At 45.5% G+C, this 53,149-nt stretch overlaps 2 long non-coding RNA genes across 2 annotated transcripts; both read left to right on the top strand.

The window, feature by feature from the left end:
• Window positions 1-5,314: 5,314 nt before the first annotated feature.
• On the top strand, window positions 5,315-6,497 carry LOC130594683 (uncharacterized). Its single transcript, XR_008971142.1, has 2 exons — window positions 5,315-5,425; window positions 5,877-6,497. It is a non-coding gene; the product is annotated as an uncharacterized LOC130594683 (long non-coding RNA).
• Window positions 6,498-45,669: 39,172 nt separating this feature from the next.
• On the top strand, window positions 45,670-52,011 carry LOC130594682 (uncharacterized). Its single transcript, XR_008971141.1, has 3 exons — window positions 45,670-46,001; window positions 47,376-47,561; window positions 51,948-52,011. It is a non-coding gene; the product is annotated as an uncharacterized LOC130594682 (long non-coding RNA).
• The last annotated feature ends 1,138 nt before the right edge of the window (window positions 52,012-53,149 follow it).

The raw sequence follows: 53,149 nt of genomic DNA, 5'->3' as shown, positions 1-53,149 counted from the left end.
AGCTCGATTTCCATAAAAAATAGAATTAGAGAACACTAGAAATGAGAAATATTAGCCTATAACACCACACGCTTCATCAAACCCCAGCCTTGCAAGATGACAGCAGACATCAGTAATTGCCAAAGCACCAGCTTTATTTATAGATATGGGGGAGAGAAATGCACTGCTACAAACTGCAAGTATGGATAAACTATCCAGCTCGTGGAGAGAACCTCTGTCTTTCATTTTCAGTGGCAGAAACTTGGTTAAGTTCATAGTCCTGTTGGGCCACCCAAGATTAGTAGAAAATAATGTACTAATACTGTATGCAGATCCCATCTTTATGGTGCGCTTGGCTACTGTTGGAGAGAAACAGTCCTTGGGTATCTGCATGGATCATGGAATGGTTTGGGTTGGAAGGGACCTTAAAGCTCCTCCAGTTCCAGCTGCCTGCCGTGGGTAGGTACACGTTCCACTAGACCGGGTTGCTCCAAGCCCCATCCAATCCGGTTATAGGTAGAAGCAATAGGACCAGAATCCAGGCCTTACTGGCTCTTCTTTCAGTATTTTTTGCTATTTAATGTTTCAGAAAGTCATTATGGGAGTTTTGTTGTTTTTTTTTTTTGCTGCTTGTTCTTATGCCAAACCAGGGTCTTCAATGTACTATGGAAAAGGTGGTTCTGATGCAGGTGGACAGACACCTCTTGTCTCCTGGTGCAGCCAGGTGACCCAGGACATTACAAAGACTGTAGTTGAATTAAATCACTTTGTTCCATAAGGTGAGATCTGCCTGAGGCCTGAGCTGGTTTGGATTAAGATTTTAAGGGTCAAAAGAGTTGTATTTGGAGCACAGTGTGCTGCTTTCGGGCTGCAGTCGTGGCCAGACAGGATGTTTTTCACCAGCTTTCTCAATGCAGCTCCGTGAAATAGGACTCTGCTCAATAGAACAGTCACTTTAGAAAAGCTCCTGTGTAAGTGTCGAGGCCTCTCTACAGGCTTGTTAAGACTCTGACGAGTTGCAGACCAAGAACCTGTGCTCCTGATGTTTAAACTGTACCTGTGTGCAAACCCTGTAGTTCAGTCTTGCCCAGGCAGTCAGGTAGATATGGGTAAGAACGTGAATGAGCTGCTGCTGTCTGTACCTGAAGAGTGACCCCACAGGCAGTGTGGTGCAGATACAGTGAGGTACCTTGGAGAACCTCAGTCTGCCATGTGCAGTGTGAGGTTTGGAGACATGAAACTAGATCTGTTTTAAATTCAGGGCAGGCAGGAGCTCCTCGAACTTTTCAGATGGTTTTGTGCATCTGGCAAGAGTCACTGGCTCTAAAACCCACTGTAAATCCACAATTTAACGCAGCAATGGAAAACTCAGTTTGACCTTTTAAATAGCTACTAGGCTACAGATGTGTTTTGCCACCACAATGTAAATGATTTTATTTACAGCATGATAGGAACATTTGTTAAGCTGAATTCTGCAGTGTGTTTGTAATACTTGTGCTGTGGATTCCTAAAACAATCTGTTACCACATGTATGATAATGGATGGGCTTAATCAGGGAGTGGAGTACATTTTCCTCCCAGTGTAGCCTGTTAATAACCCCTGTTTAATTACAGAGGCCAGGGTGGTCACAAATATGTGGAAAATCCTCAGTACTCTTCTGCCTCTTCCACAGAGTGAGGAAGTTTCCTAAGATAAATGATTCCATTTTCTCCATGCATCAGTTTATTCATCTGTGTAATGGCAGTATTAAATCCACTATGGAGGACAATGACAAAGATGAATAAGGCAAAATTCCTGCCTGTGCCTCAAAGGTGATGGAAGGGAGAAGCTGCTAATCCTTTGTGGAAATCCTGGGCAGCAGTGAGGAATATGCATTCCCAGGGCCACAATACACCAACTTCTCCAGCTGGTGGAAAAGGAGCAGTAAAAGGGAGCCCAGTGCTGAGCTACTGGAGCACAGCAAAGTTTGGACACCTTGGTCTTTGTTAGCGGGTCTCATTGATGGGAGCTGATTATCTCTGAGTTACCATTTACATCTCTGAAAGTGATCCAAGTCTTTAATCGTTATCCTGAAATCACAGAGCAGCTCCAGACACACACCAGCCTCCTTGAAAGACTTGTCAAGCCAGAAACAGTAATTCACAAATTCACTAAAATTCCCTGCTCCAGCGAGCAGCGTGACAGCTCTGCCGACCGCGGGAACGTTTCTATTCAAACTGCTTTGGTGCTGGAGCTATAAATATCCCTGCAATATTTCCTGCTTCAGAACATAAAGACAGCTTTACAGTGCTGATAAAATAGAAATTACTTTCTCTCTGAGGTCTAGCTGGAATTTTAATGTCTGTTTTGCAATAAAGCAGCTCCTACACAATTCGATTTGAGGGAAGGAAAACAAACGGTCTAATTTAGTTACAGTAATGACTCCTCTTGCAGGGTTGGCCGCAGCTGAATCTGTGGTTGCAGCACTGTTACAGTTTGTAGTGGTGAGCACAGAGATGATTTTTATAGTAATATGCGTTTTTTCTTATCCTTTCAATACACATAGATAGCACTGCTTAATTACAGGTTTAGAAAAACAAGGACCGAGAAAGGAAAAGGTCATTAAAGTTTACAACCTCTAACAGTGTTTCTGTAAAAATGACTTGTCACAGCTGTAAAGCTGCTGACCAGAGATGACACAGAGTTAAAAAGGTTCTTCAATTGAAAAGCAAAATTGCAACTACTGGGCTCATCAACGTTGCCTTTAATTATTCCATAAATGTCACCCTGGCTCTTGTTAGCTCCTTCAAAGGGAAGGGAGAGAAAAATGAAGTCTCATTTTCTCCAGCGTTCACCTTTGCGTTTGTAGGCTGCAGACAGCAGGGTGAGGAAGAGACCTGGAACAATGAGATGGGTAAGGAGTGAAAAATCATGATTTTTCATTTGCGTCATGGCACAGGCAGATTCTCTTGAGTATAGGTGCTAATAAATAATCTTAAATGCTAAAGAGTGAGGCTTGATAATCTGGCACACTGTGGATGTTGCAGGGTGAGCCACAAAGCCCCAGGACTCCCCAGGTTTGAACTGGATTAGCTTTAAGTTCCCTTCCAACCCAAACCAGTCTGTGTACCTGGGAGATGCCTTGAGAGACCACTGCTGGTGCCTGGTACAGGACCAACCTGTCGACAGCTGCTTCTGTGATGGTCACTGTGGGGTATGAAGATTCATTTCCAGTTGTCCTATGTAGGCTGTCCCTGAGGCGAGATCTGCCTGGTGGATGTTTCAGAAAGCAGTGCCTTGAAGCGCACAGCCTTCTCCATGGCTGGCTGATAGGTGGGATCAGCTCGCAGCTGGGGTCCTCCTCCTCTCTCATCGTCGCCCTGGGGTTGCGAAGGGGTTTGAACTGTGAGGCTGAGGGTGTCTAAGTGTGGTGAATGTAAGATGGTGTGTGCCTTGAGCCCATCACCCAGCAGTGCCACTTCACAGATGTCTTTACCTTGCTATACTTGGACACAACCCGAGTTGCATATATCAAGCTCTGTCTATTTTTCACTTATATTGAGTGTAACTGGATGCTCTCACTGCAGGGACCCATCATGCAGAAGTCCCTTCCCACCCACTCCCTCCTTTGGCACAAATGATGCTGGAAAAGGTGCAGAGCAGTTGTAAATAAGACGAAAATGTGGACGAAGTGGCAGAGGTGGGGCAATGTGTCAAAGACAAGAAATACTGAGAAGAGACGGTTTGTTTCTTCTTCCCTTCTCTGCTGGGTTTATTTGTTGACTGTTTAGACTGCAGGTTCTCTTTGCGTGCCTGTGAAATGCCTAGCATGCTTCCAGGGCTCCATAAATAAATAATAACTATTTAGAATCTTCTAAAAGATACATAAGTGTATTTCTTTTCATAAACAAGCTGAAGTTAATGGAGAGCTCAATGTTTTTCTTTCACTGACAAACCAGCAGTAGGACTGTTGTGTGGGACTCCAGTGAAGTGAATTGCAAGTGTTATACATTACTTCTTTTAAGGAATTAGAATCTATAGTGCTGCAGTGAATGCTGGTTTTTAGATATTTAAAATAAAAATAAATCCCTGTGTATTTTTTCTCCTTTCAAAAGGAAATGTGTAACAATGGCTTTAGGCAGCGTTACTTATATCAGGCAATCATTACAGGATTGCGTTTCTCATGCTAAATGTTGTATTTTGTGGCAGGGAAAATAAGTCGGATGTTACAAAACCATCTTGAACCGAGTTCTGTTCCCAGAAGTCTCTGCTGAAACCCAACACGTAATGGCTTGGGGGAAGAACAATCTAAACCATGCACAATTCCAGGCAAAAGGCTTTTTCGGTGGAAGTGGACTTGCTGATTGCACTGCCTGATAGATGGAACGTAGGTAGATGGGGTTTGTTCTGGAATGCTTTAAGCAAAACATGCTCCTGAAAGAAGCATTTTTGTGTTGAAGGAATGTTGAGTAAAGTGTGGCAGAGATGTTCTTTTATAGAGGAAAAGCTTTTATTGTAGAATATCTATGAGTTTATTAGATCTTTTTGGACTGGTCACCCTGCTTTGACTCTTAAGGGCTGTAACCATGTCCTGGGGTCTCACCAATGTTCATTAAAACCAGATGTCTGTAATTTTCCTGGATGGACATCATCCACTGGAAAGAGCTTAAAGAAATGTAGATTGAGAATGTTCCCAGTAAGAAGAATGACATAGAAATGTGTGATGGGAGAAGAGAAAGCAGCTTTTTCAAGCTTACCCCAAAATAATGCTGGAATCTGACCCCAGATTTGGGGTCCAAGCATGCTCAGAATTTACAGTGAACCTGAAAAAAGGAGGAAAAATACCATATACCTGTGTTTAAAATCCATTCTGGTCATACCCTGGCAAACGGAGTCTCATTCAGAAGTTGGACTTGCACGTTAGTTGAGGATACTGTAGACCTGCCCATGGAGAAGGACTGAATCCTGTTTTTTTTTTTCTGCCAGTCCTACTCAATATGGATGTTCAAGGCTATCCAACCAGAATTGCATTTAGATTACATTACATTATACAGTAAGTGGCAAATCATCACTGCTGCCTTTGACATTCAGTGTAATAACATTAACCATGATGAATTTCCTTTTACTATTCATGTGGCCTCCATACATTATTTCAGCTGGATTCCATTGTAACATAGCATTAATTAATGTCTGCTGCTTATCGAGTGTTACCCATTTCTACCTCCCATCCCACTCTTTAGTTCTTGAAGAATTGCACATAGAAATGCTGCACACTGTCACTGATGTCTGGCAAGCTTCAGAGGATGTAAGGAGTCAAGTTCCATTTCTGATGCCAGTTGCCCCCCTCCAGAACGGACTTATACAAATAGCTGCTTTTGAGGTTAGCATTGAACTGATGTTGTCTACAGAGGCTAAGGCTATTTTGAAGAGCAGTCACAAGCAGGAGAGTGGCTCTGTAGATGATTCAGTGAGTTTCCTTATTGATTCCCTTTCTATAACCTTGCAAGTGCATCTTTTGTGTTCCCCCCTTGGAGCTGCTGGATTACAGTGTATGGCTGAAATGAAACCCAAAGGCCAGCTCCAGCAGTCTCCCAGGCTTAGTTTTCAGGAGAGTGTACCCACACAGAAATGCTGTAGGGGACCAGAAGGGCTTATGTGAGGCTCTGCAATGAGCAGGCACATCTCCCTGCCTGGTGAACTCGGAGGTGATTACCAAAGCACAAGCGATACCTTTTTTTCCCCCGCAGTTTAAAGTAATGAAAATCAAAGTGCAGTTGATTGAAGTTCTACTTTCCCCCTGTAATGTCTGCCCAAAGCCCTGTCCTCTTTGTAGTATGTTGAATTTGGCTTCCTTTACTGTATTAATTAGTTCGTGGTCCTTTGACCCGTCCTACCACAAGATGTCATCCTTCCGACAGGTAGGGACACGGTTCTTGTCACCACGGCTGTCTTCTGCTCTGGGAATCCCAAGTCTGGACTTGGTATTTCTGTCATGTTGTCCTGCTTTGGAGGACCTCTACAGTCACTCTGGAGTGACTTATGGTGGCAGCTTTTCTCCAGAAAACAAAGCCATTTCATCCCAATGACTGATTTCCTGCAAGGCTTGAGAACTCATGACACCAAAGGAGAGGGTTTTCTGTCCAGAGAAACAAACATCAGATTCCATACAGCAACCAGAGAGCAAGAGTTAAACCATGCAAATGACTCTAATAAGCATAATTTAAACCCATGGTTTTCTCTTTATGGCAGTTTCATATTCAGTGTTTTATGTTCTAATTTTCCACCTTTTAGTCTTGCTTCTTTCTTTTTTGCTGCAAAGCTGTATCTCAAATGGGAGGGCAATTACTAGGCAAGCATGTAGTTCTTTAATTGAAACACTTATAGGTGTACACTTAAAAACTATAAAGACTTTTATGGAATAGCAATGCCTTAATAGGCTCTTGTGTATGTACATTGTAATCTAATTCTTTACTCTTTCAGCATTGCTAGGGGAAGCTCTTAATTTACGGTTACAATGAGCAATAAAGCAATAATAGTAATCTAAAGGTGCAATATCCCTTGTTTAGGGGGCATTTATGGTTATGTATTAAAACTATAAATATATCAAGATGCTGCAGAACTGATCTATATAAAATGAAAGATAAGATCTCTCCCCTTTAAAATGTGCTTATTTTTTATCCAGCAGAAAAGCAGCCAAATGGTTCTGGTTAATATCAAATCCCAGTGCTCAGAATGAATGGCAGCAGAGGCTACTTAACAGGGCCTGATGAGGATTTAACTGACCTCCTCCCATCTCTCCCAGTTTAATTTTACCATGTGTGCAAGGCTGGAAAGCAAGAGGAATCTTGTGAATTAGGCTCATTACTAAAGTGTTGATAGGTACCTAAATGTCCTTCCATAGCTGGAATACCTCTAGCACATTCGTGGCCATTAACTGCTTGTTTTCTGTAACGATTCCTTTATTTTCCCTGTATCATGTCCAAAGTCGAAATCTGGTCTTCATTTGTTCTTACTTCTTTGGGATTAAAAGCCCTGTTGCTGCTGTGATTAAGTCAAGCCCATGCTCTATCCTGTGGATCTCAGCAGACTGCAGCCAAGTGGCTCTTGCGCAGGAGGAAACAAGTTGTGGGATTCAGTTCAGTTGTTGCTGGAGAGCCTAGGGAAGCCCTGCAGTGAGTAAGTGGGAATCCCTGTAGTCAGTATTAACTTGAATGATCGTTATAGAAGAGACGTTTTTCAGGCAAGTCTCATGCAGTTTATTTCCCTCATCCCATTGAAATCCATGAGAACTGAGCATCATACTCCCCTGCTGTTCTTTGTGTCTCCCTGACACAGGGTCTGGGTATTGAACAGTTCATGAGCGTCATCAGCTGCAGAGATTTTTTTTCCTGTGGGGATTTACCTGTACAGGTATTAAACCCGTGACTTGGTTTTATGCTTTCCTGTGGTAGTGCTGAGAGGAGATGGGACGGCTCATGCACGTGCAGCCTCATGCAGATGGCCTGCAACAGGGCATCCCAGCACGGCGGTGTCTCTGGAGCTGGCTTGTTTCACCTGGAAGCCAGGAACATTTCCTAGGACACTGCTTGACAGACTCAGTAAAAACCACTTCTTTTTAAACAAGTCAGAATATGAAAGGGTGACAGGAAGGGATAATTACCTTGTCTGAGCCAGGTCTCTGGGTAGACACAGTGACATTTCAGAAATCCAAATGGCTTTGTTGTGTTATGATTGGGAAAAGAATGGAGGGCAGAGCCCCTGACATTACAGACGGCAAACAATTTCTCGGTGAAGGCAGCAGAGTCCCTCTCTCTGACAGATGCAGAACCCTCCCCGCTGCTTTGCTATGTGAGTCTCCATTGGGAGCAGATGTGTCTGGTGGCTGTGCTGCTGCCTTCGCCCTCAAATACCTTGCAGTGGTTTAGGTTGGAAGGGACTTTAAGCTCATCCAATTCCAACCCTCTGTCAGAGGCAGGGACACCTTCCACTAGAGCAGCTTGCTCCAAGCCCCTGTGTCCAACCTGGCCTTGAGCACTGCCAGGGATGGGGCAGCCACAGCTTCTCTGGGCACCCTGTGCCAGCACCTCAGCACCCTCACAGGGAAGAATTTTTTCCTAATGTTTAGGAGGTGGTTCTGCTCTGAACATGCAGCTTGGTCACCTTGACAGGCAGGTCTGAGCATGGTGGGTGGCTTGGTTTGAATGAGCATTTAGGAGTGCTGATGCTTATCTAAACCACAAAGCCCTGCTCTGCAGAGCTGGATGAAGGAGCAGCAGGGATGGATATTACGTGAAAATAGCATTAGACAACAAACTGTTCTGGCTTCAGAGAGAAAGGGGAGAGGGAAGAGGAGAACAGAACAAATGCCACCAGCAGATGGACGTTATATGTCATTTCTTATGTGGCTAACATGAGTTTAACCTTTTTCAGCCCATTGAAAAGAGTCTGGTAACATTTCTCAAAGTGAATTATTTAGTTTCTCATCTGGAAGCTGAGTCTCAGCTTCTTCGGCAATTGATCTAATCTGTATTTTTAGATGTATGTAGGGTTTTCTTTTCCCAAAAGGGCACGGAGGGAGGGTGTGTGTGCTTGTCCTTTCTTTCTGCCGGCTTTAGGTTGTTGACACTTGAGTCTGTCATTCAAACCTACACGACCTGGGAGGGGTAGTAAAGTTACTTTGGTGAATGCTTACGTTTTGCAATACTCTGCTTTGGGGGTTGCATAGATATTCAGAGATTTACCGATGTTAACTGAGCATCTAATCAGGTACATGCTTGTCCACAAGCCCCTTTTGCAAGTGTGAATTGGGGTATTGCATGTGGAACAGTGATAATAGTGAGTGAGCTCACAGGCAGAGCCCAACAGCATGTGCGAGAAATACCTAAAGTTACCTCCTAGAGACCGGTAGCTACTTAATCTCAGTGTTTTTGCTTCCACTGAGGTTAATAATACATGCTTATTTCAAGTAAAGGATGTGTAAGTACAGATTGATTCAATATTCAGACTGAGCTTTGAGACCCTCTAGAACTAAACTGTTTAAGAGCAAACCTGTGCTGTCATCACTTCTTTCCATTCCCCTGTTACTTGGGGAGGCTGTGAGTTTGCCGCCTTCTCTCTGGTGAGGCTCTAAATTGTCCCAGGGATCAAGTGCTCAAGCTGAATTTATAAGCTGCAGTGCAAAGAGATCCAAAGGAAATAATCCACTTTAACAAATACACAGAAAATATGCATCACTTTCTGTAACATCCCATCGTGATAGTCGTTTTCCCATTTCACATGCTTTAATGAATATATCCATGACCGTTTCAATTCCTTCTTGGAAAGGCTGGTGACAGAAAGGGCCTTATGCTTCTTTCCAGACCCATCATTTTATCAGGAACCAGCTGCTTGGCACAAGCCTTGCCAACTCAGCAACTCTGTCTACTCTTCCCTTGAGGAAACCATTCACCTTATCACCAAAGAGAGACAGGGGAAAAAAAATTCCATCTGTTCCAGCTCAGAGCTGGAAGCTTCATAATTGCAGAAGTACACAGCCTGCATATCAAATATTTTTGGTTTAGGAAGCACTTAGGGAGCATTTATTCTCCTTTTATTGTTGTTCTCTCGCTTGCAAGTGACTGTATGTCATCTCCTCTGGGATACAGTGCAAGGATTTCTGAGCAAATTTGTGGTTTAATGATGCCGAGGGGTGTTTAGAGCCCCAAATGCATCCTGGAAAAGTGGAGTGCTGTCCTATTGTGTGAAGTGTGGCAAAGGAGCGCCGGGGACTGCAGTGCACTGGTGCCCAGCACCACAGAAGTGATCTCTGTACCTCAACATTCATTTCTCTGGGACAGCTGAGGGGTGCAGAGTTAGCTCTGAGCTCATGTGTGTTTTCAGACTAAGATGTGCTGAATAATGCATGTGGAAAGAAGACTTGTCTTGGAAGCAAGTTTGTTTGTTAAACGTTGCATTACAGAAAGACCCTAAAAGAGAATATTATCAAATTACTCCTGTATTAAGCATCACTCCTTATCTCTTGATAGCAGCACCTTTCCCAGGTTGTTCTGCATCTGTATCCTTTCCCAAATTTCAGATGGTCGCCCCTGAGAGCTCTGTTTGCTGCTGCCCCCTTGGTGCCTGCTCTGCAGGGTGGGTGCTGGCTCTGGGGGGTTAGCACTGGCCCCATCACTGCCTGCTGACCTGGGAGGGCAAAACACTCCCCTATGGGCAACTCTGCCATGAGGCCTTCTTTTTCTTAGCACTATCAAAACTCAGTTTTGAAAGCCCCAGGTGGGAATTGCACGGGGGCTTAGCTTTGTGCAGCCTTTCTTACGGTTTTGTTTGCTGGTTCAAAGCATAGATGCAATTTCTAAGGGTAACTGCTTAGGTTCAGTTTCATCTGTCTAGTTTCAAAACAAGATGCTCTCAGGTGATTAGGCCAAGACACTCATTAGTCTGAGCCATGGCAGGAGACCAATGTATTCGTGAAGTGCCTTGAGGGTCTTCACCCTGTCTCTGAAACTTGGAGGATGCCTCGTCCCCAGGGACGGGCGCTTGCTTTGTCAGGAGGTGTGAGGCATATCCCATGGTTTGAGAAACGTGCCTCGCGGTGACAGGCTTCTGGAGATCAATCTGATTAGCTTATCAAAGGGAAGATTAGAAAGCAACCTGATGGTGCTGTTTAAATATGTTCACAGGGAGAAAGTACCAGGTACAAAGTATTCCTTAGGCTGGCGGAGAAGGGTATGACAGGAGCTGATGTCTGGCAGATTTGAAGAAATTATTCAAATGGTTAATCAAGAAGCGGCAGCAGCCTTGTGCATGTCTTGGGGTGTCACAGTGAGGATAATTCCTCTTAAATATGGTTTGCACAGAATAAATCTTGCAGGAGTCATTGCAAAAAGGCTTTGGGCCAAGTGCCTTTTGCCCCTCGGCTGCTGGCGTTGAGCTCTGCTGTATTCAGCCCTCAAATTGAATAGCGAGTGGCTCTGCGTTGTTTCTATTGCTGCCAAAAGGGAAAAAAAGTCCTAGAATAAACAGTGGGATGTTTGCAACCTTCTTACATTAGGCAGATTGAATAAACTGGCTCACAGTTGATTGTTTTTCTTCAGATCAGTCAGTGCCATTGCGTTTTTATTTATTTGATTTGGTGTGTGTAGTTCTGGGGCTTTGTTTTGTCTGGGATTTTTTTTGCAGTCATGACTTGTGCTGAGAGAGGAATGCAAACAGCTCTACCTTTCCTAAACATCCCTGCAGAGTTTACAGAACGCTGGGTCTTGGGATAACAAAAATAACAGGATGAATAAGCGGTGTGACTCAGGGAATACAAAGTCATTCATTATAAATAATGCTGAGCCTAATTCTCTTGTCTCTGAATGCCAAGTTAAATCACGGCACCAGAAGCAGGAGAGGTGCCTAGATGCAGTGCAGCTCCTGCTGGGACTGGGTACCTCCAGAGTCTGGGGGCTGCAATGAGGATCTGGGGACTTGGGGATTTGAGGATATGCACAGTAACCAGCCCTGTACAGTTCAGCACTTTCTAAGACTCCATCTTGTGCCCACTGGTGGCAAAAGCAAGTTTTCTGTTAACTTCAGCACTGCAGGATCTTTGGTTCCCCATCCAGGGATCCAGACTCAGGTGGTTTTGTCCTCTGTCAAACCTTGGATTTGCAAAAGAATGCAAAAAGAGCAAAGGAAAATGCCTTGCAGTTTGCATGCAGGCTGCCTCTCTGAGTAAGTGTGCTGCAGCTGGGGCGTCGCTCGGACTCACATCTTTTCGTTCCTTTCCTCCCTCCCTTTCCACATTATTTGCTTTCAGCATACACAAGAGGAGAACAGGGCAGGCAGCTCACAGCCATTGTAGAATATCCATGGTGAGCCTGGTGCCATCTCCGTGGCTTGTGTTCCCAAGGAACAGCTTCCTCCCAGTTTTCTGAGAAGACAGCATGTGTTGGAGTTGTGTGGCATAGCTCAGGGGGAGGAATCAATAAAGAGAAGAAGCTTCTTTTGGTCATGCCTTACACTTGCAAACATGTTGTGGTTATTCCCTTTATGCAGGGGCCAAGACTCCTCACTAGTTATGTATGCTGTGCGCAGGTCAGTTGCCAAAAAAATAGATTTTGGGATATTCTTTACCAGAATATTACTTTAACTTCCTATCACCGTTATTTGGCACATTGTGGTGTTTCAGTGAACATATGGCACTGCATTAGCTAATGCAAACCCCTGTTTTCTTGAACTGGGTAAGTTATTTTCCACTAGCTCCTGTAGATCCTACTTACATTGTAGAATACTGCTAAATATTTAAATGTATTGAGGCGAATGGTGGAGCCTGCTCCTCCTTTTCATTCTTATGCAAGTGAGTTATGGCTATCTGTGAATACAAAATGCTGCCACAACCCTGGCAAAAAGGGAGACTGTTTCTGAACCTGCTGCCACAGTCTGGCCTTAAATTCAGTCCAGCTGAACCCTGTAATGTGTAATGAGCTGGTTTCCAACCCATGGCAAGTAGAGAATCTGTTCGTCTCCAAAATGTCTTTAAACATCACACTCTAATACCAACATCTTCAAAGAATTTGACTTTCTTCTTTTTCCTGCCATAACACATTGTCTTAAAACTGATCTCTTAATTGTATTGATTTTTCTTTGTTGGTTTTTTTTTTTTAGTTTTCTGCGTCAAAGCACTTCTTTAATCAAAAGTAAATTATGTAAAGGCCATTAGGGTCAGCCCAGCAAGCAAAATGAAAACTGCAATACATCATTTATTTGTAAATGTCAGTGAAACCTGCAGATCGATATCATAGAACCATGGAATGGTTTGGATTGGAAGGGACCTTAAAGCTCCTTCAGCTCCAACCCCTGCCACTGGCAGGGACACCTTCCACTGGAGCAGCTTGCTCCAAGCCCGGTCCAACCTGGCCTTGAGCACTGCCAGGGATGGGGCATCCCTGGAAGGCAAATACTTTCTAAATGTGGAGGATATTTTGTATTTGATATAAATCCTGGGGCAGCAGCTGGGCACTGCCCTGGGGATCGATATCTGTGCTCCACCCAGCCTTGGAGCTAAGCATGCCACATCCAGCCCTTGGGAAAAGCCAAGTGCTCCGCTACGTATTGCACCAAGAAAAGAATGCTTTTCACGTATGTGCAAGTAGATGCCAAACCTTGAGTTTCCCACAGTCCGGACCCTGGATACCAACAGTGGGTCCTGCCAAGACATGGGCTGGGAAGGGGCAAGTCATCTTTAGGCTCTTTAAACTTCATCTAGTGGCAGAAAAACTTGGTGGTTTATGATGGCGGGAAACCTGGTAGATCTGGAGCTGATCTCCCAGAGGCAAGCCCACTGCTCTGATGTCAACTGGAAACTTGACCTGAATTGCTCCTGAGTGCATCCAGACAGCAAGTAGGAAGCAGTCAGCCTTGGAAGGGTTAAACCTGACGTGCTGCTGTTCTGCCAGATAAAGAAGGAGGTGGTGTAATAAAGCACTCAGGTTTTACTTGCCTTTGGGGGAATACTTGCTAGATGCTGGAGCAGAATCTTTCTGTCGGTGTCAGAAGTATCTGTCCATCTTTTTATAGACTTCTATTGGCCTGTACAGGTCATCTGGATGCTGCAAAAGGAAATGAAGGAGGATGTAAGAGCAGATAGGATCTGAGCTGCTGTCACTCTTAAATATTCCAAAAAAATGTTATGAGGGATGAGATGAAAATTGAGATTTTGCTGATGCTCTGTGGAAAATGTTTATAAAGAATAACAATGCTCTCCCCTGCTGAGGTGGTGGGCAGAGCTCTCCTGCCTGCACAGAAAGCCCATCTACACCAAGCTGCTGCATCCAGGGAGCAGGAAAATGGACTGGATTCATTGTGAATGCAATCTCATGAGTGCATCCCTGCTGCAGCTTGGCCACAGCCTTGGGCTGAGCCCCAACTGTTGGGATGGGCAGTGGAGCAAAGGAACCTGTATGTGTTTGGTTTTTGCACTGGACTGGGGCAGATAACCTACCCCAGATCCTACCTGAGACCTTGTGAGCTCTTGGCTGAGCCTCACTGTTAACACAAGACCAATTGAGATGCTATAGCCAGCGCATGTTTCCTTCTCTGTGCCCAGAGGAAGGGAAGAGATTTCAGGCATCCCTGGCTGTGTTCTCATAGTGCACCAAGGAAGAAGGGTACCAAGGAGGGTGTTACGGCCTCTAAAACGTTGACCTCAAAGCACAGTGTCAGCAGGAAGAGACGGGCAGGGATGTTGCCGTGGTAAGACCACAGGTTAATGCTGACTGCTTCAGTCATTCGCAGGAGCTGCCGGTTATCCCGGTGCATGACATAGGATGAAAGGAGGAATGGTCTCGGTGGGGTGTGTAATAACGAGAGGCAGTGGTGTGGTTTGGCAGCACAAAGCGGGGACAGAGCGCTGCTGCTGGGTCTCGGGGGAGAGGTTATGGATGGGGGATGTGCTGGTTCCACGTCCACCCCTTCAGTAACTGTTGGTGCTGGTTAATGAAGGCAGACGCACAACGGCTGCTCTAATTACAATATGAAAATGGTGCGGAGCAGGAGGAGCCGGGGGAGGTGCTGCTGCGGTGCCAGGCTGGCTCCTTCCTGCAGGGAGAGGCCTCCATAGAGACAGCAGGGACGGGGAAACGCGGGGGTGAAGTGCTGATGTCAGTGTCCAGGCTCTGATTTTTACAAGGGGCCTTTCCTTTGCTTGTGCCCAGGCCTCAGCCTGGAGGCGTCCCAAGCATCTTGTGAGGTTGTTGGCATGGAAAAGCCCAGTGTCAGGGTGGCACTGACCAAAAAGCATGCGAGGTCAGTCAGAAACAGCTTCCCACTGCAGGACCTTCCCTTCCAAGCAAGAAATACTTCCATGAAGCAGCTCTTGGGATTAGGGAGTGCTGCCTCAAATATTCACCATCGAATACTTCTAGAAGTGGAGCCACTCAAGCCATGGGGGGTTCGAAGTGTTGACCAAATTACAGCTTTGCGTTCCATGTAGGAAATCACAGCAGGTTTATTCTTTTACTCACCTTTGCAATCAACAGATTGAAATGAGTGTGACAGCCAGGAACTGCAGCAGAAACCTTTGCAGTCCTGCTGTAAGAAGGTCTTGTTCCCAAAGCAAATTCTATTGCCTGGCTTTCTGAAATAGCAAAAGGAAAAGAGGGTTAAAAGCTATGAAACCGTGATGCCACTGAGGATAAAGCATCAAGAGCTTCTATGAAGTTATCATTAAAAAATAAAATAAAGATTTGAGAACAGCTTGGCCTGGAACAATATTTCAGGCATGGCTAGCTGTTAAAAATAAGCTAATTCAGAAGAGGCGCATTTAAATAAATATAATGCAAAGACATAATGGCACAGATAATAGTTTTGAATGGGGAATTCTAATGACTTTGAGGGCATTTTACAGGGCAATTAATACACATAAAAATGCTGCTCTATTCAACTGATGGAAAGAAAGGAAAATAAAGCAGGCAGGAAGAAAAAAGGGAGATGGTTGTGACTGGTAAAAATAGGGTTTGATTTTCTTTTCAATAGGATCACTGCTTACAAACATAATAAAAGGAAAAATAAGCATGTCAGGTTCTATAATGTGGCTTGTAAAATCCCGAGTGATTAGTTTCTAAAGAGGGGCAATTAGGCTCCTTTTGCATACGCACGTGACTCCTGTGCAGTGGGGCTTCCTCCGCTCCCTTCTTCTCTCCCTCTTTAGCACCAGTCTAAAAATACATCTCCCCCATTGAACCTCCAGCAGCATCCTGCTGCATTCAGACAGGGACATCCTGTGCTCCCTGAAGGCCAGATGGGGGCTTCTCGTTATTGGAGGGGAGCAGGGACTGCCTCAGGCCGGGTCAGGATCAGACCCTGGGTTTTGAAGAAGGGTGTTTCACAGGGGCTGGGTGTTCGCTGGCAGATGGGAGCCGAGAGCTGCCAGGGAGAGGCTTTTCCTAAAAATGCCAACTCCTTGTGAAGAAAGCAGCTTGGTGAAGTGCTCATGGGGAACTCCCATCCCTTTTCCATCTGTAACGTGAACTTTCACGTCACCAGTGAGCACTTGGGCCCTCCTGTCCCGGGAGGGAGGGAGGAGGAGGATAGCAGTGAGTGCTGCTCCCAAATTTGTGCTTTCCCACATCTTCCAGCCCTGGCTTTTCTTCTGCTGCCCTGTGCATGGAAGGAGGGAAGGGTGTCCCGGAGCATGGCAGCCCTGTGCTGCTGAGCCGGCTCTTCCCCTCCTGGTTGCCCATTAAGAGCTGCTAACCTTGCAGGAGGGGTGGCTGGGGGACAGCACAGCTTGCTCATGTCTGTCCTGGGGTGGACCAGAGGCTCACAGTGGTTCCTATGGGCCCTGCAGGCCATAAAACTCACCCTGGTGCTCCCCTGCCATCTGCACCTTGGTGAGCTGCTCCTGTCCTTGAGAAAGAGCCTGTCCTGAGCTTGAGCTGTGATTTTGGAATGTATAAATAAATATTACATATGCTGCCAGATGGTTCATTAGCCAGTTGTTATGGCAATCAGCATCCCAGCCAATTAACAGCCTTTCTCATGGCTTTAAAAATGTCAATGGTAGGAACATTTAAATGCCCAAAGAAAAAACAGATTTGCTGTTGCATGGCCCTGAAACAAAAAGGATTTTCTGCAAGTTTAGAGAGAAAGGAGAAGAAATAAAGTCAGATTTTAAAATCCTTAGTGCTGAAGGAGTGAAAAGGTGTTGAGGGCTGTATCTTAATGGGAGAGGTTGTTGGGCATCCAGTGTTCTGGGTGACCACTTGGGAACCTTGGGAGGTACAGTCAGGGTGTGCCTGTGCGAGTGGAATAGCAGGAATTGTTTTGGGAGAGTTCTGAGTTCAGCACCCATGGGCACTGGAATTCCTGAGTTTGTTTTCAGGCTTGAAGGGAATGATAGACTGTGGCATCCCTGGAAGCTGCTGGCTACCTGTGCCTGGTGGGATGCTGCAGCAGAGTTGAGCTCAGGTGCAAGTTCAGGCCTCACAGGCTGGTGTTTTCATTTGGCTCCGAGGATCTGAGAGAGGTGGTGATGATACAGGGGAGTTTAAATTGCTCTTGTAGGCACAGCGTGGTGCTTACTGACACTGGAGGATGGTGCAGTCAGAGAGGGATGGAATGGAAGGAGTAACTTACTCTTTGTGTTGTAACTCCTGGCACTTTCCTGGATTACATACAGTTTAAATAGTAAATAACCCTGGTTAGGCCTTAACAGATTCTTTCAAACCATGTTTTCTCTAGGTTGGTTGCACATCCATGTGCTATCAGTGCTCTGCCTCTCCAGCTTGTGTGAGAATGTGCTCTGCCTCTCACACTCTGTGTGAGAATGAAGTGATTCCATGGGAAGGCAAGACCTTTTCCTCCCAGGTTAGTGTTTGGCTGGGGAGAAAGCATTCCTTTCCCAAAGGCATCCTCTGCCTCTACCTTGCAAGCAGGTATCACAGAGTTGTCCAGAGTCCCTGTGAATGAATTGATGAAGGTAAAATTTGTCAAACCTCTTGTTCACAGGGGACCAGACAGGGCTTTTTCTCCCCTATGCCATGTTATGGGCCCTTCTCCCTGCTTTGGAAGACAGCATGGAACGGGAGCCTGGATTTGATGAGTCACAGGCTTAACGGAGTTGATTCTGCCTTTCTAATCTATGCTGTCTTTTGCAGCCGCTCAGAGCAGGAAAAAATAGCTCCCACAGACAATCAGAAGAGATTATTTTAATGAGAGCTCAAAAATGAGAAACAAATGGCTCAAATTGAGCCTTTAAACGTTTCTACATGTGTCTACAAGGAGCTGTGTGATGCTTGAATCAGCAGGTCTGCAGCAAGAGACGGCTCCTGTCAGGAGTTTAGGTTTCAGCCCTCTATTTTGTTTCCCAGTAGCTAAACTGAACATCCCAAGTGGAAGCTGCATGCTATCAGCAGCTCCATTTGCTGCTTGTAATTGTCTTTTATCTGCTGGAGTCGGCAGTGCCCAGCCTACATCTGTTCCTGATTCACTCAGTGTAAACGTCAGAGAGGGAAACAATCAGTTTTCCCATATGTGCCTGAACAGGCAGTAGGTGGGATGAAGCTGATGACCTTTCACAGCTCTTTCCTTTCTCTCTAGATTGTGTCCACCTTCTTGATGGCCACTCTTTGCTTATTAATTAGTTTTGAAGGTTTTTCTCCCTATGAAGTAAATATGAAGTACATGTTCAGTTGCTCTAATTAGATGAATATTTGACATGCTGAGAGACCTGGGCTTGTTCAGCCTGGAGAAGACTCCAAGGAGAACTTAGAGCAGCTCCAGTGCCTAAACAGGCTCCAGGAAACCTGGAGAGGGGCTTGGGACAAGGGCCTGTAGGGACAGGCCAAGGGTAATGGCTTTAACCTGCCCGAGGGGAGACTGAGATGAGCTCTTAGGCAGAAGCTCTTCCCTGGGAGGGTGCTGAGGCGCTGGCACAGGGTGCCCAGAGAAACTGTGGCTGCCCCATCCCTGGCAGTGTTCAAGGCCAGGTTGGACACAGGGGCTTGGAGCAAGCTGCTCTAGTGGAAGGGGTCCCTGCCCATGGCAGGGGGTGGAGCTGGAGGAGCTTTAAGGTCCCTTCAACACAAACCAGGCTGGGATTCTGTGATTAAGTCTGAACTGCAGCAGACTCGCAAACAGAGATGGTTTCTCTGCTTCAGTAGGGAAAAGAGCCCTTAACAGAGTCAGCACCCTCTGATTCTGTCCTACTGGTATACATCCCAAAGATGAACTCATCAGCTGAGGCAGAAGCTTCAGGAGTCATACTGGCACAACATTGTGTCTTTGTGTTATCCAGAGAACTCCCTATGTCTGAATAAGCATGTTTTCCCTTCCTTTTATTTTTTGCATCTCTTTCAGTCTGATGGCAGTTCCAAAAGCTTTAGAGCTGCTTCTAGATTGGCATGAAAATATCATGAATAATTGTTTAAACATCAGAAAGGTATTAGCTCAATTTTGCACTTCAATGCTACCACGAGCGTCTAGGCCCATTGGGCATGAATTTAATTTTCTTACAGGCTGCAGAGGAAAAAGAAAATCAGCTTGTCTATGTTAGCATTAGCTGCATCTCCCTGTGACAAGCCAAAGCATCACCTTCCAGGGCTCCAGGCTCCAAATAGCACCAAGACTCGGGGTCCTGAGCACATGTACGCCCTGAAGTCTCTGCCCAGGGCTGTCTCCCACCCTTGCTCACCATGTTGGACATCAGCCCCCTGGTCCTGCCTGCAGCAGGATTCCCAGGAAAAACTTCCATAAGAGAAACATGTGCATGCAGGCAGCAGGTTGGGGTGGGTGCTGACAGCAGTAATTCAGTGGGGTTACAAGAGCAAAGGAATTTAGCCCATGCTAAATATCATCACACTGCCTATAGTAGAGGGAAAATCTTGCCTCACTTCTTCAATACTAAAACATTAGGTCTCAATGCATGAAATCAGACTGTCAGTTTTTAATAGTCCTTTAATGATGCATTTTGATGATAGCTGTAATATAGACAAGAAATTATTTTAATGTGGCTTGTTTGGTAACTCATTGGTGGCTCAGAGACCTGGAAGTCTCACCACGTGCATGAGTGATGTGGGACTCGGAAGGTGTCAGAACATCAGCTACTGGCTTTTTCCAAGGATAAGGGAATGTCAATAGTCCTTGTCACACAGGTGGGAAAAATTGCCTTTTAATGGTCAATAGGAATAACCAGTCTTTAAACTTTCATGAATACGATACATAAAATTTATAGCCTATGAATTATGCACATCCCTTCAATGGCTGGGAGGTGGGAAATGTTCCTGGTCCTGCCGTCCCATTCACCTCCACTCGTGGTCCCTGTTTCTTTCTGATGCTTGTTCCAGCTCCTGTTGGTGATGCGATACATCCACTGCTCACCTTCCAGTGCCCTCGTAGTTGACCAGGCTGTTTCAGGGACTTAGACCAGTCTTAGATTCAGTTCAGGACAGATCCTTGTTGGAGAGGGTCCCACCAGTGCTGGAGGCTCCTCAGACACCCCTTGTGTTTGATCTACCTTCATGAAGATGTCTTTGATGTGTACCACTGGGGGCCTGTTGAAAGCATGAGCCATTTAGGCTACTGGTGACTGTGGTAACAGCAGTGTTTCTGTCAGTAAAGCCTGATGCAAGCAGTAACAGTAATAAATACCTGCAACATTTTGCTTATTTTCTACATTTTACATGCTCTAAAATGCATCCTTCCCTCAAAAGAAATATCTTTCTCTTCATTTCTGCTTTGGGGAGACTGGTAAATGTCAGCTGGGAGGCAGACTGAGGGAGGATGTACTGGTCATGGGAGACTGAAGTACTTTGATAGACTTGGAAAAATCCCTGGAAGATGTGAGAGCTCTGCAGGGCAGGGTGGTCTGGATGCAGGATCTGTGATTCACAGCATGAAATTGGCAGGGGATGCTCCAAGATGGGTTGGAACAGAACAATAGGAAACTCCATCTGTGCTGCTCTGACTGAGTGCACGTCCCCATGACAGGGTTATGTACCAGCACCTCCTTGGCTGCTTAAGGTGAGACAGCCAGGAAAGAGGAGGTTACTATTGCTTGCACTATGGAAGGGATCCTGCAAGAAGCCCTGAAGGTAGGAAGTCCTTAAAGGCCCATAACTTTTAAAAGTAGGACACTTTCAACACAGGTCTATGTTATTCATAAAGCAACCCCCCAAACTATCATTTTATCTCCGAGCCAAATCATAATCCTCTTGCAGCTCCCTGGGGTTCTGCTGAAGGTATTTGATTTTTTCCTCTGTCCCTTTCTTTGAAAACCCATTTCATTATCAGATGGTGTTAGGGGAACTGATGTGTAATGAGGAAGCTGGCACAAGTCCCAGAGCGATCAGAGGGGCTGAGACTCACTGAGGTTAAGCTACTGCTTAAAAAAAAAATGTAAGTAATTAAAATTAATTAAAAATCATTAAACAAACCTTCAAGTGTGCTGCTTCATGTGCTGCTGCCTTGCCCGCAGCCTGGGATGAGCAGCTCCTGGCTTTGCTGGGTGAAGGTGGCTTTATCTGGGGGGTTTACTCCACAGGGATAGTTTGTCCAGACAGTAGAGTGATGTGATGGTGGAGCTTTGGTTCTGTTCATGTGGTTCTGTTACAGGGGATGAAGCTTTTATGCCTGATGCTGACCGTGCACAGTGGTTTAGGCTTTGTGAACTTGAGTTTGTAGCTGTAAAAGGCAGTTTGTCATTTTCTCTCCCCTTTATGTGCAAATATCAAGTGCAGAGCATTTGCTCTCACCAGTAACTGATGTTACTAGTGCTGCTACTTTCATGACTAAGGTTAATGCTAACCTATGGGATTGTTCACTTAGAGGAGGGATCTTGTAACTGCCTGAAAAATTCTCTCATCCCATTTTACAGAAAGGACGAGTAAATTCCCTTTAAGGTCTCTTCCACCCCAACCATTCTAGGAATCTCTGATTCCAGATTCACTGTGACAAGGGCTTCACAGCAACATGGTGAATGACCAGAAGGTGTTTCTTGCAAGAACCTCCAGCAAATTATCTCCTCTGGAGGCCCGCAGAAGCTGCAAAACCATTTGCATTTCAGAGGTCCTTGCTGAGAATAATGAATGCAATCCCCAGAAACGTTGTCACTTCTCTGCTGGCACGTGGGGGTGTGGAGAGCTGCTACTGTCACAGTATTTGACAATTCGTGCACCAGGAGTGACCCAAAGTTGAAGCTGTCACGCGTCGTTATCATGCTTCAAGCTTGTTCCTTCACAGGCTGTGTTATCCCTGTCCTGCCCATCTCACAGAGCCAAGGGAGATGATTCAGCCCACTTTTGGCAGAGGAGAGGCCTTTCCCCGTTTCCATGGTGATCAAATTACCTTTTTCATTCCAGGTCAGAAGGTTAAAATCATTGATGAGGCCTCTCCAAGCAGTGGTTTGCATTGCATTGCGTGGCATGGCCTGCTCCCAGCAGGATGACTGCCATTGAGGTACCCGGGAGAGCTATTCATAGCAAAGCTGAATGGGTGCAAACAGACCAGCATCATCCTCCCAGAGTTACCTGTAAGAACTGCTGAGCCCTCTTGGTGAGGGGTGTAGCAATACAGGCCTTCCCCCCTCTGTTGTCTATGTGAGCACAAGGTGAGGTGTGCAAGGAGAGCAGGAAATCCATGCACAGCACTTCTCATCTGATCTGCTGGTACCAGCTGCATTCAGAGCTGGTGCTCCAGAGGAGTGTCCAGTATTACATCAGCTACACTTATGTTATTTGCCAGGTCTGTCTCCTTCCCCTTTGAGTCTTAGGAACATGGATAAATGCTGTGAAAAAGCCTGTTGTAAATAATGGGAGTTTCTGCCTAGTCTAATCACTAAAATATTGTTTCTAGAAACACTCAGGGTTCACAAAGCTCCAGTGAAAGGTTTTTGGTGTTTGTATAAACCCTGCTTTTCAGGTGGCTGTAGCTTGGCTGCTCGGGGCACCCATCTGCTGTAGCCTGGGTTACAGACAGTTGGGATAGAAATCAGGTTGGAGTGTTTCAGTTTTGCAGTTCTGGTTTTGCTGTTTCTTTAAAACACAAGTGGGTGTATATGGCTTTTTGGAGTTTTGTTTTTTCTTGCTAGTCTGTAGCTTAAGAAAGGAGGTGCAGAGGGTCAATGGATGCGTTTTTTGCAGTTCATCTATATCAGTGTCTTCAACGTGAGCAAAATGAAACACGGAAACAAATAACGTTTTGAGAGATTCCCACTATCTGCATTTAAAAGCGAAGCACCACACAGAAAGCACAATAACTCCATTTCACAACTCGCTCGCTATACAAAGCCAAACTGGGCAATGCTATGATAAATGATTTCCTCTTGCTGCCTGCGTTTCTGACTCCTTATTTTTCTGGATTTCATATCTCAGCCTTTTCATATCACAGCAGACGGAGATTCTGTGTATGTAGTGAGTCAGAGCAAATCCCATATTCAGTTCTCAAAATATTAGTTCAGTCCTTAAGCAGTATTTGATTTATGGGATACTAAGAGAATATAAATAATTTGGTCTTGTTTTCACAGGATTAGTTGCTGGTTGCAAAGCAGAAATAAGGGACAAAAGGTCTGTGCTTGCTGTTGGGCATCAAAATCCTTTAATGATTTATTAATTTCAACATTTTTGTTCCTCATACAGGCTGTTGTTCTATGTGTCTTTATTTCCTTATGCAGTCAAAGGTCAGTGTTTGAAAAACGGTGAGAAGGATGTTTAAAAGGGCCCGAGAAACCATCAGTGAGCTTTGGTCTTGTAAGTTGCTGGAAGTGTTTGTGAGATCTCCAGCCTATAAATGAGCTCTTCCTCTGCTTGTGTACCTGCTGTGAGGTGAAGGAGGTGACTTGAGAAGTTCCAAGTTCCTGCAGGCTGTGCTGGCCTTGCCGGACAATGAACCCTCTGTGTCTGCACAAAAAGGATATGGTTTGAAGGCACCACCAGCTTTATCTTCCCTAATACTTACTTTGAACTCAGACAAGAGCTCTAGAGCCCACCTAGGGCTCTTTAGGAGTCATTTACTGGTTCTGCCTATCCCATTGCCTTTTTGTCCCTCCTTCTAAGGGGCTGCTCTGAATGGAGAATACAGTTTCTCTCCATCCATTCATGCTAGACTGTGCACCAGGCTTTTCTCCCAGTAGAGCAGGCTGCAGCATGAGCAGTTTTTCCTTCTAACTCATCTTATTGTCACTGCCCAGAGTGACTTTTTCCAGCTGTTATTCTTGGCTGTTTCCACTGTTTGAATTCGCTGTTCCCTGTGGGGTGTATTGCATTGGGTTTCTGTCTGTCATAGCTCCATCACCTCCATAATGACAGGTGCTCCCCATCAGTTGCCACTGCAGGGATGAGGCTGTGCCATAGTTCAGGGTGCTTGGGGTGCAGCAGGTAAATACCAGGACTTGCCCAGCCTGTGATACCCTCAAGCAGGGAAGGAGAGCAGCTTGAAACAAGCTTCTTTTCCGAGCTGCTCTTGACAGGCTGTGTTGTACCAAGTCCTCAGGTTTACTACCACCGAAACTGCTTCAGTGTTTCCATGATTCTTTGTTACTACAGCTTTAGAGTAAGTAATTACTCGAATCTCAGATTGTTATCCTCAGTTTGGCTCAAGTTTAATAAGGTGCTGAGAGGGAGGCTCCCTCTTGTAGGTATGTGTAGTAAGTCCATCAGCAGGGGACAGAGTGGCCAATAAAGCCATCCTGGAGAGGTTATCAGGGCAGCACACATTTTCACCTTAACTAGACAGAGTGCATCTTGCAGGTCTGTAACCTTTTATATATGCAGGTGCTTTGGGGGCTGAGGTGAGAGGCCGGAGAGGGAGTTCCCCTTCAGCAGTCCCAGCACCGTGAGTCTGTGGCCAGGCATATACATTCGAGCTGCATGGTTTGGGTGTATGTGCCCAGAAAGAGCCCTTTCAGATCTGAACTTCATTGTATATGAGACCTCTGTGGAGTGAAAGCTTCACTCAAAAGGGAAACAACATTATAACCCAATCTCCCTGGTCCTCTTCTGCTAAGCCCTTGAAGCCGTATTAATCTCCAGCTAAGGCACCGCTGGGGTCTTAGTTCAGCTAGGAAAAGCTTCTTTGCTCCTAGTCAGGGATTTATAGCCCTTGGTTCTGGGGAATGGTGAAACACTCGTATTTCTGGGGGTGATGGCCTTGTCTCCTTGCAGCTACCAAGCCCCATGGCAGTGTCAGTGATGTGTTATCGCGTTTCTCCTCCATGGTATGTTACCTACCCATCTTGTTCTGAGCAAGGTGCACATGGCTGTGCGAGAGGATGGGGATTCAGCATCATTACTTTATCCAGAGGTAATTCACTAAAAGTATCTTGGGTCAGGAGATCAGCTGAAAATCCGATTACCTTACAGTGAGCTTTGCATATAGGCGAGTGTAAAACTGGAGCTTGTGGGTAACTGCTTGCCTGGGCTGGGACTTAACCTTTAGACTTGTTGCTGCAAATGATGATGTGGGTCCACTAAAAGGCAGTTGCAGGGGTATTCTGGACCTGAAATCAAGAGATGCCAGGGGTTTTCCTGCAAGGAAATGAGCAGTCACTGTTGTAAAAACTGTCCCTTGCCCTGCAGAGGTGCCAGGCTGGGAGCTGGTGACCCCAGGGCTCTCTCTGCTGTCTCTCAACTGTGCAGTCACTCAATCAAAACTTCCCCAAAAATGAGCAAGTGGAATATGAATGACCATGTTATCTGTGGAGCAGAAACAACAGATAGGAAAATAGAGCATAGAATCCCAGACTGGTTTGGGTTGGAAGGGACCTTAAAACTCACCCAGTTCCAACCCCCTGCCACGGGCAGGGCCACCTTCCATTAGAGCAGGTTGCTCCAAGCCTTGTCCTGGATTAGTAAAGTTACGAGACCACTGTAGATTTCTGTGTCTTTATTTCTCCTCTGGATTTATGATGAAATGTCTCCCAGTGCCTTTCCCAAAGCATCATCTTGAGTTGGCACTGCTGACTCAAGCATTGTGTGTGTTTTTGAAGGACACGTGCATATGTTAACACTCTCAAACAAATACACACAAAAACTCTTGCGCATTGCTGAGTGCAACAGATGTAAGTGAGGAAAAAGAGCTCTTCTACTGACGTGCGAATGACTGTTTAAGCTATTAAAAAGGGCAATATTCAAATGAAAAAGCCTTCCTTTTTAATCATGACAAAACTCTGTCCCTTGAAGTCAGTAGATTTAGAACAATTTTATAGCACTGCTGTCTGGGAAAAAATGTCTTTGCCTATAAGAGCACAGGTTCTTTTAATGTGAGTTGTCATCTAAGTAATTCCATATCATCAAGCAAAAAAGATAATTTCTAAGGGGAAAAAAAATAGAGCAGCTTAAAGTCTCAGCTACAGTCACCCACAAAATTGCTTATGAATGTGCTATTAGTTTGAGCTGAAAGTTAATGGAGAAGCTGGCTGTCCCCAGGGGACTAATAAATAGGATACAAAGTCTTTCTGCTCTAGGGCAGTGTTTCAAAATTGGTCCAAGTCCACAGTGATTCCTGTTTGATGCTTATTTGTTGGTCTAAGTGAGATAATGGACTGCCGAGTTGCAGCCTGCTTCCCAGTGAAGACCAGATCCAGGAGTCTGATTTTTGTTATAGAAATGCCCAGAGACCACAAACTGTGTCTGCATTTATAGTACTTGCACATGGTTCAAATCTTTACCCCAGAGTGTGCACAAGCTAAATACCTCTAAACATGGTGCTGCACAGCAAGCAGCGGAGAGGCTCAGGATGTGCTTCTGCTGCTTACTGGAAGAGCTGTTCCATCTTCATCCCATCTTCATCCCTTTTGGCTGAAGCTTTGCCATGTCAGTGGACTCGTTTCCAAACCCTGCCTGGACCAAAGGCACAGTAGCCATGTTCCCACTGGTTCCTGCATGAATTGTTCATGTTCTCCATCTCCAAAAGGCAGATTGTGCTGTGAGGAGGAGAATGTTCCAGGCAGTGTAAGAGCATTATTTTTAGATTGTCATGAATATAGCAAAACAATAGCAATGAAGCAGGCACTTGTCATCCCAATAATCTCATCACGTTGCAAATAACAAGTATAAATTGCCGCTTATAAACTATTTCAGAAAAAGAAGAAAATTGCAAGAGTTCTTATAAGCCACCCTCTGCTCTATGCTGGTATGAAATAGGTAGACATAGAATTCTAGAATGGTTTGAGTTGGAAGGGACCTTAAAGCTCCTCCAGTTCCAACCCACAGCCACAGGCAGGGACACCTTCCACTTGGAGCTTGCTCCAAGCCCCATCCCAACATCTTTCCAGTTGCTGTATGAAGTGGGCAGTTAAAGGCTGTGTGGTGTTGTTTCTGACCTAGGCCTTTTCCTCCCAAAGCCTCAGCCTGCAGGCAGCAGCAGGCATTGCTCTGGGATGCTCAGCCATGTTCCTGCTACATTATTGTTTGGCAAATCCATATGCTCTAAATGCTGAACAGCTTTCTTCTCCTTTTAGCTTGTGACATATGCAAGACACAAAGTGCCTTACTGTGTGCTGAGGCTGTGGTTAGCTCCAAAGGATGTCACCGTGGCTGGCCCAAGCACAGCAACAAAAGACAGACTTCATTTCTGATACCCATAGCATCATGTTTATGCTGGGTTTGCTCTCTCAGGACCAGTAAATAATACGGCAACAGATTCCTCTATTATCTACAGTGATGAAGCTCAATTGAGGTGGTGTTGAAATGCCGCTACTCCTGAAGCTCTGTGGAAGCTGGAGTGGACGCTGATCGCCTCCCTCCAACACGAGGCAAGGGTGTGAGAAGTGGCAAGGGGCAAAAATACCTGCAGTCATCCTGCAGATTCACCCCCTGCTTCTAAAGAGGAAACTAGAAACTCCTCAAGAAGAGGCAGGGCTTGGTGGGTTTGGTGTCTGTGCTCTGCTCCTCCTCTCTGCAGTAATTTATCAATAATTCCATTGCTCAGAGGGCTTTTGAGTATTGGATGTGGAGCTTTAGCACGAGCAGGAAAAAAAAGGATTAGATTAGAGGATTAGACATTAGACGTTTATATGAATATGAATAGTCTTTGCAGCTACATCAGCTAGGAGAAAATTGCATGGAGCTGATAATTTTCATGCTTCAGGGCATAAGCAGATCATGAGAGCTGGTCACATTATTTGTTGTGAGTCATTTATTTGAGGAATTCAGCCCTTTTCTGTTTGGGTGAGGATCATGATTTTTATTAATACACTTCTTATTCAGGACTGCTTGACAGCACTTTGCATGGCTGGGACCGAGCTGTAAATGGTTTATCATGGATATTCAATCAGTCATTTCCTATCTAGGATTTATTCTCTGGGAGTGAAGGTGAGGAGAGAAGCAAGACCAGCCCATGGGTAGCACTGAGCTGTGAGATAGAGCTGAGTCTTCTCCCTGCTGCCTTATTGCTGCACAAGGCAACCTGTTTCTATTCATCAAGCATCTTTTCTTGCAATTAATAGAAAGCTGGAAACCTGCTGCTGATTAGCATTAATAAATTAGAAATACTGATGTGATCCCAATAAATTGGTGCAGCCAAGCCAGAGTGAAGCCAGTAAATAAGCAAACGTTCATCACTTCTGGGGAAGTTCCAGGTTGAAAGTGGTTGGACCATTTAAATAGCAGCATTTTCTTCTCCTTCTTCTTGAAGGAACTTCTCTGGTAGGTGAACCCCAACCTGCTGGGAGCTGCATGGCTCCCAGCCTGGGGAAATCACCCTCTTGAGTGACAGGTCCCCAGATGGTGCCACTCGGTGCTGGAGCTGTTCCAAAGCTGCAGCTTTCGGAGCCCCCGGCACCGGGTGCTGCCAGGTTTCAGAAGCACATGCATATGCATTTGCACGCCTCTTGTACCTTTCTCTGCCTTTCCATGAGATTATGCTCCTCTTGGCCCGCTTTCTGACCTGCTGACGTGGGAGGGATTAGAATAAAATGGGGGGAAGATCAATACAAATTAAAAGCAAATTAAAAATGCACAAAGGGCCGAAGCACATCATTGAAAATCCATTATCTGATTTCTAGTTTTGTGACCTGTTTTGTTTGCTGTATGACAGAAGTGATCCCAAAGTCTGTTAACTTCTTTGGTCAGCTTGGAGAGGCTCAGCCAGCCACAGAAAATCTCTTACTGAAAGCTGAATAAATCCCACATGGCCTATAACTCATGTGTAATCCCAGGGTGGTTCTTACACTTGTCCAGCAGTGGAGGGGAGGCTGTCACAGGGGAGTGTCTCTTAGCTCCTTGAGCCCATGACGGGTGGCGAAGAAGGAGGAAAGAAAAGCTTTGAACCTGCCTTTGTACAGAATCTTTGTAGACACCAAGTTTTAGGCAGTGGTGCTAACAGCAGTATTCCTGGCAAACTCCAGACATTCTTTAGCTGCTTAAACACCCTCCTGTTGCATTCTGTGCAAGGACAATAGGGATAAAGGCAAATCCAAGAGAAATGCCCAGCACCTCCTGCCCATCGACACCACCTGCTTGAGCCTGAAAAGCCCATTGCCGTGGTGGTGAAGTTATTCTCCGTGTGATTGATTTGCTGTGTGGGAGTGGGGAAGGGAAGGTGGGATTTAGTAACAAGAATGATTTATTCTGGTTTATGGTACCCACTGGCCTGCAAACCTGCTTCCCGTGTTGGGGTTTAGTTCTGTTTGACTAATGTGCTAAGGATACCTGCTTTTCCTGGTGAAGGCATGTCATCACTCTTGTACAAAACGCAGTGATGCTGTTTGTGGAGGAGGCACAAATGCAAAAGGCATGTTGACTGCAAGGGCTCCAGCACTGGGAGCAAAGAGCCAGGGGAGTTCTGGGGTGCCAGCCCCTAGGGACACTTGTACATGATGAGACTTCTTGTAAGGTGGAGGCATCACCCAGAATCACTCGGAGAGCGGCAGGGAGGAAAAAAAAAACCAGAAGAAAACCCAGTATTGGAGAAATCTACAGCAACTGAGCGGGATTTGGGGTCTGGGATGAGCTGGGAGCGTCGTGGCTGCAGGGGAGATTCCCACACCTCTGGGACAGCTTCTGCAGCTGACTCGGCAGTGCTGAGTTAATGGTTGGATTCGATGATTCTAAAGGCCTTTTCCAACCTAAAGGATTCTATAATGTGGGGAATGTGAACACCTATGTACAGCTAAAAACTCCTCAGTGCACCTCTGCCTCATTCACATACTTCCTTGGTGTGCTTCAGAAGCCGATGGTTGTTATTTTTCTTTGTGTCAAGCTGGTTCCACTTTAGCCCTTGATTAATAGCGCTGAAAAAAACCCCTCACACTGTGGTTGCAGGGAAGTTTGTGCAAGTGACAGCTTTCCCAACACGTCTGGGGAGATTCGCAAAACATTGGAGAGGAGAAACGTGCGTGTGTGACTTTGCAAGCAGACATGGTGTGCACGTCCCCTTTGTGAGGCCAGGCACAACACAGCCTCTTGTCCTGGCAGCAGCTTGGAGGAAGGGCCCAGACACTATGAACTCTCTTGGTTTACATGGGAATATCACAAGACATTCCCTGACCATTATAATGCAGTTAGGAGTGATAATGTTGTCTTAGTGCAATGTCTTATCACTGTTTTAACAACCTGACACGCAAGTCACCTCGTATTATCACTTCAATGAATACATTAAGCACTGAAGGCTTTTGAGAGCTGGATGCATCAGCAATGAGGGGGCAAACTTACACTGCTGCAGACTGAGGAGGGATTTTATCTTGTTTTGTTTAGAAATCGAGCAAGAAGCAGCCAGGCTTTGGGGCTGGTAAAGTTGGATGCAGGCAGAGAGTCATGGTACTTGTGCAGGTGAAGCAGAGCAGCACCAGTTAGTGTAAGGGGCACAACCGAAGCGGTTCCTGGAGCACTTGGCATGTTGTGTGTCTGAAACAGAAACAGCAAGTCAGATGCAGTGATTTTAGGTGTAGAGTAAGGCACATGGGAAATGGGGCCCTAATTGTGTGCAAGCAAAAAGCAGCATGGACACTGAAAAAATCCTTCCCTGTGAGGGTTCTGAGGCGTTGGCACGGGGTGCCCAGAGAAGCTGTGGCTGCCCCATCCCGGACAGTGTTCAAAGTGGACGGGGCTTGGAGCAAGCTGCTCCAGTGGAAGTTGTCCCTGCCCGTGGCAGGGGTTGGAGCTGGATGAGCTTTAAGGTCCCTTCCAACCCAAACCAGTCTGGGATTCTACAGCATAAGAATTATTACTCAAAAAATCACCTGTAAAGTGTTAGTGAGTAGAACTGTATGAATTATTGAGGAGGAAACAAACCAAAGAAACCTTATGCAGCTTGATAAATCTTTGGCATGCTCACAGCAACAGAACTTGCCATTGTTGGGGTCTTCCTGCTGCAAAACAGCACCGTGGAACTGGTGAAGGTACAAAGGGCAGTGCTAGGGATGTTGATGGATCGGATTCAGAGAAGACTGCAGGACCAGAACCCTTTCCTTGAGCAGAGGTGATGGATGAGAATTTTTAAACAGGGTGTCAGGAATGAGGATTCATTCCTTCTCACATAGCAAATATTAGGAGACACCTGCCAAAATTATCTGTTAGTAGGTTTAACGCAGCAGAAGGAAGCAGTATCCATAATTAAGTTGTGGCACTCTGTGCCACCAGGTATCACAGATGCTAACAGGATAAATGGATTCAAAAAGGGATGAGGTAAATTCATAGAGTCATTAATGAATACTTAGTTCTCAAATCCAGGTGGAAGTCCTTAAACAGTTGGAAACTGGGGGAATGTGCCAGGGATGGAGCATCTGCAGAAAGAGTCAGAGGAGTTCTGACAGCTTCAGAATGTGGCATCTTGGTGGAGAGCAGCTTGGGCCAGTCTGTATTTCCAGGGATAAACCCATTCTGATGGTATCACTGATGGAGAAGAAAGCCAGAGGAGACTAAAACAGGGTCCAAGAAACCTTAACGTGGAGGAGCTCAGATGTGCTTGGCTGCCAGGGCGCTGTGAACTCAATGGTTAACAAGAAGAAAAATGGTGTTTCCGCCGCTCCGCAACCTGCGGCCGTCACGTAAATTGAAACGGACAGAATTACCATTGGTACAAATTAAAAACAAATAAAAAGGGTACACAGAACTGATTCACAGAGTTCAAACTCCATTACCAACTGATTTACTGTGCAGTGACCTGTGATTGTTTGCACTGAGGAAGTACTGCGCTCGGATCCTATCGGCCTCGTGGCTACGGCTCACACCAGTCAATAAGCTATTTAATTTAATGGGAAACGGTATTGATGGGCTTGGAATGCAGCTCAAAAAAAAAGGGGGGGAGAGAAGAAAGATGCAGCTGCAAAGAGCAGATAAAGTCTTCAACTCGGGGGTTCACTCTTGGGGTGTTTTCCCTTTTGTTATCTCATTAATTAAAGTCTGGAGAAGTCTTAGCTGGATTTGGAAGTGTCAAAGCCTTGCAGGAAAGGTGCTGAAGGCACGATTGCTATGGGGACAGGGACGAGGGGAAGAGATAATGTGGAGTACAATGTAGTACCCTGACCTTTCTGAGTAGACAAATCCATGAAGAAACAAAGTTGTTCAAAAGGAAAATCTGTCAAACCAGTCAAAGGAGAGGAAGGTGCTGCTTGGGAGCCAAATGCCTTCAACAGACACTAGTTTTTGTGGTGCCTCTTTGGTGGCTTCTTGGTCCGAGGGGTCTGGTGGAGAGCCACTATCACTGACTAGTGGTCTTGGCTACCTACTTTGCATTTTTAGCAGTGTGTTCTCAGAAGACATGGGTTCCAGCATTTTCAGTGGGAAAACCTAGTGGGACTCTTGAGATCTGGCCGTTGCTTTGGGGAAGAGCTCCAGGACAAGGGACTCAGCAGGGCCACAGGGCATCATAGTCCTAGGCTTCATTCCTTGCTTTCCCAGACTGCTTCTGGTTACTCTCACATTTCACTCCTGAAATGGGAATAACTCCACTTACATGGCCTGCTGGCAGGTACTAAGCAACACGCAGCTGCAGGGTGTCCCAAGGAAAGGCTGCAATAATAAGGATTATTATTATTATTTTTATTACTATTATTACTCATTTAGTTCTTTAGAGTTGCTTTTCCTGAGCAGACACGTCTTCTAGTTCCAACAGCTACTGTAATTTCTGTCAGTGAATGTGGATGCACAAATGCATGTTTGATCATGAATTAATCCTGGGGACCAAGGTGGTTTCTTTGTGTGGGTGCAGGAGCTCAGCAGGAGGAGCCCATCCTGAGGAGCAGGATGTGATTGAGCCTGTGCAATCCTGGAGGACGTGACCTATCAACCTGGTGACTCCCTTGCTGCAATTTCAATATCAACACTTCCAAGTTTCCAGGAGAAAAGTTGGATTTGCAATGTCACATTGCACATTCACACAGGCCCAGGTATGAGTCTCTGTGGAGGTTTCCAATGAGGTGGCACAGCAGGGTCAGTCTGGTGCTGCTTTTGAGAAGGAGAATGTGACCATGGGTTGGGTTAGGGGAAGCTGTGGCTCAAGGAATACCTGCAGGGCTTGCTTTGGCTGCTCCCTGTCTCCAAGTCTTCAGTATCTCTCAAGGCCCTGAGATGGTCTGAAATTGGTTACTGAATAGATCCAAACAGAGCAAAGTTTTCAGAAAGAGGGAGGTTACCAGAAAGAAATCAGAATGCTTGATCAGACTGTGATTTCATATTCAGATTGGCCAAGGAGCCTTTCCAGTGGACAGCCCTCTTTTAGACTCCCACACACAACGGCATGATTCAATTTCCAACTTCATTAAAGTTCACCGCCCCTTTGGAAATTAATTCACAGCTAACAAAGTGCTATGTCGATGCATAAACTTCACTTGATTGCTTCAAGTTTTCTGTAGTTAGTAGCCTGTAAAGAAAACACACATTTAAGGAAATTAGAGTAGCAAGATAAATGAGGTGGAACCATCAAGAAGAGCAGAAGCTGGAGATAATCCATGTTTTAAAGTATTGCAGTGGCTTTGCAGTGTTTGGAGGAGCAATATTATGTGTTTTTATGCTTTGGGCCTCACAGCTTTCCTCTGCACTGGGACGTGAGCAACCTGAGTGGAAGAGCCACGCACTAGACATAATCTTCTATCAGAGCAAACCAAGGGGCTGCAGATGTGCTAATCCAAGCTAATCCTGCTTTCTCTGGAATCACTCTTCAGTCCATTGCGAGGCTCTCCAGCACCTCTCACCCATTGCCACATGGATGTCACACCCCAGCAGGACAAACAGCAGCAAAACCCAAGTCAGCTGGGTGCATTCTCCACCTCATTCTGTGGACCAGGGGGTGTTTTTCTTGGCTTCGACTAACACAGCCCTTACGTTCCCGTCCTGCTGTCTTTAGTGTAATGAGGAGGATGTGCAGGCCACAAGGAAGATGCTTTGTAAAACAATTATGTCAACAGTCTGGACCCTATGGAGCATTTCCTCAAAGCAAACAAACAATTTGCAGATTGGACAGGCATGAATGCTAATCCCTGGAGACGGGAATTGGAGAGGGCTCTTCCCAGATGGCTTCTCTGCCACGGTGCTCGTTTGCTGGTGTTCGTACATCTTCTCTTTGCGAAACAAAAAGAGGAGGAGGAGGAGGACTGGAGGCTGCATTACTTCAACTCAGGGGAAGGTAATGAGTGAGGGAGTTGTGCAGTTTGCTGTGAATAGCCTTCTTCTTACTCTTGGAGAAGTTAGGTGTGCAGAAAGGCAGGCGTTGTGGTGCAGGGTGCCTCTGCCATGTTGCACACTTAGGTGGTGGTATAAAAGGTGGAGGCCTCTTAATCCTCCTTCTCTAGAAGATAAATTCTAGAGAAGGACCATCGGAAACTACTCTTTCATGAGCCCAGGGTTTCTTACTCTGTATGGTGGCTGAGATTTCTTACGTGGGAAGCATTATTTTAAGCAAGAAAGGCAGATTGGGAATGCAGGCACAGAAAAGCATGTCAAATGAGAAAAACTTTGATCAAAATTCAAATCCAAGTCAGCCTCTAGCTATCTGCTGAACAGCATGCATCCTCCTGGATGGGTTTTTTTTTCCCCCTTTTTAAGAACAGGAAGATAAAGAAAGCACTTGGTATGAGGGAGGTCAATAGACACACTGCATCTTAAATTCAGCTTAATCTCATTTTCTTTGGCCCCAGTGATTTGCTTCTCCAGGTTTGGTGGACCCTCAAGAAATGTTTTATCCTCTCCTTTCAGGTAATGTGGTGTTAAGAAGACTTTCCACCTTGTGGCCTAATTATGGAAGAATTCATTTCTGAGAGGGCTGCCTGGGCTGCTTTTATGCTGCTTCCCTTTTCTCAGCTCTCAGACCAGGCCCTTGCAAGGCCTTCTTTATAAAAAGCTAAAATCACCCTTTAAGAGCTACTCCCTCTGGTGTTGTTTAATCCCAGGCATCCGCACTGCTGCTGCCAGGAGCTCAGCAGCTCCTGATGTCCCACTGGAGGTCAGCTGGGAATGCCTGCATCTACAGCATGCTTCTGGAATAAACCCACATTGGAAATAACTCCCAAAGCTGCCTCGAATGTGTTGGGAAAAAAAGCAGACCATAGATTTCAAATGTAATCACCTTGATGGGGGAGATAAGCTTGTGTCTTACATTTTGACATTAAGTTACATTATGCTGTGACAATTATTCTATTTCAATGTAGGGGGAAAAAGAATGTTTAAAATATGCTAAAAAATCAGCCTGTTCTGACACCATCTACAGTTCTGCGATATGTTAGAAACATATTGGTGTATAATCACAAGTGTGGCTGAATATATTTCATAAAAGCATGAAACCTAGCAAACTTTGTAAGACAGAGCAGTAAATATGTCCTCACTACCACTCCTTATAATAGCAACAGCCTGTCTCTGGAAGAGCAACAGGAGCTGTACTTATCTTTATATTTCTTTCATTGCAAGAACAAGAGAGCATCCAGGGAAATTGTCAGACAGCAGATACAAAACAAGCCAGAAGAGGTCATTTGTCACTGGCACAGGGTGTCCAGAGAAGCTGTGGCTGCCCCATCCCTGCAGTGTTCAGCAAGCCGCTCTAGTGGAAGGTGTCCCTGTCTGTGGCACAGGTTGGAGCTGAATGAGCTTTAAGGTCCCCTCCAACCCAAACCACTCTGGGAGTCTATGATAAAGAGCTGCTGTGCTGGGTCAGGTTATTGTAGTACAGACCCCAAAGCAGGAATTAGGCTGTGTTTGAGTTTTGAGCTATTCCTCCAGCTGTGCTATACAGGAAGCAGTGAGCGGCTATGTCTGGGGCTGCCTTGTGATGGATGGCCCCCCTGCGAGCTGCCACTGGACCATACTTGACATAGAGAATACACAGGATTTTAACAGGGCATAGAGACTGCGTGCTGTAAGCTCTGCAAGCCCATTTGCTCAAAACATGCCTTAAAATGACGTGTTGCAATTAATTTTAACCAAGCTTATGAGAATAGGCTTCAACATTCATTTCAGACAGCCTGTCTCCAGAAGAAGTTCTTGCTGGCAAACTTGCTTATTTGAGACAAATGAAAAAAGGATGAAAGATGGGTGGAATTAGAAGTCACCCTTTTCTTTCTCAAAGAAAGAGAAGGGCTGTGCGTTGGCAGTGATTTGGATTTCTTCAACTTTAGTGAACTCTTAGAAATAAAACAAAATGAAAGGAAAACTTTTCCTGTCCTCAAAAAGCAGTAACTGATGAAATGTAAAGTTCTGCATAAAAAGATACTTTGTGCAGACCGGCAAAAATTGCTAAAAAATTATCACAGATTTCAGTTCTATTACATAGTGATTTTAGGAGGAAAACCAAAAGAAATAGGATTCAATGAAAAAGGAGAGGTCTTGGCTCGATTTCTCTCTTCAAAAATTTAATATCCTATCCTAGGATTGGTAACAGAATTGGATGTGATTGTCCTTGCCATTTAGTTTCTCGTGCAAATGGGGAAGGAAATGCTGCATCACAAACACAGAAACTCCTAAATAGCTGACATTTCTCTTCAAATAGCCCTAGAAATACTTTTGTCTGTAACAGTGTCATTCACCAAAGGCACATCCCTAGGATTTCCCAGAGAAGATGGCGATTTGATTTGTTTTTTGCCCATTGGCAAATGAGAAATGGAGACTGTAAATCTCCAGCTCTAAGATCAGTGAATCAGTGTCAGTTAGGAGTGGAGCCTCAGACCTGTGCTCATGCTGTAACTGCAGGTTGCACTCCCACGTATAATACGGCCGAGGGCATAATTGAATTTGGCTTTTCCCTTGAGATTCTCCGCAGCCACAGATGTGCAGGAGAGCGATATGGCCCTTAAATAATCAGATTAAACAAGTCGTACGCTTCATGGTAGCCCAAACGCTGCGTGGGACAGGGAGGATTTATTCTACCCTTTGCAGAGTGTGGTCTGAGTTGTCACATACAATAGAGGGATGTATGTGGGGGGCTTGTTTTTCTCTTTACCACCATGTATTCAACATTGTTGATAGCAAGATAGCACACTCCATCTGAAAGGGAACAGGCTGCTGCCTGATACAGTCGGGATATCAGTAAAGCCTTCTTGTGTCTTCAGATTAGGCCAGGTAGCCACTCAGGATACCTGATTTTTTTCTTTATTGCCAGTGGGGAAAGGAAAAGCGCAGGTAGATGTGTGTGTATGCACCTGGTGGGGTTTGCTTTCATCTTCTGCCCTCCCTCTTGTGATTTCCACAGCGTGTAGAACAGGCTCTCCTCATGCTCAGGAATCTCATCCCCACTGCAGCGTGGCCATGCACAACCCCAGCCCTTCAGCACTTGCTCAGCTTCAGGGCAGCAGATATCTCTCTAATGATGCCAAAGACAGAATTCACACACTTTGAGGTAATGATGTGCTTAAGTAGAGCACTGGAGAGGGGCTGTGTGCAGGACACAGGGACCAGAGACCCCTGCTGCCAGCATTGATGCTGGCTTTTCCTGCGTGGCTCTAAAATGGCTGAGATCACAACAGAAACAAGCTCCAGAGCAAGCTGCAGGAACTGCAGTTAACTCCTTTCCAAAGCCTTTCTATTAGAGGCTCATCAGCACAGCTGATAGAGAAACATTAAGGAGCACAGAGTGTCCGGAGGCTGCTGCCAATGAGAAACGTTCTCTCTGAAGCTGCAGTTTAAACATCAGGGACTCCTCCCGTGCTGCTCTTACTAACATCAGAACCCAAGGAGCCTTCTCCCGTCTCCAGGAAAACATCCAGCAAAGTACTGAGGCTGCAGACTCTGAGGCGAGTCGATAGACTTTGGTTTTAGCAAAAATATGCTGTGATCAATATTTAAACAGGATCCAAATATACCTCTTTCTTTCCAGCTGCCTGCCGAAGATGTGATGGGGAGGAGGGGAGGGCAGCTCTTCTCCGGGTGTTATTAGTGATGACCTCCAGTCTGAACGGGCCTTTCCATGCCAGGGGCTGCTCAGCAGCAGGACCTTGGCACCATGAGCCTGTTCTGCTGGAGGCTGGAACTGGGATCAAATTGATGCCTGAAAAATCCCTCTGTTGCAGGAACACGGGAATCACGATGCGGCTCAGGGTGCTGGGGGGTGGCTCAGGCTCAGCGGCTGGTGAGGATCTGCTTCAAAGGTGAAGGCCAGTGGAAAGGGTCTCCAGGAGAGATCGTCATTCCATCTGGAGGCTGGAAAACACTGAGGGAAAACTTCCTTTTCCCCAGAAGATCCTAGGAGTGAGCATGTTCTTGACTGGAGTTCAGGGGCTGTGGAACAGCAGCCGTCAGACCCAGCTGTGGGTTGTTTTATTCTCCCTGTGGGTACCAGCCAAGACGGTCACCAAAGATGTCACTTATTCCAGTGTTTGATTTCTCCCTTTTGCTGGCTAAGGTCAAGCATGGAAACAAACCAGAATACTTCCAGACAATGTGGGATTGTTTTTTATTCACTTATTTTTCTGCCACCTGATTCTGGCCACTTCAGCTTGTTTTTAACTTGGTGGGATATTGCTTCACTTCCCAGCTACCTTAAATCAGGTTCTCTGATGGTATCTTGGACAACTGAACAGAAACCTTAGGCTGGCAATTTCTTCTTGCTGACTTTGGTCATTTTTATCATGTTTCAGGCCTTTCTTTCTAAGGGGAAGTTCTGGCTGAATTGCTTTCAAAGCAAAATTCATCCTTAACTTCATCATAAAGCATTAAAGAGAATTTAGGTAATCAAATCCAAATCCTCATCTCCTAAGAGATACATACAATCTATATTGTGTAATTACTTCTCTTTTCAGAGGGGCTGTCATCATTTGATTAGCTCAGATTAAGGCTGATCCTGTGATGCCAGCGGGTGAAGATGTCCTGCTCTGCACCATCCATCTTCAGGCACCTAACCAGTGCGAGGATCAGGAGGGAAGGAGCACTTTGCCAGAAGATACAACCATGTGTAATTGGATAATACAATAGGGATGGGAAAAAAAGGGGTGAATATAAAGGGGAAAGATCTTGCACTAAAGCCCAATAGCTTGTCAAAGAGCCTCCCAGGAGAAACAGAGACAGTTCTGTCAATCTTGAGTAATTTAATATGGGACTGATCAAAGCAGCAGATACTGAACAGAGTGAACAATAATGTGTTTGCTAAGAAAGAGCTGGTGTCCTATAGGTATTTCCCCAAGAGGAAGGGATGGGGCTGCACCACATGCTCTGCACCCGGCTCTGCTGACGGCTTTGTGTGCTGTCTTGGTCAAGTGCTCTGGGTCTGAACATTTGTCAGATAAGGACAGTAATACCTACACCAAGGGTGGTGGTAATGAACGAATGTTTCATCTGAAGTGCTAAATAAATGCGTAGTTTTATAACAGGTAAGATGTAGGTTTGATGTCAGCACTGCACCACAGGCTGTTTCAACCTCATATCCCTTCCTGGCTTATGAAGGCCAATTAGCAGCACTGCCAGGGCTTGAATTCTCAACCATTGGAGAAGTGGAGTAAATGTGGCTAAGTATTGGAATAAAACTTAATTGCATTATAACTTTGGAACAAGAAGAAAAGCATTCATTTGATTTTAGACACTGACACAGATGGTTATTTTTCATTATAATAATAATAATAATAATACAAATGATTCCCTTCCTCTACCCCACTTCTTTTATTTAGAGTGGAAAGAAGCAGATTGGTCAAATTAAATCAGGGTAGCCTGAACATTTCATTACCATTTATTAAGATATTAGGGCAAGAGACATTTAGAACACAAAGCTTGATTATGGGTTTAAACCTTCTTGCATAAAACCTGACCTTTTCCCATGGGGCTGCTCTCCAGTAGCTTCTGAGCTCCTGACAGAGATCTACAGCTGCAACAGTGAAAGCTGGGTTTAGAGAGAAGGAATCCAGGCTGGGGCTTAACACACCGATGGGAGCGCACTCACTGCTGCAGCTTTAAAAGGACTTGTAGAGGTTTCCTTCAGGTTTATGGCTGGTGAAGGGGAAGACAATGGAAAAAATAGGCTGGAATAGGAATAAGTAGGCATGGGAATAATTTCCTGTGTCTGTCAGACAATTGTGTGAGATTTTTAATAGCTTCTTGTAATAAATGATAGTGTGGAAGCTGCTCAGACAGGCTGCAGACCTAGTACCATGCTGGGGAGAGCCACAAATGTGGCTTCTTGGTGTGACCACATTGTTGTCTTCATTATTATTATTATGAATAAGTAATGATAGTAAATAACAGCAAGATGAGTGGAATGCAAATTAGAATCATAGAATGGTTTGGGTCTTCGTTAGAAAGAGTGATTAGTGCTGCATCATCTGCATTTCCCCATGGTACAAGCAAAGTGAAACTCTTGACTTTAAAGTGCATATAGGTTGTTTATCTTGAACTTGTTCAGGCCTTTGTTTTATATCTCCATGTTACTGGAGAAAGGGGCAAGGAGGAGAGTTTGCCAGACTGTGGGCATCTTAATGTCTTTGAATGGAGAATATAATGTTCTTATGCAGAAAATACTGAAGGATGAACTCGGAGAGGAAGCAATTAAATTCCTGCATATCTGTAAGTGAGAGGGATTCTTTGTGCCCAGTTTCATTTCCAGGGCTTTTTTTTTGCCTGCCACAGCATCCTTGCTAACCCTCCTCTGTGCCTATTTCTCCTGCAGATGGTGATGCCACAGGAGCCTTTCCCTCTACTTTAAGAACCAGAAATGTGACTAGCCAATATGATACCATGAAATAAGCCCTCACAGGTTATTCCTGACGCTTCCTTCCCTTTCCTCACCCTGACTGCAACGATTCGGTGTAGTTTGTATCACACTATTGATTTTATTTCTTTTTCACTTGGCCATCCTTGGCCTTCCAGTGCCTTCTGTTTTTAACTTCCCTCTATCAAAAAAGAAAGTGCAGTCTCAAAGGGGGAAGAAGATGGGTGGATAAACCCACTGCAGCGTGGCAGTTATCTCCTGCGTGGATGTTGTCCTGAGATGGCTGCAGTTCTCTGTTTGACAGCTGTAGCTGAGCTTGTTGGAGCACCAGGGGGGATGGTTTTTCCCTCTCCAATTTCCATGCTTAAATCCTTTCTTGCTTTAACTGTGCCCACATGCAGTTGAACACCTGAGTAGGTATGATACTTGCATTGAATCAATACTATGATTTATGCATAAAAGCCCAGAAACCCTGCGAAACAATTGTGCAAGTAATTTTTCATGAACCAGACTTAAAGCGCTTGCCAACAGGCTAAAGTACCTTCTTGTTAAGTGTTGTATTTTGTTCTTCCCTCTTTCTTCTCCTCCATGTATGCCTTAATATTGATAAGTGTTCTCTAGCATGAGAGAGCATTTGCATTTTTTGCTAAACATCATGTGGTTGAATACATCAAAGGATCCTTTTGTTCTTTCCCTATTTGTATTCTCTCAAATTCAGGACTTGATTTTACAGATAACTGCATGCGTTGTGGCTGGAGGTTCTATACTCGGGCTTGTTAGTAAGGCTCAACCCTTAGTAGCCTCCAAGCAGTTCTCTTAAACACACAAAGTACCGAGGAAAGCCTTTCTCCGTGATATTTGAGTAAGATGTTTGAGGTTCCCTTTGGATTCTGTGCTGTTCAGAGCTGACTCAGTGGCTTCCCTGCCTGTGGTTAGACTTCAAGTAGCTGCTGCAAATCAACTTAGTGATATTAATAATTTCCCTCCTCCCTTGTGTGGCTGCTTACAGATCTCGACTGTTCTTTGGTTTTAAGAATTCAGTGCCTTTCAGTCCCACTGTCTTTCCCATGGTTTTGGTGCCTATCTTTGCTTGCCATTCTCAATTCTAGAGACAGAAAGCAGGAGTTCTGTGTGTGTATGCTCCGTTGGATGTGAGATGTGCTGTGGTTGGGTTTCAGGCTCCGGTCCTCTGGGGTTGCCCCACTTCATCTCAGGGGCTCCAGCACCATCAGGAACACTGACATGGGTGACATGGGGGCACAGGCACCCTCCCACTGATGGCAAGAGGCTGAGCCTGAGTGTGGCACTTCCTGTTGCAGATTCAGCGGTGACTTCTGCAGTGCAGGGGCTCCCACACTGTGCCCCTGAATGGGAGAGGGCTGGGAAATATGTAACAGGAAACATAATCCACCTTTTTTCTGCATTGCACTTTGCCAAAGCAGATGAAAACAGGTTAAGATTAATGCTCTACATATGAAAGCCAGTCAAATGAGACAGTCAAGTTCTTTGCCTGGTTGTCTCTGTCCAGCAGCTTTAATCATAGAATCATGGAATGATTTGGGTTGGAAAGGACCTTAAGATCATCCAGGTCCAACCCCCTGCCACAGGCAGGAACACAGAATAAGACTTTAAGAATCTTGTCTGTCAGGAACAAATTGCCAACGCGACATCAAAGCTCCTCAGCTTAGTTAATGTTTATTTAAATGACCATTTTCTCCTGGCAGATAAAAGATTGAACTGTTATGTTGCCATTGCTGTGTTTTAAAGTCCTCCGATATGAAGGTGCCTGAAGCCAGCATTTGATTCTCATTATGTTATGACTTTTTTTCCCCCTGCATAATTTGAATAACACTCTGTTTAACTCAGCAGCAGGAGGGATATGGGGCTTTCCTTTATAGTTTAGAAAGTGAAGCGAGTTCTAGAAAGGCCTCTAGTCTTCAATGAGACAAAAAGGAGATTCTGGTGTGGGGAGCAGAGTGCTCATTTTCCCTGAACACCTTTATGTGTTACTGGAAATTATCACCCAGGGTTTGTGTTTACTGCAGTGATTAGTATAGCATAAGCACTCAGACAGAGGCAAGTGGCCAGCACAAAGGGGGTTTGAATGGCATGCACACCTTTCCATTAGGGAAGAGATTGATAGCTACCTGCTCTCAGATTGCCACCTCTGAAGGGATCATTACCAGCAATTAGCCTTCCCTGCCTAGCACAGGCCACAGGGTTTCAGCTGGTTGTTTTTCATTCAAGCTTACATTTCACTGCTTAAAGTAAAGCAGATATTTAAGGGGAGGCAAGCCTGTCCTGGCTTGATTTAAAGGCTTGAAGTAAATTCCTTTCAGGCATCCCTATTCTGCGCTGCTCTTCATCCACTGGCCTGCATTGGGAAGTATGGTGGGACACGTTGCACCATCACCCCCCCGGCAATGCTCCCATTAGCTTCCATTGGCATCATTTTGCATCAAGCCTTGAATGTTGTGGGTTGAGTGTTCAGCAAGCCCCAGCCTCCTCCTTCACCCCACATTTCAAAAGAGCATCATCCTCACAAAGCCCAAATCTCATTGGGAGCCAGGTGGATTTTATGTTCCTTAAAACAACATCATCCTAAGACACAGCAGTGTTCAAGGCCAGGTTGGATGGGGCTTGGAGCAAGCTGCTCTAGTGGAAGGTGTCCCTGTCCATGGCAGGGGTTGGAGCTGCATGAGCTCTAAGGTCCCTTCCAACCCAAACCACTCTGTGATTTTATCATCACTTAAAAAATGAAATTTCTTGGGCACTATAGATTTTTTTCTGCCACCCTTGTCCTACCTTAACCATGAAGCATTCCTGCCTCCCTGATCATATGCAGGTTGAAATGAAAGTCAGATTTGATTCAAGTTGTCTTAAATCCTAGTTTTTACTGCTCCTCTGGGTACGTTATTGAAACTCCAGACACTCTTCTCCATTTAAGGAGTTAATGAGAGTCATTTTAAACCCTTGTAACATATCTGCTATTCAGAAACATATTTCTAAGCTCTCTCAAACAGCTTTGCTCTGTAACACAATTTTAGGCAGCAGTTTAGCACACTGTTTTGCTAAATGACTGCACTCCATATTCTGGCATCCTGTGTTCAGCTTTGCCTCTGTGTGAAAATGTGTACCTCAAAGTTCACGTGGTCCTTGGGAAGGTCACTTCAGCCTTTGGCCACACCAGCGGTTGTTCGCTGGATCTGGTTGCCTTAAAACCAAGGTCAGTATACAGGGATTTAGTGTGATTTTGTGTAACCTCGTGTCTGTCTGCTGCCTTCTGTTTTCTCCTACAAAGGCCAAGTCTGTTCTGTTTTCTTCAAAACCCTGACACCCTTTACCACTAATCTTGATTCCAGATTAAGCCTGTTCCATATTTCATAACTCTCCCATTGCGCTGCAGCCTCCCAGATGTTGCACCGGTTCCATGCTTGGCTGCAGGCGAGGAGCAGCTGGGCTAAGCTGCTGCTCCCATGGTGTTGTCCAGTTCCTTCCTTAATGTCAACATTATCCCAAAACCTTGTAAACGTGTCAGTAGAAACCCCCCCATGAAGTGTTACAGTAGTTTTTCATTTGCTTTCACACCAAGCCTCGCCTCTGAAGTTGCACAGTACTCCCAGCAATCACAGAAGTCAGGGCGAGCTTTATTTAATTTAATTAATTAGTCCATCACTAGAAAAGTCTGAAGAGAAATGGAGGTGTATATATAAAAGAATGTGGAAGCTAATAATTTATGAGTTACTGCATAAAACCAGCAGCAGTTCCTCTCCGAATACGATTTGCAGACAGGGTGTGGGGTAGCAGACGCAAGAGCCCTAAAGCCATAAAATAAGGTTGCTCACTGGCAGGACCATGCTTCGCTCTGACAGCAGTTCACATTTTCTTTAGCACACAGAAATCAGTGTCACAGGGAGCTGCAGCCACCAAAAAGCTGGTCCAGAGCTGCCAGAGCATCCCTGCAGTGCAGGGGGGCAGAGACTGTCTCGAGGGCACATGTTGAAGGAGCAATATGAAGTGATCACTCTGATGGGAGAGTTTTCTGTCCCCTCCACTGACACGTTGTGTTAGCTTAGGCAGTGGAATTATGTCTCTGTGTGTTTATTATTGTGACTTGCATGCCTGACCTCAGCTGGACAAGTGTTGAGGGGAAATCAGCATTTTAAACCTCAAGAGCAGGAGAAGCTTTCCAATGTTTAGTGATGAGGAGGTTGCAATGGACTCGGGAGTTTATAGGCTGAGTCTCAAAAGGCTTAGATACTGCACCAGACCCTCAGTTGTTTACCGGGACCCCATCTGAGCCTGACCATCAAGCTAGAATCTCACCTTCACCAGGGTTTTGATAAGATTTCCAGAACTTCCTCCTGGGGTCAGCCCCTACATGTGCAGAAAGAGCCTTTCTCACCTTACTTGGGGTTTTCATTTCCATTTCATTCTATGAGCTTGGGAAGTGTTAGAAGCCGAACAGAGTGAGAATTATTTTTAGCCAAATGAAGCTGAGCCTTGCAGCAGTGCTGGGTTCAGAGCGTGGAGGTCCCTCATCTGTTTATGTGCTCTCCTAAGCCACTGGCTCAGAACAAAAGAGGTCAGCAGCCATCATTTCCTTGACCTCAGAATTGCTAAACTCTTCTCACTTCTGCCGCTCTCTTGCTGGCTCCAGAAAAAATAGGGAGGTTTTGTACTAAATCCTTTGCAGGGCAAGAAAGAAATCTGTCCCCTGGGGAGAGGAGGCAGCAAAGGAGAAAATAAACTCTCAGATTAAATTTTAAAATCGCTTTATTAACACTTTTTTCTCTTTAAGCCTTACTTCCCCCATGAACATCCACGTCGTGAAACCTTCCTCTTCCTTAATAGCACTCTCTCATTTAAACCACAGTAAGAAGAGAAATGTTGAGGGAGGAATGCAAGTGTCTCTTATTCCCACTTAACCCCTTACACAACTGCTGTGGAAACAACAAACACCCGATTTCAGTGGTGGTTTTTCATCCTTATGGGCAGAGCTTCATTTGCAACTGCACATGCACTAAAATCACTGCGCTGCACACACTGAAGAGAAACTTCTTTGCAAAGACATCAGCTTGGGCTCCGCTGGGGAACATGAGGCTGAGCACAGTGAAACTCTGTCTGCTTGGCAGCCCCCCAGCAGTAGTGGCTGTCATGGGTGTGCCAGGCTGTCCTTGCAGCCTTTGGTAACTTCCTGTGAATTAACAACATTGAACACGAAGGCATTCACAGGTACAGAGGAGCTAATTGCCTGTGGACCCAGGTGAGTCCCAAGCCTTTAACCAGTGCAAATGAGCTCCCCCTTCTTATCATCCTGGCAAGTCTCTGGCAATAAATACCTCCAGGTATTTACATGGTGCTGATAGGTTGTTTTGGACTGGCTTTGCAGGCAGGGCAGACACCTGAGCAGATGGTGGTTATCACAGCACAGAGCCCTTCAGATCACCCTCTGCTCTGGGTACCCAAGCGGAAGCAAACCTCATCGTGTGATGTACAGTTCATCTCTGTTTGTAAGTGGACATTATAACTTTGTTTCTCCTCCTCTGTGCATGCACCCTGCAAGGAAAATCCACCCGTTCTTCCAGTGGCATTGGGGTGTCCACCTGGATTCATCCCCTTTTGCTGGGGAGAGCCTGAGCTCCATTGGAATCTGCTGGTGGGTGACAACCACATTCATCTCGGTGTCACTAAGGAATGCTGTTTGTTTGAGGTGAGAGGCAGCTTTGGCTGCCCACAGCCATCAACAGCACTGATGACACAGGCCTTGCCTGCAGTGTTGTCCGGTGGAGCAGTTTTCCAAACACAGCCACCTGACACTGGCCCATTCCTAAGCACCAGCTTTCTCTAGTCTTCAAAGCATCATGCAACGTGTGTTTATTTATCCTTTCATTTCCATAGGCAGTGTGTACCCTACACACTTCATTGACAGTGATTAATGTCTTTCACAGTTTGATTCCACAGCAATTGCCTACGCCAAAAAGGCTCAATGTATTTCCTTAAACAAATCAAGCTTAATAAATATTCATGTGCAGTGTCCTCACTGTACATTAAGCCTGGATCTCTGTAGCTAATGATTTGAATGGCTGATAAAATTGTATTTAAATATTTTATGCAGAAAAAGAGCTGTCACTCTGACAGCATGTACACAAGTCACTGAGTGCAGGTACGCTCCAAACGGTCACACATTGGCACTGCACTACCAAAATCCTCTCTTAAAGTCCCCAGCCCTCCCAGTGCTGCCCCTTCCTCCCTTCTTCTCTCCTTTCCCTCCATCAGTTGTTAAAGCTAGCAAAGAAACCTGCAGTGGAGCTGGAAGCTGGCATGGCCACAGCTTTCTTAGGGATCCTGCTCCCCTTTCCTGTCCCAGTCTCTCCTTTCAGCTCGTGGCGAGTCCTGGAATCAGTATTTTCTTCTCAGAAGACTGGCGTTAACATGGTGGAGGTTCTCTGTGACTTTGCCCTTTTTACCTTCCCTTCCACGATGTCTGGAAAGCAGCCGTTTGACAGGGCTGGGGGACTGGCTTGAATCACACTGACAGCTCTGCACTCACTGGCCAGAGCACCTTGCAGAGCTACTGCACATGCAGTGGGGCTTTGTCCCTGGGCAGAGCTGGGGGGATGCTGAGTTGGTTTCCTTCCCAGTTACTTTATGTTTTGAAGGTATCATCCTCACCAATGCACCAGCACCCATGGGTGGGAGCCAGGGCAGTGCAGGCTGGCTGTGCCAGGGCCCTTAACTGGGGGATGCCTGGCCCAAACTGGGGATGCTGTAATGCAGCCTGCCTAGCCCCAAAGCAGAAGATGTGTGTGGAGTGCATATCAAAGCAGTGCCATGTGCCAGGACTGGTCCTTGATCTACAGTCACCCTGCGCTTCTTTCTTACAGGTTTTCGTGGCCAATGAATTTGCAGTGAACCTGAGCAGAGGAGGAGAAACACTGGGTTTAATTCCGGATAACCAAGTACCACTGTGGGAAGCGCAGGCTACCCTTGGTTGAGCTTTTCTCTGCTTTGGGAACCCCCAGGCAGCTTTCAGTGTGAGCTTCAGGGAGATGCCAGCTGGGAGAGGTGAGGTAAGTGCATATTTCTTGGGACATATCACCTGGCAAGGAATTTCAGAGGCTTAAGTCCTTCTTGGCTCTCAGAGTTACAGGCTTAGCTGCAGCTTTGTGACTAGTCCTTGATATCCTAAAAACACACGACGAGCCTTTTAAATGAATGTAAGCACAGGCCACATCCGTCAGTGTGTTGGAACAGGAAACATGCAGCAGTGCACTCATGTTATCACTAAGATGTGCTTATTGAAGTACCCTGCACTGTGCAATCCCTCCTTCCCTCCACCTTTAATTTCAGATCCATGTTGAGGATTTTCCCCTCTGTGATATATTAATTTCAACTATTGACTCACTAGACTCTGTGATTGATAGAGCTCAAACTTTTTAGTCTTATTATGTCCTCTGTACTTTAATTAACTTCAGCATGTTCATCAGCTTGAATGCTGAGATGTGGAGCAGCAAAGTAAATGAAAGGGAGATGGAAAAATAGCTCTGGATGTTATCTCCCTGTGTGTAGAGCTCCTGCTCCCAAGCCAGCCACTTTCAGAAGCTATGGTTTTGAACTGAAACCTGTGCATGGGACATTTGATGCCAGGTTGCTTCATTTAAATGGAGATGTTCAGACTGCACAGTTTTATCAAGTTATGGGAAAGAATGCCTGTTTAAAAGAGTGATGATTCAAAGAAAGGGTCCAAGCTGCAGGGAATTCAGTGCAGGGTTGTGTCTTCAGTGTGTAAACTCATTTGTACACCTCATGTACCAAAATCTAGTATTGCTGAGCTCAACAACTAATGGGAAAAGCAGAATCAAGCTGATGTCCTCAGCAGCCAGTGTCTTACCTTTATAATCACCCTCAAAACTAAATGCAGGTCACTCCACAGCCTTGGAATAACATCTACTCAGGGGAAATAGGTTTTAATATTCTGAGATTGCCTTGTGTCCTGGCAATCTTCCTCAATTCCATTATCATACCTTTGTGTATTCCTCCTAGCTGTATAAATATGCAATCAGCATTTAAAGTCTTGCTAAACTTTTAACTTTGATGATAAGTTTGTGATTCCAGTATCAAGATGAAGAGCTAAACACGTTGGGCTGGTACAGCAAATACTTCCAGCAGGTGATTCATCTCTCTCTTTGGGGGATCCACTGGGTTCATTACTTGCTGTACCTGGTTCAGTAGATGGCACATTTGATTAAATAAATTATGTATTTTCTAAATGAGCGGTTCATTTTTCTATTGGATAATTTACCCACTGCTGGGGAGCTGTGCTCAGTTCATCATGCAGGGCATCTATTAGATTTTCAGTGATACATAAGTATCATACCTGCCTGAATGGCTCATATATCCATGATATTATCAAATTCTGCACTGAGAAGCACTTTATATGCAAAACGTGATGTGAAACATGTCCAATATGTTATGCAGATAGAACTGTACTTGCTTGAACTTGCAAAATGCACAAACATGAAACTATTACTTGCAATTTCTTTCAATTTTAGCAGCCCTTGTATACATGCAGTACTTAGTAATGTCTTTACAGTACCCTCTGTTCCTCACGCACTGTGCACCAGGGAGATGCTTCACCCATTACTGAAACGCAACAGGGTGTGAGGCAGCAGATGATGGGGCACACACAGATCCTGCAGCCTCTGCAGGGGTGGGATGTGACAGCTGCTCCTACAAGGATCCCTCACCCAGCCCAGCAGTGCTTTTGCTGCCACACTTCCTTTCACAAAGCACATTCTTCATCCTGACACGATGCACAGCTCCATAAAAGTAAGTGAGTTGCGGGCAATCCAGTAGGGACTGGATCAGGCAGAAATTCATGGTGTGATGTTCCATCAGACCCTTCTGTTTCATTCCCAAACATAACTCTTCTTCCTCCAGATGCGCCAACTCCTGATCCCAACTGCTCATGGTATATCTTAACTTTGGAAGACGTGCTGGTTGCTGGACTGCACCCACAGCCCTTCCTCCCCAGTGGCCAGGCATTTTGTAGGTACAGAAGAACCCCTGAAAGTAAAGTATAATGATAAAAAGGGGAAAATAATTACAGAGAAGGCCAGAGGCAGAGTTCTGATTTCCTCCATTTGCCTTGCAGAGGCCAGTGTGTATTTTGAATGAAGTTTACCATTCCCTAACCCATGGAACAGCCTCCCTGATGCTGCTGGATTCAGAGCCACCTAAAGCTGTATCTGTCTCCCAGAATGGGACACAGTGCTCTTTGGTAGCACACAGTAATGCCAGACTCCAGTCAGGACAGGGAGTGAGCCATCCCCAGCCCTGTGGGTGTTTGAGATGGCAGTTAGATGCACAGGGAGATTGCCTGCACTGGAGTTGGGCCAGGACACTGGGATGAGCCAAAAAAAGCATCTCCTTGGGACAACCGCTTCCAATTTGGTTTGCTCTGCTGTAGGCAACTCTACCCAGCCCAGTAACAACATCTCTCCAACTTGCAGCTGTATAAATCATTCTGCCTTTAATTACTGCAATGTGGTATTACATACATACAGCGTAGAGTAATCTCCAATAAATGGAACCTTGCCCTGAAATTAATACTTAATCTCCTGTTTTGCTGCTTTTTTTTGCTCGCTGAATGCTGTGACCTTGTAGTTCATACTATTCGTGGGGCTCTGCTGCATATTAGAAGCTGTTTGCAGGAGCAGAAATTGTGTGAGAAACCTGGAATTTTATAGCAGCAAGATTTAATTTAGATAGCAGGGGCTGATCATTGAGACGTCTTTTGTACCACACTAAACTTTCCCCATTAACAGCTAACAGGCAGGCAGCAGCCTCGGAGTAAAATGAGCACATGGCACACCAGGAAGCTGCTCCAGCAGACACGGTGGCACCTGGATTGTGCTTCCCACCAGAGCCCCATGTGTTCCTCACCCAAAGGGGACAGTTCCTATGGTCCCCATGGTCTTGGGAGACCCTGTGCCGTGGGAAGTGGGGCTGCTGCCAGCACAGACAACACAGGGCAGGGACCAGGGCTCCATCTCCTGCTGCCACCCAGTTTTCATGCGATTCCCAGTGAGTCACTTAATCTCATGCCATCACCTTTAGCAAAGAGGGGAACCATCCTTCTCACTTCCGCAGCCTTTGACTGTCTGGCTTTTTTTAGCACTTTAATTTATGGGAACAAAGAGTGTCTTTCCCTATGTGTATTGAAAGCATCTGGCACCAATTATGAATCAGGCTTCTAAGAGTTTAAACACTATAAATGTGAACCAAAACTGCCAAAATCACTTGTTTTTTCTCTCTATGCAGCTGGGTGCATTTCTGCCATCTTGTTATCAGAAATGACCTTGGCTTTGACTTTGTGATTTACTTGCCATAAATTGAGTGGGTGCAAAAGTGAAGCTGACTCCTTTAATACTGCCATATGAAATGTTCAGCTCTGCTTAGCAAAGACTTCCCCACCGTTCTCCCACTCCATTTGCCTGGCAGCCTGAAGCTGCCAGTGTTCCAGACAGCTTTAACTTCAGACCTGTTCTGACTGTTCCCCGAGTTCAACCAAACTTCTTTTTCTTTTCTTAATCTTGGTAATCAATAAAATGCAATTGATTTTTACAAGCATAATTCATAAGTGTCTCTTAGTTCTCAGAGAGTGCATTCAGTCTTGGTAATGAGACTGAGTGATCTACTCTTTGTTTTGCTATATGGGCTGTTTGTCATGTTGAAGAAGCTGCTGTGAGCGACTCCACTTTGAAGAGACATTTGTTTTTATTTTTATAAACCAATATTCCTTTTCTTGCAAAAAGGTATCCCCTTCCCCCAGTCCTGGTGGTATAATTTAATTTCATGTTTAAGCACACAGCCTTGGGGTACCTGTCCCTCCTTAGTGCAGTAGCACTGGCTGGAGCAGGGTTTCTCAGGGGCCCCCAAGACAAGAGGGACAAGGACCTGCCTGAGCGAGTCCAAGCAGATGCTGCAAGGGCTGGAGCAGCTCTGCTCTGGAGCCAGGCTGAGAGAGCTGGGCTGGTTTAGCCTGGAGAAGAGAAGGCTCCTTAAGCAGAGACCTGAGAGCAGCTCCAGTGCCTAAAGGGGCTGCAGGAAAGCTGGAGAGGGGCTTGGGACAAGGGATGTAGGGACAGGCCAAGGGGAATGGCTTTAACCTGCCCGAGGGGAGACTGAGCTGAGCTCTTAGGCAGAAGCTCTTCCCTGTGAGGGTGCTGAGGCGCTGGCACAGGGTGCCCAGAGAAGCTGTGGCTGCCCCATCCCTGGCAGTGCTCAAGGCCAGGTTGGACACAGGGGCTTGGAGCAAGCTGCTCCAGTGGAAGGGGTCCCTGCCCATGGCAGGGGTTGGAGCTGGGTGAGATTTAAGTTTTTCCAGTTTATTTTGTGCAAATAAAACCCTGAGCCATGCTCTCAGACATAAACACCAGGGTTTTCCTTCCCAGCTGGTCGCAGTTCGTCTTTAGCTTTCACCTGGGAGCTGCCCGTGGCATGTAGAACTGAAGGTCAGCAGCTGCGCGCAGGCAGAACCACATATGGGCAACCTCCCACCATGACTAGGAGAGCTGTTTGGAGGGGTGAGTGCCACCGACAGCTGCAGAGCTGGATGGGGATGGGAATTCAAGGAGTTGGAGAACGTGGGGTGGGCATGCAAGGATGTGGGGCTGCCATTTCCCAGTGCTGGAGCTGGTGGAGCCTCCGGAGAGGCTGTGTTTGCTGCTGGGCTGCAGGAACCTGCTCCTCATTTACACCATGTTCGGTTGCTTTTACTGTTTGGCTTTACCCATGGAGAGCCCTGGGCTCAGCTGGGTTTTAAGGCTGCCAGGTACTGTCATTTCCTGGAGTACATGGGAGCCTTGAACTTCTGAAGCTGAAGTTGTACGTGTACCTCCCATTTCTCAGTGGAAAATGGGGCGGCTGCTCCTATTGCTCTATAAGCGCCTAGTTCAGTGATCTGCTTTCTGTAGGTTTTTGTCCTGGGGTAGGACTTTTGTCACAGTGAGAGCTGGAGAAACAGGCTCTTCTTTTGAAATTCATTTACGGAAAAAGTAATACCCACCTTGTCTGGGATCTTCTTGACAGTGACTTATAACTGATGCTTCAAAAACTATGCAAAAATCCCCGCAATGTCGCTAGCCTGTCAGCAATATATGCAAGAAAATTGCTTCCTGACCTCCATCATTTCGTAACCTGAAGTATGAGTATCTACCAAACAACTGTGTATGCTACAATTCCTGAAGCTGCTGATTCTCATCTTAATATTATGGACAGATTGGATGCCAAGTAGTTATAGCTTAATTTAAATGTCCATTCTAATCTTTACTTTCTCCATAGCTTTTATTCAAGTAACAATCTATTTGCAAAATGAAATGCTTAAAACAAAATATGAGGGTGTTTCTGTGGGGAAATGTAGAATTGTTTGCATTAGCTGGTCAGAAATTGGGAGCTGTTCTATTTGAGAAGTTAAAAGCTTTTCCTCCAGAGCATAAATATAAAACCAGAGATCAGTTTGTCTTCATGTTTTGTTGATGGAAATTGATGGTCCTATGGCTTTGTGCTAATGAAGAGTGTATTAGAGGTGTACATTGAATTTCAGCTGGCTGTTTTCTTGGGGTTTTATGGTTGTTTCCGCCCCATACATCATGTA

The sequence above is a fragment of the Pezoporus wallicus genome, unplaced genomic scaffold, assembly GCF_028554395.1.
Source record: "Pezoporus wallicus isolate ANWC-B61680 ecotype Strahan unplaced genomic scaffold, APGP_CSIRO_Pwel_v1 scaffold_7736, whole genome shotgun sequence".
Lineage (NCBI taxonomy): Eukaryota > Metazoa > Chordata > Aves > Psittaciformes > Psittacidae > Pezoporus > Pezoporus wallicus.
Note: the sequence above shows the minus strand (reverse complement) of the source record. Positions and strands in the feature narration are given on the sequence as shown.